The sequence below is a fragment of the Mustela nivalis genome (genome assembly GCF_964662115.1).
Source record: "Mustela nivalis genome assembly, chromosome: 20".
NCBI lineage: Eukaryota > Metazoa > Chordata > Mammalia > Carnivora > Mustelidae > Mustela > Mustela nivalis.
This window is the reverse complement of record NC_139039.1, coordinates 41280567-41337575: the sequence shown is the minus strand read 5'-3', so window position 1 is coordinate 41337575 and position 57009 is coordinate 41280567. Positions and strand designations below refer to the sequence as shown.

The 57009-nt window shown below is 51.5% G+C and overlaps 1 protein-coding gene across 1 annotated transcript; it reads right to left on the bottom strand.

Annotated features, from left to right (window-relative positions):
- Positions 1–11255: 11255 nt before the first annotated feature.
- Positions 11256–33496, bottom strand: LOC309855513 (uncharacterized protein; the record flags this gene model as incomplete). The annotated part of the gene is made up of 8 exons (XM_082715873.1): positions 11256–13547; positions 18617–18699; positions 19484–19579; positions 20230–20356; positions 20918–21074; positions 21794–21880; positions 31945–32877; positions 33482–33496. The coding sequence occupies 4 exons, from the start codon at positions 33494–33496 to the stop codon at positions 20925–20927; spliced, it is 1185 nt and encodes a 394-aa protein (XP_082571999.1). The 3' UTR covers positions 11256–13547; positions 18617–18699; positions 19484–19579; positions 20230–20356; positions 20918–20924.
- Positions 33497–57009: the final 23513 nt, after the last annotated feature.

The following is a 57009-nucleotide window of genomic DNA, read 5'->3' as shown; positions in this document are numbered from 1 at the left end:
CCTGATGCACTGGGGCCGAATTCTGCCTCAGAGGCTGTGTTTTTAAATAGGCACAGGCCCTACCAAGCTCCTTTTTATTCCCAGATAAATTTTTTTTAAAGATTTTATTTGTTAGAGAACACAGGCAGGCAGAGGCAGAGGGAGAAGCAGGCACCCCATGGAGCAAGGCGCCTGATGTGGGACTAGATCCCAGGACATGAGGATCATGACCTGAGCCACCCAGGCGTCCCAGATAAATAAATCTTGAGTAAAACTAATTTACAAAATGTTCTTCAGTACTTAAAAGTTAACATACCTATATATCACATTTGGGAGAATTCTATTAATATTGAAATAATTTGGGCACCTGGGTGGCTCAGTGGGCTAAGCCTCTGCCTTCGGCTCGGGTCATGATCTCAGGCTCCTGGGATCGAGTGCCCCATCGGGCTCTCTGCTCCATGGGGAGCCTGCCTCTCCCTCTCTCTCTGCCTCTCTGCCTACTTGATCTCTCTCTCTCTCTCTCTCTCTCTCTCTCTCAAATAAATAGATAAATAAAATCTTTAGAAAAAATGTTTTTTAAAAAAATTTAATTATTCACAGACCAAATGCAGGTTAATTTTGTTGTATTCTATTTACATTATAATTTAAAACGTACTCACACAATTTGACTCATTTTTAATAAAAGTCATTAATTTAAAAATAGTTGATATGCCAGTTTAATAAGTTCCAGGTTCAATACAGTTTATATTTACGTAACTAAACAGGCTGTGGGTGCACATGTGCGTCATGCACCATCGCGGACTCCCCATGGGCAGACAGGCTGGAGCTGGGACACTCTGGACCTGGGACAGCAGCTCCCTGCCTCTCCCTGTGTGGATGCAACAGTCACCTCCACGTCCCATGAGACCGAAGAGTGAGCTTACCTCCTGCACGGGGTCATCACTCAAGGGGACAGAGGGACAGTCTGGAGGAACGGAGGGCTCTGCAGTGGAGGAGGGAACCAGAGCTGCCGTGGGACTGGAGCCCCATCCTGCACTGTCTGATGTGGGGCGACCATTCTGAGGGGTGGCCCACAACACAGCTGGGGGCTGAAGGGCAAGGACCAGGGCGGGCACAGACGGCACTGGATGAGCTCAGTGCCCAGCACCCTGGCTGGCATCCTGTCCCATGGGGCTGCTTCGGGTCCAAGTCCAGTTGCAATGCACAGGAAGTGGAGTCTGGACAGGCTCCAGATTCAGTGTCTGCCCTCTGCTGGGTGATCTGGAAGGGACTGGGTCTGGGTCTGGATGGGCACCTGTCAGAGCTCTTGCCCAATGCCTGGAGGCTGAGCTTGGAGTCCCGCGCCCAGGTCCACATGGCAGTCTGTGGGTTCAGCTTTGAGTTCGTATTATGACACTTGATTGGGGCCTGAGGGATTAGGACAAGGCTCAGGTCATGAGTCTAAGGAGCATCATGGGGGTAGCATTCAGGCCCATCTGCCAGGCAGGTGATGATAAGTGCAGGGTCCCAGCCGGAGTGCTCGGATGCACGACAGCCATCTCTGATCTGACCTGTGTGTGGGATGAGGGGACACTCTCTTCTAATGGGAGACCCTGTAGGGCACATGGATCTCACGGTGGGCTGCTTTTCCAGCAGCTGACTTGTGAGAAGAGGGTCCAGGGTCGATGCTCCCTTGGGTGTGTAGACAAGCGCGGGCCTGACTGGGTGCTGTGGGAGAAGACACCACACAAACATGCACATGCACACGTGTGTATTATGTATGTATGTCCACAAATTGCACAGGACACTTACACATGCCTTGTTTTCAATACAGTAACACACTGTATATTTTCCTTCAGTTTTCTTAATGTCAATAATTTCTTTTCCCTGGCTTACTTTGCTGTAAAAATACAATGTGTAACACATAGAAGGTATAAATATGTGATGACTGACTACGTTATTGGTAAGGCTTCTGGGCAACGATCACCTATTCTTAGCTTGGTTTTGGGGGAAGTCCGAAGGCATACTTGGATTTCCAACTGGTGATATATGTGTTGGTTAACTGGACTGTGGGAATCCACCACTATGTATATGTATGCACATGTATATCAAATTATCATGTTCTATAAGTATATTCCACTGCAATGTTAATTATACCACAGTAAAACTGAAAAAAATATTTTTATTTTAAATGTTAATATGTAAAAGAAAAAATGTTAAAATGTAAAGGCAGGGCACCTGGGTGGCTCAGTTGGTTGGGCAACTGCCTTCGGCTCAGGTCATGATCCCAAAGTCCCAGGATCAAGTCCCGCATCGGGCTCCCAGCTCCACTGGCAGTCTGCTTCTCCTCTGACCTTCTCCCCTCTCATGCTTTCTCTCTCTCAAATAAATAAAATCTCTTTTAAAAAATGCAAAGGTAGATTATGTGCACATACATTATATATACATATATACCCACACACATACAAGCAAAAGTGTTCAACAATATACAAAAAGGGTAAGACATTAAAACAATGTAGAGATCCTGCCATGAATGAAAGGATCAATCAGGACTTCTTTTTTGAATCAATACTTTTTTAAAACTTTTTATTTTTTATTAACATGTATTATTAGCCCCAGGGGTACAGGTCTGTGAATCATCAGGCTTACACACTCCACAGCATTCACCATAGCACATACCCTCCCCAATGTCCATAGCCCCACCATCCCATCTCTGCCCCCTTCCCCCCAGCCACCCTCAGTTTGTCTTCTGAGATTAAGAGTCTCTTATGGTTTGTCTCCCTCCCAATCCCATCTTGTTTCATTTTTTCCTTCCCTAACCCCCAAACCTCCCATGTTGCCTCTCAACTTCCACATATCAGGGAGATCATATGATAATTGTCTTTCTCTGATTTACTTATTTCGCTAAGCATGATAACCTCTAGTTCCATCCACGTCGTTGCAAATGGCAAGATTTCATTTCTTTTGATGGCTGCATAGTATTCCATTGTGTATATATACATCTTCTTTATCCATTCATCTGTTGATGGACATCTAGGTTCTTTCCATAGTTTGGCTATTGTGGACATTGCTGCTATAAACCTTCCAGTACTTGTGCCCCTTCGGATCACTTCATTTGTATCTTTAAGGTGAATACCCAGTAGTGTGATGCTGGGTCATAGGGTAACTCTATTTTCAACGTTTTAAGGAAACTCCCTGCTGTTTTCCAGAGTGGCTGCACCAGCTTGCATTTCCACCAGCAGTGTAGGAGGGTTCCCCTTTCTCCGCATCCTCGCCAGCATCTGTCATTTCCTAACTTGTTAATATTAGCCATTCTGACTGGTGTGAGGTGGGATCTCACTGTGGTTTTGATTTATATCTCCCTGATGCTGAGTGATATGGAGCACTTTTTCATGTGTCTGTTGGCCATCTGGATGTCCTCTTTGCACAAATGTCTGTTCATGTCTTCTGCCCATTTCTTGATTGGATTCTTTGTCCTTTGGGTGTTGAGTTTGATAAGTTCTTTCTAGATTTTGGATACTAGCCCGTTATCTGATATGTCGTTTGCAAATATCTTCTCCCATTCTGTCAGTTGTCTTTTGGTTTTGTTGACTGATTCCTTTGCTGTGCAAAAGCTTTTGATCTTGATGAAGTCCCAGTAGTTCATTTTTGCTTTTCGTGACGTTCCTAGGAAGAAGGTGCTGCGGTTGAGGTCACAGAGGTTGCTGCCTGTGTTCTCCTCAAGGATTTTGATGGATTCCTTTCGCACATTGAGGTCCTTCATCCATTTTGAGTCTATTTTTGTGTGTGGTGTAAGAGAATGTCCACTTTCATTTTTCTGCATGTGGCTGTCCAGTTTTCCCAGCACCATTTGTTGAAGAGACTGTCTTTTTTCCATTGGACATTCTTTCCTGCTTTGTCAAAGTTGAATCAGTACTTTTTAAATGACAGTGATTCATCACATTAACACACAGTGAAAATCAATATGACCCTCCCAAGAGGTGAGAGAAGTCATGGTGCATACTCCACATGGACCAGGAAGGGAGGGGAATTCCTTTCATCTGAAAAGTGCATCTAAAAAAAAAAAAAAAAAAAAAAAAAACAACCCTCAAGCTAAAAGAACACCTAATGGTGAAAGGGAAAAAAAAGGAAAAAAGAATGCTTTCCCTGAGATCTGGAACTTGGCAAGCACATACCTTCTCACAGCACGGTTACATGGGTGCTATGGGCTTGAGGCCTGGGAAGAGGCAGTGAGCCATGGGAGGTGATGGGCAGAACGTATCCTGCAGGTGTCACACGGCTTCATCAGCATCTGACCCATGTCTGCAGGCTCCACAGGGTGTCTCCACCACCCAGCCTTGGCCCTCCAGCTGACTCTCCTTTCTCTTCCTCAGCATGTTTACTACTGGTATTATCATCAATAACAATGTTTCCCTGGGTCGATTTTTAGATTGTCTTTTTCTATGTCATTATGTTATACTCTTTATTATTTTCTTCCATCTCCTTCCAGCATTTGTGTCCTTTTTTAGTTCCTGAGAAGGACACAGAGGTGACTGATTTCAGTCCTCCTATTCCCACATGTCCAGGCAAGTCTATAAATTTGCCCCTAAGCGCTGATCTACTTGGGTCCCATGTCCTCCTTCTTGTCTTCTCACCTCCTGTGCCTGGCAGCCGTGTGTGCTCTCCAGAATCGCCACGCCATATCTTCCACTGTCCAAACCCTGTGCCCACAACCCATGTCTGTCATTGCATATTTCTGATCCCTCTGCTGGGGGTTCTTGCCAGGTCCTCAGAGTCTCCATCCCTTGTGTCTGCTGGGGGCCAGCCCACAGGGTTCGCCGTCCCTTTTGACAGCCCCACCATGGAGCCCATGTCACCATTCCCCAGTATGTCCACGTAGCCCACAGCAGGAGCTCAGCCGACAGGGGGAGAGAGGTCTGAGTTGCCAGGTGTCAGAGCAGCAAAGCATCAAGTCCAGAATGGGAGCGTGAATCCTACAGTCACGTACTGTGCTGGCACAAGCAAGAACCTTAGCTATAGAAGTTCTCCCTTGCCGGACTCCTGTCCCACGGAATGCTGGACAGATAGAACCAACATGAATGTGGGCCTGGGCTCGCTGTTGAGGAAACCCCCAACAGCAGGTAATGACATGTTCATAGACCTTTGGGCTGGAAGGAGAGTGAGAAGCATGAGGGGTAGTAGGGCCCTGAGCACTGTCAGAGCTGGAAATATGTTTTCCAGGCTTCCCCATCTCTCTCCAAAAGGGGATCTCAGCAAAATGATCTGTGGAGGACCTCATCACAAGACTCAGATGAAGAGAAGCACAGACATTTCAGGAAATGCTGTCCTTCCCTGAGGGTTCTTAACGCTGAAATCCAAATTTCCAAGTGGCTCCATCATTTAATGAATGGAGAAATAGGATCCCATGAAGAACATTAGGAGAATGTGTCAAGAGTTAAGAATGTACGCAAGAACTTACGTCATGGGCGCCTGGGTGGCTCAGTCAGTAAAGCATCTGCTTTTGGCTCAGGTCATGATCCTGGGGTCCTGGGACCAAGTCCCATGTCCAGCTCCCTGCTTCTCCCTCCCCCCCCCCCGATTGTGCTGTCTCAGATAAATAAATAAAATCTTTTAAAAGAAAAAGATTCATCTTGGATTTATTGTTCTTATTCCAGAATAGTAAAAGGATGAATTTGTGTTCTATGTCAAAGAAACAGAAATTAATAGAAGGGAACACACACACCACAAAGTTCACAGAGTCCAAGAGAGAGCCTCTCTCTGCTAATGAACTAATTGAAAAAGCAATTCACTTCACCTGTTTGCAAGTATTGCTGTAGTCGGTCTTTCCCAACGCTTCTTATAGAGTGTATACAAGGTTGAGAATAGACCGGTCCATAAACTGGCCCATAAAGTACATGCCAGACAAATATGACACGTAAATAAAAGTAAAATACAAGTAAATACACAAAATACAAGTAAGCATTGCACCAGTAAATACTGTAGCATGATCAAGTGACCTTTATGTCAGAATGCGAGTGTGATTCAGATTTACAGTATTCATTAAAACAACCATATTAATAGAAATGAAAACTACATTCTCATGTTTATGCAAAAACTATACTGGAAGAATTCTACAGAAATGTGTTTTAATCAAACAAATAATTAAACTCCACGGAACACAATATCTGTACCCAATACACATGCTCATTGGGCTAAACATCGCCTTGGTGTCCACAAGAAAATTTAGTGTAGGGTAACTGCTAAAACAGGAAATAAGTGAAAACGAAATTACCAGAAGGATAAAATCTTCTATGAAAATAAGATAATTCATGTTGGAGAAGGTATTTTATGAAAAATCATCAGAAATTATTAACAGATCAAGTAAAGTCTGATGGTGCAACAGTTATCTTCCTTTATGAGGACAGTCAGTATTGCCACCAAAACTTCAAAAGTAATAGGGGCGCCTGGGTGGTTCAGTGGGTTAAGCATCTACCTTCTGCTCAGGTCATGATCCCAGGGTCCTGGGATTGAGCCCCACATGGGGCTCATTGCTCAGCGGGGAGTCTGTTCCTCCCCCTGCTTGTGCTCTCTCTTACTCTCTCAAATAAATAAAATCTTAAAATAGTCACTGCAGATGTCTTCCTGCAGTTGGAAGCAATCCCCCCAAAGCTGTGGGACTGTATTATACCACCTCTCTTGCTGCCCCCACTTCAGAGCCTGCAGTCCTGTTCCGGGGGACTGTGCCCAACCACCAGCCTGTTTTCACTCGCTCGTGAAGTCTTTCTCCCTCAGGCTGACAGCGTCTACACTGAGCAAGTTCTGCAGGGGTGGAAACGCCTGCAGGTCCTACCACCCCACATGGGCTTCCTCCTGTGAGGTATCTCAGGTTCAGGGAATCCTTACTGGCCCCACAAATCTCTTAACTTCCATAAATACACCCTTTAAAGGAGTATTTCCTACTGTCATCTCACCTCTGTCTTACCAGGATGCAGAAGCCCCAATACCTTGCTTGCACGACATTCCACCTTATTCCCACTAAGCCCAGAAAGGCTGCCCTTCTCTCCTGGTTCTCCCTCCCGCTGACTTTCAGTTTGCCCCAGCAGAAACCCCGGGGAGGACGAGACAATGCTCCTGCCCTGGACGTCAAACACCCGTTCAAGCATCGACATAATAATGTTCTCAAAGTTCTGTGTATTTTAACCAGGATTTGCAGCTGCTCTCTATGGGTTGGACGCACAAAATCCTCTCATTAGTGGCAAACTGACATCCTTTTACTTCACATATTTTCAAGCAAAGAATGCTTTAATATTTTTATGTACAAAACACTTATATCCATGTTTGAAGAGCAATAGGGCTGTTCTGAGCACAAAGCCTCTAACTGATCATCTGGACTCTGCCTTCACCCACTGAGACATCCAGGTGCCCCTTTCTGCATTTTTCCCATTACTCTTCTTGCTTGTGTGTTTGTATCAAACGCCTAGTAAGAGGATCCACTGGTCTCTCCTATTCTCTGCCAAGAATGAGGTTGCCAGGCTCTGAGGGAGGTCAGCCCGTTTGCCTGCTCTGTCTCATTGATCTCTCCCGCACCCCCTGAGCACAAGATAACCCTAAGATCTAGGAGTAGAAAGGAAAGTGATTTCTTCTCATAGGAAGACTTAGTTCTGACTGCTAGATTTTTGAAGGCTTTGATTGTGCCATTTTAGATGCAAACAAATCATGGAAGATTGCATATTGTGTGGTACTTTTAAGAACATTGATTTCTGCCCCCCTCCCCCCATCTCTTGAGAGCAGTATAGGCTGAATCTTAAAACTTAACAGTTTACTTTGGGAGGAACAGAACCTCCCTTTCTTTTAAGCTAGATTCTCGGATTCTTTTAGACATCATGGCTCATTAGATTGTCCCCGTCACCCTGACTTGGCATGAGTGGGCTGAGCTCATCCTTACACCGCAGTGTTCTGAGCATGGCTGAAGCATTAAAAACTTAATTATAATGTTCAGTATTTTATAGAGCAAAGTTAATGGAAAGCATTTGGCTGGAGTCTTGAGCCTCTCCTCTCCAAGCCCCAGGCATTCATGTCCATGCCCAAGTGTGAAATGCCTCAAGATCCAGACACACGTGCAGCCAGACTGCCTGTCTGTGTGGCCAGGGGATCTCTTCCCAAGATCTGCACACAGTTGTTCCTTTTTTCCCTGGTTTGTATGCCTTTGAGGGGTTGGTCATTTGTCTGCTGAGTGTGGTCAGCGTGGAAGGTGCACATGTGACTGTCAGAACAGACACATGTCATCAGATCTCATGTGTGCACATGCATGTGTTAGGGTTTGTGTGTGCTGAGGGTGTTGTGTCCACTGTGGGATCAGAGCGTGTGATGACTGTTTCAGAGCCCACCAGAGGTGGAAAGCACCAGCTCAGCAGTCCAGCAAAGGCCCACAGAGCACGCCCACGGGGGGGGGGGGGGGGGGGCTGGGAAAAGTGTGGCTGGCATTGTGCGGTCAGGCCTGTGGGCCTTGCGGGGGCTCTGGAGAAGGGAAGACTAGAATCCAGGATCTAAACTGTTCAGAGATGTGGGAGCTGTGGGCACCAGGGATGGGGGCTCTGACAGAACCTTGGACAGAACCTTGGGGGCAGAGTTATTGAAATGTATAGTGGAAATCCTGTAAGTGTGGGGTCACGCTCTGCAGAGTTGGTGACCTGGGAGTCTCATAGGGTCAGTGATCACGCAAACAGCAATTTGAATGCTTCCAAGGGGTCAGGAATGGGCCTGCTTGGGTCAGCCACCAAACCTGTGAGGGACAAACACAGATATCCTCATGTGGTCTGATATAGGACCCCCTCACCTCAGTGAACACCCTCCTCCCACAGGAGAGTGCTTTGCCCTCTGTAGTCACCAAGCCAGGCTGAAGGCCTGTGGGTGCCACTCACTGTTCCTCACTCGTAGCCTGTAGAGCCCACACCAGGCAAAAATCCCTGCACCAGGCACATTTTGTTAAATATCGAATAAGAAGGGGGCGTGGATGGTGCCCTCCGTTTAGAGGCCGACCCTTGGTTTTGGCTCGGGTCACCATCCCAGCACTGCATCCATGCTCCATGCTCTACTTGTGCCTCTCCCAGCCATACCCCTGCTCACCTGTTCTAAAATAAGGAAATAAAATCTTTAAAAAACAAACAAGTAATAATGTCCCCAAATTCAAAAAACCCAACTTCACTACCAGCCTGAGCGACCTGACCATCCCCTGAGGACATGAATGTTAGAAAACTGCCATTTAGAAAGTGCATGAGAAAATCTTCCCCTGGGGCCCTTCCTGCCCCTTGGAATGGTCTGCTCTCTACATGGGATGTCCTCTGCAGTAGCTACACTCTGCAAAAACTCTAACATTCAACAGAAAAATTGAGAAAGACATCTGTACATGAAGCGACTATGTATGCAGAAAACCCAACTAAATAAACAAAGTGCTGAGAAATGATTAAACTTGCCAAGTTCAGAAAGTTAGTGATAAGTAAATGTAAATTAAAATATAAGCATTTACGAAGGCATGAAAATATACAACCTGGGGGTGACCATGATGAAGCTCTGTGAGCTCCTACAGTGACTTGGGCCATGTTGTTCTCTACCCACTGCAATGACCTACCATCTCAGCTCAGAAATGGGAGATCATGCGTCTTGTTGCTGCTTTACTTTACTATTGTGGGCCCCGAAGTACTGGTAGCCATCTCTGGCAGCCTCGAGATGCCAGAGTGGCTCAGTCGTTAAGCATCTGCCTTCAGATCAGATCATGATCCCAGGGTTCTGGGATCAAGCCCCACATCGGGTCCCCGGCTATAGGGAAGCCTGCTTCCCCCCCCCCGCCCCCCACCACCACCTACTGGTGCTCATTCTAGCTCTCTGTGAAATGAATATAATCTTAAAAAAAAAAAAAGACAGAAAGAAAGAAAAGAAGCAGCCTCTCCCTACACTCTTGTCTGAGGGCTTCATTTCCCCTACTCACGTCACCCAGGCCGCATTCTCCCTGACAGGCCAGGGACTCAAGGGGGCCCATCTGGTTACTTTGGGTTACTTTGCCCTGGTTGATTCCTTCCCTCACCCTGCCTTGACTCTTCTCTTGCCCTCATGTCCTCTGAACTGGTTTTGCTGGGAACCAACCTCAGCTTCCCCTAGTCCAACCCTATGGCTCCACTCAACATGAGCACCTGCTCCCTCCAGCACAGTCCCTTCCTCCTCCCCAACCCCCCCACCGGCGAGGTCAGTGCTGTGTCCCTAGGTGCTGCCCTTCACCACATAGTCCCCTCTGCCCAATGTCCTTTCTCAGTTCCTGTCTAGGGGTCCCATCCCTCTGTGCCCTTGACCTCACCTTGGGTGGGGTATCCGAGCCAAGAATCTAGAAGGGATGAAGGGGAATTCTTTCCCTTCCAAGGTTTGGTGATCCACGGTGGGGCCTTCTGAGGCAATCACAGAGGGAGCACACTCATTCGGGGTGGGGGGGCTGCCAAAGGGATCCTGAGAACTGGTGACTTCCTACCAAAGTCAGCTCTCCTAGATCTCACTCTGTAGTACCTGTGACTAAGAAAGGAAGGCAAACATCTGCCAACCAGAAAACAAGAGCTGCCCCAAGAGATAGGCGAATGTTTACTGGGGGCTAAGGAATTGTGATTTGGGAAGTACAGATCCCAGAGTAACCAGAAGTGTCCCATGTATGAGGTAAAAGCGAAGGGTTTTATGAGAAATAGAAGGGCAACTACATGACTTGGGCAAAAAAGCAAAGCGCTGTCCACTGGTACTAACATCTGGTCAACCCTGCAGAATCTCTGTGTGCACTTGAGAAGGGGAGGCGTGCTGCTGCACATGGATGGGGTGGCGTGCTCAGGAGCCAGAAGCCAATGTGTCATTGAGGGCTCGTCTTTTTGTACAGATTTTGTCTGAATGACTTATCGACTGATAAAAGTGTATCTTAACCTTCTATCACTGTACTAATGTTTCTCCCTTCACATGGGTTTAGGTTTTATATATGAAAGTGGTCACTTTCAAAAGATTGAGTCAAAAGCAAGACAGAGCATGAGCAGCGGGGGAGGGGAAGAGGGAAGAGACTCTCCACTGACCAGGGAGCCTGATGCAGGACTCGATCCCAGGACCCCGGGATCATGACCTGAACCAAAATGAGATGCTTCACAGACTGTGCCCCCAGGAGCCCCTATAAGTAGGTGTTCCTATACTGGATGCACAAATAGAGGTTATATCCTGCTGCTGAACTGACTCCACTTATTATCAGGCTATACCCTTCATTGTCTCAATAACGCCATCCTAAAATGAAAACAAATGCAGAATTCAGTCACAAACTATCACTCTTTAATTCATCATTATGATCTACATACATGGTTAACAATATGTAGTAATGACACATCATCTTGTATTGTTTTTTGGTTAATATTTAGTTACTTTCTAGCTGAACCCAGTAATTATTGCTGTGAAAAAATAGGCCTGACCAACTTAATGTACTTTTTAGCAACAACCTCGCTTCATATGCAGTTCTATGTACTAGTCCCTTAAGGGAAAAAAAAAAAAAATCATTGCTTCTTGTCATAAAATTCTGCATTTAGAATTCCCAGATGATGTCACAATCCTACATATGTTTCTTACATTTTTATAATAGGCCATTAAGCAAAAAATATAAATTAATGTCTAAACTGTGTGGTTAGACATTCTTGATAGATGTTTTTCCTAGTCAGGGATTTCTGATGCAAACTCTAAACTTTCATCGAATTTTAGCAATGGCATATATACAGTGTGAGAAATTGCAAGTTGACTAAGGAATTAAAAATCACTGAAGACTTCCATTCATTCACTATTCTACAGAGTGTGAAACTTCACATGCCTACAATAGATTTCTACTAGTAAAGGGTTTTTTTTTTCATGCATATTACAATGAGTAAGCTCCCCAGCATCAATTTTTCTGTTATTCTCCTTGAGCAACCTCCTTCTGTAGATTTTCCCGTGTAATTTCCCATTCTAGGGAGATTAGATTATCATTCAGACTGAATTTTCTTGTGCACCCTACAACCACAGATCAGCTAATGTCTCTTCCTCCTTGATGTTAAATACAGGGTTCCTCCAAATGGAGTTCACTCATGTTGTGTAAGGATAAATCTAAAATGAAGGCATTTCCATAATGAATATGGCCATAAATTTCCCCCACTTATGATTTCTCAGATTTGTTTTAGATTAGAGCTGTGGCTGAAGGCTCTTCCATATTTTTCAGTACATGTTGAATGAGTTCTCTCCTGTCTTCAAAGGCAAGAGCTTGTAACAAAGGCTTTTCCACACAGAGGACATTTATAAGGGTTCTCTCCAGTATGAGTTCTCTCAAGTTCTTTGGAACTTTCAACAAAGGCTTTTCCACATAAAGGACATTTATATGGGCTCTCTCCACTATGAGTTCTCTCATGTTCTCTAAGATTAGAGCTTGTAACAAAGGCTTTCCCACACAGAGGACATTTATATGGTTTCTCTCCAGTGTGGGTTCTCTCGTGTTTTCTAAGACAAGAGCTTGTAACAAAGCCCTTCCCACAAAGAGGACACTTATATGGTTTCTCTCCAGTGTGAGTTCTCTCATGTTCTCGAAGACAAGAACTAGTAACAAAGGCTTTTCCACATAGATGACATTTATAAGGTTTCTCTCCAGTATGAGTTCTCTCATGTTCTCTAAGATTAGAGCTTGTAACAAAGGCTTTTTCACATAGAGGACATTTATATGGTTTCTCTCCAGTGTGAGTTCTCTCATGTTCTCGAAGATTAGAACTTGTAACAAAGGCTTTTCCACAAAGAAGACATTTATATGGTTTCTCTCCAGTGTGGGTTCTCTCATGTTTTTTAAGACAAGAGCTTGTAATAAATGCTTTTCCACAAAGACGACATTTATACGGTTTCTCTCCAGTGTGAGTTCTCTCATGTTGTCTAAAACAAGAGCTTTGAACAAAGGCTTTTCCACATAGATGACATTTATATGGTTTCTCTCCAGTGTGAGTTCTCTCATGTTCTCTAAGATTAGAGCTTGTAACAAAGGCTTTTCCACATAGAAGACATTTATATGGTTTCTCTCCAGTGTGAGTTCTCTCGTGTTGTTTAAGATAAGAACTTTGAACAAAGGCTTTCCCACATAGATGACATTCATAAGGCTTCTGTCCAGAATGAATATGCTTATGTCTAGTTAAAGATGAAAAATATCTGAAGTGACTCCCACACTGATTACAGACAAATGGATTCTCTCCTGTGTGAGTTATCTTATGGGAACGAAGATGTGAGTTTCGACTGAAGTTTTTCCCACACTCATCACATTTATAGGGTTTCTCTCCCGTGTGAATTCTCTGGTGTATGCAAAGCTTCCTTCTATTATGGAAGCATTTATCACATTGATTACATTTATAAGGTTTTGCTTCCATGAAAGTTTTCTGGTGTCTATAAAGGTCGCTTCTATGACTGAAATGTTTTCCACATTCGCTCCACTTATAGGGTCTCGGTCCAGTGTGAGTTAAGACATGTTGAGTCAATGTGTAGGTCTGACTGAAAACTTCATCATACCCAATATGTTCAAAGGGGTTTTCTCCTGGGTGATATTTTGGCTGTTGGGAAAGAGATGAGACTGTTACAGGATTTCTCAGATATATTTATCCACTCAGTTCTCTGAATATGAATTCAGTTCTCTCTAAATTCTAGGCTGGCCATTCAGTGACAATCTCCAATTAAAATCTTCCCCAGGTTACTTACATGCACATGAGGGTATTCGACTCCCACATGTACAAACATTTTTACTGTTGTGTACTGTGTGGCTGGAGGTTTCTGGGATTTGTCCCGCATAACCTTCCCCCCCGACCCGCACCAACGCAGGCAGGCTCAACAGTATTGTGTGTGAGACTCGTGCAGCAGGAGTGACCTCGGGAGCCTGGCTAGTGGCCCTCAACTGGCCTCCAGGTCAGAACGGGCCCTTCTGGTCTGGACGCCAAGAGCCGGAAGCCTTGCCTCCCACCCTCTCCTGCTCCAGGCTGGGCCGGGCCCCCGGAACGGACCCTGGGACGAGGCAAACACACACAGCCCAGGCTCCTGGAAGAGGCAGAGACGTGGTAACACAAAATGCAGCTCACTCCAAACTGTGCAGAGGCAGACCAATGTTTAACTCCAGACCCCGTCATCTGCCCTAGAACTACGGCCCCTGTGGGGATGCTCAGTGGGAAGTCCCTCCTGAGGAAGGGAGGAAGTCCCTCCAGAAAAGTAGGAGATATGTAAAAAAAGATGCAAGAACAGGAATGTAGGTTCTGTTGAAGGTTAAAAAAAGGTAAATTTTGTCCTGGATGGGACTGGCTGTTTGGGAGAAAAATGGCTTGGGACAAAATAGGAATGCAAAGTAAAGTAGGTGGTTTCTGCAGGGAGATCTTTGGAATTTTAAGTATGGTAAGGAAAGAATAAGTAAATGAGTGGATTTTTAAAGTACATGGTAAAGATTAAAATTCTGCTTTTCTCTCTGTTCAAAAGACAAAGTTTCTCTAATCATTGGTTTGCACTTGCTAAGAAGATGTAAGTAGTTGTTTTCTTTCTGTCTCCCCAGAAAAACCGGTTTCTACATTTTGTCTTTATCAGGTCCTCGAGGACCTGTAATCCATTTAGGCATGTGCTTTAAAACTTTCTAGGGTTTTAACAAACTTTTCAAGATTTCAACTGCAGATGAAGTCTTTTTGACCAACGAGGCCGTTTTACTCAGTCAAATGTCCAACAAATGACGTAGTCTTAGATTATGTTGTTTGGGTAAATGCCATGAGTATTCTAGAGATCACGTGCAATCCCTAAAGGTTTAATAGAGGTCAAATAAGCCCATGCTATCTCAGCTGCAATGTGTCACCAACAGGAGGACCTGAAATAACAGCTCATTTAGTGTCACAAAGTCTTCATGGGTAATGCTAAGACAGCTTTCAAGGTCTCTGGTAACCTGGACCTTTGAGGTTTTGTTGGATGGTAAATTGGGATTGAAAGTGTTGCAAGTCTAGGTCTCTTCCAAACAGGATCAAGTGCTAAAGCACTGATAACTGGAACAGGCTTGCACTTTTGACTTCTCACTCTAGAGAATTTAAGGATATTTGACACTTTTGAGCTTAACTGATTCATAAATTTCCCATCCAAAGAATTCTGGTGTGACGGGTTCACAACTGGTTACTACTCAGCGTTTATTGAAGATGCCTACAGAAAGACACTTGGCAATGTGCCAAACACTAAAATTACTGTTTCCATGTCAATGCTCAGTGTGCTCGCCGCCACAGAGCAGACCTTCAGCAAGCAGCTACCTCACGAGCCCTACCGTGGCAGACATAGTTGAGCCTGTGACGGACACCGGACTAGCCCAAGAGGCGCACAAGAAAAGCAGACACTTGGGAAGGCCGGCCACTCACGGGTGGGCACAGGACTGTGGGATGCCCACCACTCGGGATGCCATGAAAGAAACCATATTAGAATATCCAACTTGTCGGATTTGGCAAAAGCAAGAAATTCCACAACAGTACAAAGGGCCGATACAGCAGTGAAGACTCCCTGCCCGAATTTGGCAAATGGATTCTGTGGGGCCGTCACCTTGCTTCCGAGGCTGTCCGCGCATCTGTGGGGCAGGGGTTACACACTGTACTATGCTGGGTATTTAACAGTCGGCCCATCTGCCCATGCCACCCAGAAGAAAACACCAGGGGCACCTGGGTGGCTCAGCAGTTAAGCAGCTGCCTGCAGCTCAGGTCATGACCCCAGGGTCCTGGGATCGAGTGGTGCATTGGGCTCTCTGCTCAGCAGGGAGCCTGTTTCTCCCTCTCCCGCTCCCCTGGCTTGTGTTCTCTGTCTCACTGTGTCTCCCTGTGTCACATAATAAAATCTCTATTAAAAAAAAAAAATTAAAAATAGAACTTCCCTATGACCCTGCGATTACACTCCTGGGTATTTACCCCAAAAATACAGATGCTGTGAAAAGAAGGGCCATCTGTACCCCAGTGTTTATAGCAGCAATGGCCACGGTCACCAAACTGTGGAAAGAACCAAGATGCCCTTCAACGGATGAATGGATAAGGAAGATGTGGTCCATATACAGTATGGAGTATGATGCCTCCATCAGAAAGGACAAATACCCAACTTTTGTAGCAACATGGATGGGACTGGAAGAGATTATGCTGCGTGAAAATAGTCAAGCAGAGAGAGTCAATTATCATATGGTTTCACTTATGTGTGGAGCATAACAACTAGCATGGAGGACATGGGGAGTTAGAGAGGAGAAGGGAGTTGGGGGAAATTGGAAGGGGAGGTGAACCATGAGAGACTATGGACTCTGAAAAACAATCTGAGGGTTTTGAAGGGGCGGGGGGAGATTGGGGTACCAGGTGGTGGGTATTAGAGGGCACGGATTGCATGGAGCACTGGGTGTGGTGCAAAAATGAATACTGTTATGCTGAAAATAAATAAATTTAATTTAAAAATAAATAAATAAATAAGAAAACAAAACAAAACCAAAAATACCCAACTATCAAAACCTTGGAGACTGTTCCATTATGATATACCTACTCAAATCCACAATGATAACGGCTCCCACTTAACAACTAATTAATAAAACTTTTGTACCCTCCTAGGATATTGAATGGATTTATCATAATTACCCTATTACTCGCAGGAAGTTGAACTGATGACACAGATAAACAGATTATTTAAACATGGTAGGGCTCGTGAGGTAGCTGCTTGCTGAAGGGTGGGGACACCTGGGTGGCTCAGTTGGTTAAGCCACTGCCTTCGGCTCACGTCATGATCCCAGGGAGCTGGGATCGAGTCCCACATCAGGCTCCTTCCTCAGCGGGGAGCCTGCTTCTATGTCTCTGCCTGTCTCTCTGCCTACTTGTGCTCTCTCTCTCTCTGACAAATAAATAAAATCTTTTTTTAAAAAAATTAAGCGTGGGTCTTTATCAAAATGTAAGTTATACCTAATGGAGGCTTTAAAAATCCTCAACAATAGACCTACTAGGCAAAATGAGACCCCATTAGGGCAGATGAAGACCCTTTATGTACAAATAGGCCATATGACAAAACTCTTCTAGCCACTATTAATATGCTAGAATATGCAGATGCTAAATTACCTTACAAAGCCACCTGCCAATACTCTCCCTTCTGCTAAGGTTACTGCTCAAGGAGGGGACACTACAGTAACACTCCTGGGCTCTGGTGATAAAACACTCATCGTGGAAAGATGTCCCATCACCTGGGCTCCAACTGAGGCTATACCCACCAATCCAGGACAACGATTAACATTGCCCTGCTGGGCCCACTGTTTTTTCCACACAGGACTCGCCTGCTGGAGACATGACAGACACGAGAGTTAATCCCAAAAACGTATCAGATGTCTTCTTCCCCTCCCTAACCAAACTTGTCAAGAAAACTTTCACTATAGGACTAGCAGCCATCACCTTGTCTAGTGACAGTGGTATACAGATGTAAAACTGAAAAAACAAACACCCAATGATGTCAGTTTTAAATGAGAATCTATGCTTGCGACAGCGCTTAAGTTTCCATTACCAACTGTTAATCCAATCAATACTTCCCCTAGTTGTTGGACTGGTTACCCTGTTGAGAAGGGTTCCTAACAGATGCTGTACGCATGTTACATTTATTATACTATTTATATGTTGTCGGACTTGTGGATATATCAGAAGTGCCTTGCAGGTAGTGTCATATTATGCATGACTCAAGGACCAAATGTATCGTATGGATGGAGGTTTCTGGGATTTGTCCCGCATAACCTTCCCCCCCGACCCCCACGAACGCAGGCAGGCTCAACAGTGCTGTGTGTGAGACTCGTGCAGCAGGAGTGACCTCGGGAGCCTGGCTAGTGGCCCTCAACTGGCCTCCAGGTCAGAACGGGCCCTTCTGGTCTGGTCGCCATAGAGCCGGAAGCCTTGCCTCCCACCCCCTCCTGCTCCAGGCTGGGCCGGGCCCCCGGAACGGACCCTGGGACGAGGCAAACACACACAGCCCGGGCTCCTGGAAGAGGCAGAGACGTGGTAACACAAAATGCAGCTCACTCCAAACTGCGCGGAGGCAGACCAATGTTTAACTCCAGACCCCGTCATCTGCCCTAGAACTACGGCCCCTGTGGGGATGCTCAGTGGGAAGCCCCTCCTGAGGGGAGCACACTCTGCCCAGGCCTCTCCTTCGGGACTGCAGCCGGGCTGTCTCCACGGGGCTTCGCCAGCCGCCAAGGCTGGGTGTTCTAAGTCCCCGAGTAGATGTGACTCGGCCTCGGGCTCCTTTACTGCTTACTCCTGCCCTCATCTGTGTGTGGATCTTCCTTTTCTTCTTTCGGTTCCTAATAGATTTTTACAGAATCAATGCAGTGTTTTTTCCCCTTTGAAGCGGAGAGTTCGGCTGCCGTGGATCTTTTGTTATAAAACACCTCGGTAGCATCTTCACTGGAGAGTTGATGGTTTTTGAAGACATCATGTTTCATGCAAATAAATCATGTCTGCAAAACTATCCTTTTGTGAGAGCCTTTACTGTCTAAATCCAAGCTAATTTCTTCCCCAAACTAAATTTTTTGACCACATTCCCTGACAATACGTAATTAACTTATCCAACTCCCAGGCCTGCAACATGGACAGGCACGGTCTGTCCTCAGGAGACTTACTATTATGCCGCAGTCAGATGGGTCCTCCTTGAAGATATCTTGCATAGATATTGTTTCTTCCTTTTTATAGCTGTTTTCTAAGCCTGAAATAATTGAAGACAGGAAGAGATAAACCTAAGGAATATCTTGAGTAGAGAAGAATTAAAGTGTTGAAAACACACAAGACCCAGGTGTGTTTCAAACAGTCACCACTGCATGACCACATAATGTAAAACTGAGAACAATACTAGTGAATAAACACACAAACTTTAGAATAATATCAACTAGAAAAAAACTCAAAACACGGAGAACATTGCGAGATGGGTAGAAGTGAGTTGGGGAAAACAGGAGGGGGAGACGAACCATGAGAGACTGTGGACTCTGAGAGACAAACCGAGGGTTTTGGAGGGGAAGGGGGTCGGGCGTTGGGTGAGCCTGGTGGTGGGTATTAAGGAGGGCACGGCCTGCATGGAGCCCCGGGTGTGCTGCATAAACAATGAATCTTGGAACACACACACACACACATACACACAAAAAGTTTTAAAAAATCTCAAAAAAGAAAAATAAATAATGATGGGCTATTGCAGAAAACATGAGTGGAAATCATTACCAAAAAAAAAAAAAAGGAGAGAGAGAGAGAGAGAAAAAATCATGACAAAGAGCACAAGGTGAAATTTCACCTCCTGTGAGGACAGGAACATTCCTTCTCTGAGGTCAAACTCAAGTACAGAGCAGTAATGACAGGACTCAGCTGCCTCAGGACTGCAGCAGCTCCCTGGCCACTCAGTCTTCTGAAGTTCTCATTCGCTCAAGCAAACGTGCACATCAGTGAGATCCTGCTCACTCACTCACTAGACTTCTCGCACGGAGCCCGTGTCCCCAGCTCACCTGGATTCCAGCCTTGAGCAAGTCCTCTATCTTCCCTCCACAGCTCCCCGCCTTGCTCCCACTGGGAAATCACATCTGCCTGGAAGAACTGACAGCCTAGATCAACGGGAGAATGGTACGTGAATTTAAGGAGGAAGGACCGGGTGCGCCCTGCACAACAGCCCAGAGAATAGCACCTTCAACACCGACAATGGTTCTCAGCTTGACCACCCCCGGTCAGTCAAGACCTTTGCTTGCGGTCAAGACCCCAGCTCAAAGGGGTGCAGAAAGCTCTGCGTGTGCATCCAGAACGAAATGAATGTTCTCATAGGGCGGCTACCATTATTTCCAAAGGAAGACGATAACATGCACTCCGCTGGAATACGCCGTGGCGTTTTATGCAGGAAGTGGTACAAGATGTTTGGTTTTCAACTGTGCTCAAACTTCACCATAGCGCCCAGAGCAGAAAATATGTAAGATATTGATTTGTTCATCCAAAAACTATTCACTGTATTCCCAGCATTTTTCTGGGTCTTGGAGAAAGTGCAGGAGAAAGATACACAATTTGAGCCAAGAAGACTATATTCAAATTATTATGTAAAAGACCTGATGAAAATAATTTACAGATTTCATCAAGTCAGAACAGAAGGGCCACAGAGTAGAACGAGTTAGGGCAGAGAGCCGCTGGAGTACGTGGAAGCGGCCCTGCCTACAGGTTTATCAATCAGTACATGAACAAGCAAACGGACAGACGGCGGCGGACTCACCCACGGACACCAGATGAGTGATGTTCTCCAGCATCACATCAATGTACAGCTTCCTCTGCGACCTGTCCATCAGGGTCCACTCCTCCTGGGTTAAGTCTATGGCTACATCTTTGAAGGTCACGGACTCCTAGAACATCACAGACAGTGTGATTCAACAGGCCCGTGCTCAGTAATCCACAGGAGAGAACTGTCCACGGGATACTGATGGCAAAGAGGGAGCGGTGTGGATAGGAGGTCAAACTCCACGTGTGGCTCAAACCCCACATGCTCCCGTGCTGATCTGCCTGTGCCTTCCTGACACACTGAGAAACAGACACATACAGTAAGCACAGAATGACTTCATGATCTCAGAATCTCGATGGGAGATCACCCGATGATCTCCCAATAAATTGGGGATTCTGACTAGCTTGTCTGCAATTATCACCTCCATTAAACAGCACTGCGAGGCGCCTGGCTGGCTCAGTGAGAAGCGCATGTGACTCTCGATCCTGGGTCCGGTGTGCGAGCCCCGGGTTCACAGAGATCGCTAGAAGGGCAAATGCATACAGGCTGGGGCTGCAATTTCTACTGAGCTAATGTGCAAACACTTCTCTCACAGCCAACAAGGGCCACACAACCGATCGGTCCCTTCCCTACAAACAGGCAGAGACGCATGAAGCCAGGCCCACCACGGGCATACAAAACTCACTTGATCTTTAGAAGAGATCAGAGCAGACAGTATCGTGAGGGGCTCCTGGGGCTGCTCTTCTGGAGGGTGGCCCCACAGTGACGCCTCTGGCAGCGAGCTCTCCATTCTCAACAGCAGCTACCCTCGGATCCGTTGTCTGGGTATTAATCCTGGTTTTCTGTTCAAAGGCAACAGAATCCTCTCTATTAGTTCCGGCCTCTCTTGGTCCTTCAAAAAGTGCTTCAGTATTTTAAATTTTATTTTAATTCCTACACATATTCTGCCAAATGCACAGCTAATTTTTTAAAACTACTCCCGAAGCACTGTTCTCAGATTTCCAATTTTAACAAAGTTTAATCACAAAGAGGGAAAGTGAGTGAAAGAGATAAGGGTAGTAGAGAGGATTTTAGTCATCTTTGGGAGCTTCCAAACTTCAAGTATATATTAACCGAACTTTGTAAGTTTAAAATTGAGAGGAAAAATGATTTCTTCTTTCTTCTCTTACACAGAGGTTTCTTGCATTCTCTGGAAAACAGCGGGAACACCTGTCCCCTCCAGCACCGACTGTGCCCCGCACCACGTGACTAACACTAAGGAGTACACAATTTCCCAACTAAGACCACAATGGATAAGAAAAGAAAATCCTGCCCATCTGTCTTCTGCAAGGACACGTGAACGTGAACGGAGAATGAGATACATTCGTTTGAATGTTGCGAAGTAGAGGACTTCCTGATCAATCCCTGACCAAACGCAAGTATCCATAGGTCCTGAGAACAGTTAAATAGAGCCCAGATCCCCAAGCACAGCCCATGCACTGAGAAGACTCAGGCCAAGAGAAGCCTTCCCATCCACGGGCAGCAGAGCTTCCTTCCAGAGAAAGATCCCATCTCTACTCACCTGCAGTCGCATTCTCAAGAATTCCGCCACCCCCTCGCCTCCTCTGGAGCTCCAGTCACAGAGAGTACAAGCAATGTGCAGGAAAAGCTGAGCAAGGAAAGAGAAGCCAAGAGACTCCAGTCTCACCCACCGGTCCCAGACACCCTGATCATGAATCCCGGAGACCCCTCATGCAACCCCGACTCCCTCTACAAGAGCATGCCATGGGCCCTCAGAGCAGTGGGGGGCTCTCACATCTGCCTGGAGCAAGTGTGAGAAAGCTTTGGCTACCACCGCTAGGAAGTAAAATATGAATATTCTTTGCTATTTTCAGACAAGGAATGAAAATCACTCAATTTATAAGTTAACCAGCAAGTTGTTTTTTTTGTTTTTTGAGGGTTTTTTTTTTTTTTTTTTTTTTAAGATTTTATTTTAGAGAGAAAGACAGCGGGACCAGGAGGGACAGAAGGAGACCCCATGTTGAACATGGAACCCGACCCAGGGCTTGATCGCAGGACTCTGAGATCAGGATCTAGTCTGAAACCAACTGCACCTCCCAGGCACCCCAGAGACAAGGAAATGAAAATCACTGAGCTTATAAATTAACCAGCAAGTTTTTCATAGGGTTATTTAATTCCGTTCCTGATCCCCAAACCTAAAAGCCCCTGTCTTAGAAAATACAGAATGCAGGCACTGTATGAGGAAATTTATTTATTCAATCTAACATTTTGGTAAAGTTGTACCTGTAATACTGTCCTACATTAATCAACAGCACAAACACTTCTGCATTTCACAAATCTTATACTTAAAAAATATGTAAACTTGGGGCACCTGGGGGGCTCAGTGGCTTAAGCCTCTGCCTTTGGCTCGGGTCATGATCTCAAGGTCCTGGGGTCGAGCCCTGCATCAGACTCTCTGCTCGGCAGGGAGCCTGCCTCCCTCAGCCTCTGCCTACTTGTAATCTCTCTCTCTGTCCAAAAAAAAAAAAATTGGGGCGCCTGGGTGGCTCAGTGGGTTAAGCATCTGCCTTCTTCAGCTCCCAGGGTCCTGGGATCAAGCCCCATATCAGGTTCCCTGCTCCTTGGGGAGCCTGCTTCTCCCTCTGCCTCTGTATGTGTGGATCTCTCTCTATTTCTCATGAATGAATAAAATCTTTTTTTAAAAAGTCTCTTAAATAAATAAAAAACATAAAAATTTGTAAACTTTATGGGGCGCCTGGGTGGCTCCATCAGTTAAGCATCTGCCTTCTGCCCAGGTCATGATCCCAGGGTCCTGGGATCGAGCCCCGAGTCGGGCTCCCTGCTCAGTACGGAGTCTCCTTCTGCATCTGCTTCTCCCCCCGTTTGTGCTTTCTCTCTCTCAAAAATTCTTTTTTACAAATAAATAAACAAGTTTTGGCAAACTAAATTTGTATCAAAATTTTGCTAGTACTTAACTGTATTTCATGGAAAAATGGTATTACATCACAAACAAAAGTAGACTTAACTCACCTCCTTATACCTAGACTCCAAAAAATAAGGAAGACAAAATAAAAGTTTAATAAATATGACTCTCTGCTTGGAAATTTACATACATTCATTAACCCTTCAAAGACTGCTGGCTACAGACTGAATGCCCCAGCCCCCGCCCCCTCCACCCCACACAAATCCACTCCTCAAAGCCCAACTTCCCAATGCGGTGGTGCCTGGAGTAGTTTTAGAGGTAGTCATGACAGCAGGCCCCCCAGGAAGGAACCGGTGACATTATTAGAGGAACACACCAGAGCTCTCTGCCACGCTGGGACTCGCTGAGCGCCAAGCTTCTCCAAGCCCAGAACTAGACCGTCACCAAGTCCCAAATCTGCTGACACCTTGGTCTTGGGAGTTTCCAGGCTCCAGAACAGTGAAAATAAATGTGTGCTGTCTAAGCCACCTTGTCTGAGGTCTTTGTCACCAGCCGCCCAGAATGACTGAAACATGAACTTCTCTAACAAGTGACAGGAACGTGGTTTGCTGTTTCAGAAAGCTTTACTAGTGTGACTAGTAAAGCTAGTTACACTGCTAAAGAGGGACACAGCTAGCACTTGAATTTGGTCTGTTTCCCCAACTCCAATTTCTACACACGGTCCTCTTCAGGGGTAGAAGCCACCCCTAGGTCTGGGCAGGAGCGCCGGGTCAGATCATGAACCAGAGACCCCTGCAGCAATTCCTGCCGGCCCTCCCTTCGGCAGCTGCTCAGAATCACTCCTCCTACCTGCGGGCCCCCTGCAGTCTACCAGCCCTTAATTCCATCATCTTTCCTGCCCACTTTGAACCCCATGTACTCCCTCCCACATGCATCCACAACAAAATAATGCAGTTTTGTTCCAACTGCGTATGCAAGCCCTGTCCAGTGCCTGGTTACTCGGCTTGTGCTCCGAAGTATCGGAGACTGAGACTCCCACTTGGTCAGTTCTGCCTCACACCCTGACCCAGCCATTCCTTACACCTAGTTAATGACCGACACCCGGTAACAGACAATAGTCTTATTTCTCAAAATCCAAACATTCAATTACATAGTCTTTTTTTCATACCAGTAACTAATTCTCTGGCAGCGACGGGGTGTGTCCGGACACTCTCTTCCTGGAGTCAACATCAGATCCCACAAAGCCCCCTCTACGCCAGATGCCAGCCACAAAAGCAGCACTGGTCTATTCACACTTCTGCTGGGAATACTGCAGGCTCGAGTTCCCACAACCCTCAATTACCAAATGAGGTTTGGTAATTTTCTAGAATGGCTCTAGACTCTAGGAAAAACTTCACTTAGGCTTACTGGTCTGTTATAAAGAACAAAAATGAGTCGTCAGATGAAAAGGTACATGGGGGAGGTCCCAGAGGGTTCCCAGTGCATTATCCCTGTCCCCGAGGAGGGGGGGTGCATACCCTCCAGCAGGTGGAAGCTTTCGCCAACCTGGAGAGCCTCCAAAACTGGCTGGTTAAGAGTTTATAGAGCTCGACCTCCAGCAAGCTCTCCCATCCCAGAAGCCGCCAGGTGGGCTGCTATCATCTACAAGCACAAATTTATTAACACTCTCCAGCTTTAACTTCTTTCATGCTTCCTCACTGGCCCTGAAAGCCTCCTGCCTGCTGCCCCAGCCCATCCACCAGCTCCCCTGACTGCCGTCTGCTCCCAGCTCCTGAGGCACAAAAGGTTTTGTTTGTCTCAGCAATTTTACACAACTTCTGTTCCCATGAAAAAACTAGTCTCTTAAATTATTCATACCTCCATGAATATTCCTAAGACTTTGCTCAAATAAATTCTTTTTAAGATTTCATTTATTCATTTTGGGGGTTGGGAGGAGAGCACAAGCAGAGGGAGAAGCAGGTTCCCCAACGAGCAGGGAACCCGACATGGGACTCGATCCCAGGACCCTAGGATCATGACCTGAGCCAAAGGCAGATGCTTAACCAACTGAGCTACCCAGGCACCCCTGCTCAAAGAAATTAACTAAAATATCAGTATTTTACACAAGTGTTTTCCTAAAGGATATAATAACTTCCTTTAGGATTATGTACACAGCTTTTTTGTTTTTAATTTCTTGAAATTATCTTTCCTAAATTAGCCTTTAAACATCACACAGTCTGACAATCCGTCCTTCTTATTCTCTAGTAGAACTACTGTCTGGCACAAGCCTTGTTCCAAGTCCCCTTCCGCACATGCCTCTCTGCGGGAGAGGTCATCACTGCCGCAAGAACACTGCAGTGTGACTTGGCGGCCAAGACCGCGGCACAGGAGAGAACCCTGGAGACTAAGCACTTCATTATCTTAAATGCTTGCTATAAAAAGAACACTCATTTTTGAGAGTTAGTATTGATTCGCTTTTATATTTGATATACATTCACAAAGAAAACAAATCATTTTTTCTGGAATCAAATGCCTGTGCCTAAAACGAAAATATCCTGCCTGATAATTTTCTTCAGAAGTAATTTATTCTTTTATATATTAAGGTAGGTCCCAACTTTTTCTTTTTGTTAAAAAATATTTGAAACACATCCTATTTATGGGAAAATTAACACTGAAAGTATAAATTATTCTTGGAACCTATAATATTTTGAAGCATGTCAAATATTATAGTCACTAGGATTTCAACAAAACCTTACTTGAAATGGGTGCTGGATGGTCTTTCTCTCTTCCCACGGGCTAAGGGAAGAGCAGAGTCTGTACAAAGCCTTCATTTGCCTGCATGGAGATGGCCAGGAACGGGTGCCGAGGGCAACTCCCCGGGGCCCAGAAGGATACGTCTCCCCCCACCCAGGTCTTAACTACAGGCACACCTCGCTTGGTGCACCTTGCAGATAGTTTTTTTACAAAGGTGCGTGGTGACGCAATGTTGACTGGCACCATCTTCCCAATAGCATTTGCTCACTTTGTTATCTCTGTGTCACCTGGTAATCCTCACAATGTTTCAAATATTGTCACTAGTATACTTGTTATTGTGATCTTGATGATACCGTGTGATGTGATGTGATCTTGATGATACGTGTGTTTGATGATGCTACTGCACTTGTTTTGGGGTGCCATGAGCTGTGCCTGTATCGGATGACTAACTTAATGCTGTGGGGAGCCTGGGGGACTCCCTCAATGAAGCGTCTGCCTTCAGCTTAAAAAAAATCACTGTTGTGTACGTTCTGACTGCTCCACTTAGCTGTGTCCCCATCTCTCTCCCTCTCCTTGGGCCTCTACTCTACGAGACACAACAATATTGATCTCAAGCTGTCAATAACTCTACACTGGCTCTTAACTCTTAAGTATTCAAGTGAGGAGTCCCGCATCTCTCACCACATCAAAAGCTAGAAATGATTAAATGTAGTGGGAAAGGCCTCCTGTGCCCAACAGTTAGCCATGTTGTGAATACAAAGAAGTTTTTGAAAGCAATTAAAGGCACTAGTCCAGTGAACACAAGAATAAGAAAGTGAAATGAAACAAAGTTATTGCTGATATGGAGAAAGCCTGAGTGGTCTGGATGGAACACATTCCCTTAAGCCAAAGCCTGATCCAGAGCAAGGCCCGAATTCTCAGTTCTGTGAAGGCTGAGGCAGGCGGGGAAGCTGCAGAGGGAAAGTCTGCAGCCTCTGGAGCTCGGCTGGTGGGATTCAGGGAAGCAGCCGTCTCCATGACATGAAGGACCAGGTGAGGCCACAGGTGCCCACGGAGACACTGCAGCAAGTCACCCAGGAGGTCCAGCTCAGAGAACTCAGGCAGGCGGCTGCACTCAACAATGGATTGCCAGTGTAGACCAAACAGCCTTCTGTCGGGAGACCACGCCATCCCGGACTTGCACAGCCAGAGACAAGTCAATGTCCGGCTTCAGAGCTGCGAAGGACAGGCCGGCTCCCCTGTGAGGGGCTGATGCAGCCGGTGACTCTAAGTGGAACCCAGCGTGCACGTCCCATTCTGAAAATCCTAGTGTCCTTCAGCATCGCGCTCAATCTACTCTGCCTGGGCCCTACACACGGATTGACACGGCCTGGATGACGGTGCATCTGTCTACAACACGGTTCACTGAATATGGTAAACCACCATCAAGGAACTACTGCTCAGAAAAAAGATTCCTTTCAAAATACGACTGCTCATGGACAATGCACCTGGTCACCCAAGAGCTCTGATGGAGACAGACAATGAGAGTAACGTGCTTTTCATGCCTAACACAGCATCCATTCTGCGAAACGGCAGGGGAAATGGGGACACAGACATGGGCTCAAGACCCAGAACTTTGATAAATTATAGGGGAAAGAAGTTTACAAGGATCTCTATAGGAAAAAAAAAATCCAGAAAGAGTCCCCCACTCCCTTTAAATTATAGGCTCAGACTACCTGGGTGGCTCAGGCAGTAAGTGTCTGCCTTAAGATCTCAGGGTCCTGGAATGGAGCGCCCCCACTTGCCAGGCCCCAATGCCATCGGGCTCCCTAACCAGTGGAGAGTCTGCTTCTCCCTCTGCCTCTGACCCTACCTCCCACCTGTGCTCTCTCATTCTCTGTCTCAAATAAATTAATAAAACCTTTGAAATGATAAATTTTAAAAAAAACTGCAGGCACAATTATAAATATGAGTTGAAAAAGTATTTGTTGTTAGGGAAGAAAAGGTGTAGTGCCATAAAAGCAACCATAATGGAAACTGACAAGTGCTGCTGGCAGTCACTCATGAAGACGACTGGGGAGACCGTGCGGGAAAAGAGCACAAGCAAATGTCCTGAGGTGAGGCAAGCCTGACAGGACCATGAACTAGCAAGAGGTATATGCACTAGAACAGTGAGTCAGTTACATCCCTCTAGTGACACTTAACAACTGAAGGTTGTTGTGGGGGTTGTTTTATATTTTATTTATTTGTTTGACACAAACAGAGAGATCACAGCAGGCAGAGAGGCAGGCAGAGAGAGAGGAGGAAGCCGGCTCCTGCTGAGCAGAGAGCCCAACGAGAGGCTCGATCCCAGGACCCTGGGATCATGACCTGAGCCGGAGGCTTTAACTCACTAAGCCACCCAGATGCCCCAACAACTGTTTTAATATTACATTTCATTTCTGTTTTGTTCAGTGTTCTTGTCTAGCAAACAAATACTAAAATCCATTTGTGCATTTTTCTGGCAAACAAGAGACCACATGGAAGCTTCTCTGTAAAAGGAAAACGGACAGAAGCGTTAAGATACACTTGCTGACACAGAGTTCCCTGCATTTACCCCAAAACAGTTATATCGGAGAGGCAGAGTCAAGAAGGGAGATGCTAATTTTAAAGCATCAAGATTAAAGATATTTGAATTGGGTCTGAGATAGTTGACTTCCTACTGCTGGTTCTTTCTGTTCTTCAAGTTAGCAGTCCAGGAAAATCGGTATTTACCAGATGTGATGTAAGCAGTGACCATTTCAGAAAACAGTAAGAGTACCAAATCCCTATGCTCTCCCCCGAAGACACCCACGAAAAAGCCCATACAAAGGCAAAATTCCCATGATTATGTGAAGAAATCCACAACCTCCATGAGAAGTGGAGAATAATCTCCCTTACAAGAAGCACTGCTTCTGCAGGGATGCCTCTTCTCCTGCAGAAGGGATGCAAGGAAACAGACTCAGAGACGCGGTGCAGTCTGGTTTGCTCAGACACCCATCTTACGGGCTCCGTTTGTCACAGGGAGCTATGCAACCCATACTGACTCAAGAGGACTCCCAGGCACATACTGCATACAAACCTAAATGCAGAGGATGTGATGGAGAAGGTGACCCTGAAGCCGGATGGGGTACACAGAGTTCTCTCCCTTGATGCCTACATAAGCAGAGAGGCGATGAAGGAAAAGGGAAGGGAGAGTCCACATGTCAAGACTACTTGATCACCCATGGCATAAAGTCCTGGCTCCTGAATCAGAGTCCACCTCCCAGGAGGTCTGAGAAGGGTAAGCTGAGCCAGGGGAATGGAGATTTGGAGACTTGGAGGAGCCCTGGGGCCCCCTTCTTTCTAAGGACTCCAGAGTGGCTACTGTTCTATTGCCTAACAGAAAAATATCTTCTATTTAAAAAAAAAAAAAAAAAGAAAAAGAAAAATATCTTCCAAATTCCCGATTGATTTGAGCTCAAATATTACTATTTTTTAAAAAAAGATTTTATTTATGTATTTGACAGACAGAGATCACAAGCAGGCAGAGAGGCAGGCAGAGAGAGAGGGAGAAGCAGCCTCCCCGCTGAGCAGAGAGCCCGATGCGGGGCTCAATCCCAGGACCCTGGGATCACGACCCGAGCCAAAGGCAGAGGCTTTAACCCACTGAGCCCCCCAGGCGCCCTCAAATATTAGTATTAAATCAACGTAAAAGTTTTGAGAAAGCCACGGGGCGCCTGGGGGGCTCAGTGGGTGAAGCGCCTGCCTTCGGTTCGGGTCGTGATCCTGGGGTCCCGCTCAGCCGGAGGCCTGCTTCTCCCTCTCCCTCTCCGTGTGTTCTCTCTCGCTGGCTCTGTCAAATAAAACACAAAATCTTAATAAAAAAGACTTTTGTGTGAAAGCCAGAGGGGCGTCCTCGCTCCTAACCGACGTCCGCGAGGCCGCGCCGCGCGAACATGCGATCTGGGTCCGATCCCAGCGCACAAGCCCCGGTGTTTCCAGGGAAGCCCCGGACGCGGCGACACTGACCTGCATCCCACGCGGAGTCTACCCGGCCGCACCGCGAGCTGCTGCCCCCGAAATCGCGTCGGCCGACCGCTGCTCCCCGCTCACGGGCCACCTCCCTACCGCGGAGGCTCGCGGGGGCAGCTGCGCGGCGGGCGCGGACCCGGCGGAGGCGCCGGCGCCCCGGGCCCGACCTTGCACGTGGACGCGACTCCACACCCCGGCCGCGCCGCAGCCAATGAGCGGCCCCCACACTTGAAACTCCCGGCTTCCTCCAATGGACTCTCCGCTCACAGCGACCTTCCCAACTTCGCCCTTTCCCCCGAAAACCCCGGCCTCCCTTTGTTCCCCGCCGGCCGGGTCCCCGGCGCGCCTCGGCCCCGGACGGCCACGCCGCCCCACGCCCGCAAGGCGCCCCGCGGGGAACAATGGGGAACAATGAGCATCCGCGCGCCGCGCCCTCGGGGCGAGGAGCTCACGCTCCGCACGAGCCACGCGCTTCCCACCGGCCGCGCACGGGCCGCAGACCCCGGCCGCAGACCCGCGCTCCCCACACAGAACAGTCCGCGCGCCGCCCCACCGCCCCCGCCGCCCCCGCCGCCCCGCGCCGCCCCCAGGCCGCCCCCGCCGCGCCCCGCCGGCCCAGACAACGGGGGCCGCGCTCACACCTGTCACCCCAACCGGGGCGCGTCTGCGCACGCGGGGCCCGAGGCCGCGCGCCTCCCGGTCTCACCTGGAAGTGCCCCCAACAGCCGCCGGGCGCAGGGGAGCGGCGGCCGGCTCCCGCGGACACCGCGCAGCCGCCCACCGACCCGAGCGGCCAGCCGCCGGCGCGCGCCTGCGACCGTGGGGCCGAGCGGAAAGTCTGCGGCCGCCTCTTCCTAGCTCCCGACGCACCCGGCCCCGGCCCCGCCCCACGCCGGCCGCGCCCCGGCCCCGCCCCACGCCGGCGTCCCGGCTCGCCCCACGCCGGCCGCGGACCCGCCCCACGCCGGCCGCGGTCCCGCCCCTTCGCCGGCGTCCCGGCCCGGCTGCGCGCTCGCTCTCCCCAGGCCCCGCCCCACGCTGACCCGACCCCGCCCCTCCGCCGACGTTCCAGCCCGGCTCCGCGCTCGCCTTCCCGGGGCCCCGCCCCCCCCGCCTACGTCCCGACTTCGCTCCGCGGGCGCCCTCCCCTAGCCCCGCCCCTCCGCTGACGTTCCGTCCCCGCTCCGAGCTCGGGGCCCCCCCCACCCCGGACCTCGCCTCACGCTGCCTGCACCCTGGCCGCGGCTCCGCCCCTCCGCTGACGTCCCGTCCCGACTCCGCGCTCGCCGGCTCCAGGCTCCTCCCCACGCCGACCGCACCCCGGCGCCGGCCACGCCCCTCAGCTGACGTCCCGTCTCCGCTTTCCGATTACCCTCCCCAGGCCCCGCCCCACGTTGGCCGCGCCACTCTCTAGCCCGATCCCGCTGTCAGACCCGCCCCCAGTAGCCCCGCCCGCAGAAGGCTCCGCCCCACGTCGTCATTTCCTGGCGCCAGAACTTTTCTTGGCGCGAAGGATCCCCTGCGGTGGTGGGTGGGCGTTGGCGTTGGTGGTTCAAAGCCGCGCTCCGCGGCCGCGTCCCCGCCCGGTCCTCTCGGACGCCGCGGGCCCAGTCCCTGCCCGCCCCGCCCGCGCGGAGCTCCGCGGCGCCCTTAGACGCCCTGAGGCCGGGCGCTCCGGCGCTGGGGCCGAGCCAGCGTCTGTGCGGCCGGAGTGGCTCGGAGGCCTGCACGCCCGGCCTTCCCGGCGGCCCCGCCCCGCGCCGCGTCCTCCCTCGGGACGCGGGTCCGGGCTCTGCACGCCCCACCCCCACCCCGCAGCCCGCTGGCTCCCGGGCCGCCCCGCACCCCCCGCCCCGGCCCCCGGGACTCTGCCCACCCCGGTCCGGTCCTCGCCCGACCCCCGCCTCCCCACGGCCGTCCTCCCGCGGCCGGGTCCTGCGTGGGGCTCTCGAGGGCCGCCCGTCCGAAGCCTCCGCCGGGGGGGCACGACCCCGCCCGCGGACGCCGCGTGCTGCGGGGCCCCCAGACCCGGTCCCCGGCCGTACCTGCCCGCGCGATCCCGCCGCAGACTCAGCGGCCGGGCGGCCGGCGTCCTCGCTGCATCTCCGCGCGCCGAGTGGGCGGGGAGACGGGGCGAGCGGCCCAGCGGGAGAGCCGGGGGGACGCGAGTGAGGCCGACGAGGAGGAGAAGTGGGAGGTGCTACGCGCGGCCGCCGCGGCCCGGCGCGAGGGCCCTGGGCGAGCCGCGGCGGCCCGGCGGGGAGGGAGGCGGGGCGGCCGCGGGGAGGACGCGGGGGCCGTGCGGCCCGAGTCCCCGCATCACTTTCCCGGTTGAGCGGGCTGTGCGGGCCGGCGGGGAGGCCTCGGCGCTTTCCCTGCCGCGCTCCGTGCGGGAAGCCCCAGTGCTCGCCCGGGACGGTGCACCGTGTCGTGTGCCCCGCGCGGGAGCACATTCGCATTCGGGCCGGGCGGGTCAGGCGGCGCGGCGTGCGGCGGCCCGGGACCCTGCTGGCTCCGGCCGACTGCGTGTGGCTCCGCGTTCCTTTGTCCTCGTTGCACAGACGTTGAGGGACGGGCCGGGCTGTCCAGCCGCTCCTGCCCCGGCCCGCGGGGGCCCCGTACAGCTCGTTCCCGGGATCCGCTGAGGACGAGGCGGGCTCCCCCGGGTCTCCCCGGGGTCTCGGGGCGCGCGGCACCTCCGCGGCCCCCAGGCCGACACCAGCCTCCCGCGCGTCCAGGGCAGGCTCCCCCTTGGGCAGCGGCGTCCCCCGGCTCCTGAGCTGACGGAGGAGGTTCTGCAGCGGGTTCGGTGCCGTGGACACATGGACGCCCACTCCGGCCTTCCTGGGCGGACGCTGGTGGTCGTGGGTCTCGTGCTCGCAGGGGGCAGAGTCGGCCTGGTCCGCGGCTGGTCCGCGGGGCCGGAGGTGGTGCCCGGCCGGACTTTGGCGTGTGTCTCCGTGGGCCGGACGCCCTGCCTATTGTTTTCACTTTTCCCGTTTCCCGCTAGAAAAAGAAGCTAAAATAGAGGATCTAATGGACTTGGAGGGACAAGGAAGAGTGAAAGGGAGTGAAGGATTACCGCACTTCGTTCGTCGAGTTTGACTACAATACACACCACACATGACCCATTCTTCTCTGCAGATGTCTTCCATGTAGTACAGTTGCAGTGACCTTGTTTCGGTTTTTAGAGTGGAAATAAAATACGAAGTTGATAGGCCTTCGAGAAATGGCATCTAGGGGCGCCTGGGTGGCTCAGTGGGTTAAGCCTCTGCCTTCAGCTCAGGTCATGATCTCAGGGTCCTGGGATCGAGCCGCGCATCCGGGGAGCCTGTTTCTCTCTCTGCCTGCCTCTCCACCTACTTGTGATCTCTGTCAAATAAATAAAATCTTAAAAAAAAAAAAAAAAAGAAAGGAAAGAAAAAAGAAACAATGTCTATGAAGTGTGCACTGTGTGTGAGATACGAAAGACCCACAGGGCAAACTTCTTAGGTTCATAATATGTAAGGATTCATAGAAACTTCATTCGTATCTTATTTACCATCATGCATTAGAAACGTGTTTGGGGCAGCAGGAACTCACTTTCATAGGGTTCATGGTTTTTGTCAACTACAGCAAGTGAGGCATGGAAACTATCAAGTTTAATGCAGGGGCGCCTAGGGGCTCAGTCCATGAGGCATTTTCCTTTGGTTCAGGTCATGATCTTGGGGTCCTGTATCAGTCGCACCTAAGGCTCCCTGCTTGGCAAGGAGCCTGTTTCTCCCTTTGCCTGCCTCACTCCCAGCTTGTGCGCGCTCGCTCGCTCTCTCTCTCTCTGTCAAATAAATAAAATATTTTTTAAAAATTAATGTAAAAGATTACTTGCATGGATTTTGTTTACTTGAGACAGATTTTATGTCTAGTGTAAGTCCTGTTTCTATCAAGAAGGATATCTAGAACACATGGTCATGTATTTCTGGCGTAATCCAACTTATTCCTTGGAGCAATATTAGATTACTATTTACATGTGCTTACTGTTCTAGAATGCTGAAAATAGAAATTAGCAAAATATGACAGGACATGAATATTCATCTGGAAAACAATCTGTCATTCAGAAGCAGTTCCTATTCTGGTTCCTATAAATGTGTTTGTGTATATGTTTTCCAGGGAACCTGGACTTAGGATCCCTTTTTTCCTCTGTCTGCAGTTCCTATTCTGGTTCCTATAAATGTGTTTGTGTATATGTTTTCCAGGGAACCTGGACTTAGGATCCCTTTTTTCCTCTGTCCAAAGCCCTGCCTTGCAGCAAACATTAGGCCTCAGCCCTGTCTCACGGCTGACTGCCTTGCTGCCCTTTCTGCTTGCTACCCTCATGTCTGGATTTGTGCTCTTTGTCTATAGCAGTTGAGGGACAATGAGAGCGGTCCCTGGACATCCTCCTCAGTATTCCCCAGGTCTTAGGGGATGCCTTGGCGTGGCCTCACTGACTCCCAGGTTCTGGGATGTACTTTGAAAATTCTGGGGACATCTGGGCAGCTCAGGTCATGGTTTCCGGGTCCTGGGATCAAGTCCTGTATCGGGCTCCCTGCTCAGCAAAGAGGCTGCTTCTCCCTCTGCTGATCCCGATCCCCCTGATCATGCTCGCTTACTCTCTCACTTTCCCTCTCTGACAAATAAATAAAATCTTTATTTTTAAAAAAGATTTTATTTATTTATTTGACGGGCAGAGCTCACAAGTAGGCAGAGAGGCAGGCAGAGAGAGAGGGGGAAGCAGGCTCCCTGCTGAGCAGATAGGCTGATGCGGGGCTGGATCCCAGAGAATAGGACCTGAGCCAAAGACAGAGGCTTTAATCCACTGAGCCACCCAGGCACCCCTAAATAAAATCTTAAAAAAAAAAAAATTTAAAAAGCAAGAAGGAAAATTCTGCTCAGGCTGCAGCATGTGGGAACTTCTCGGGGTGCCTGGGTGGCTCAGTGGTTTGGGCTGCTGCCTTCGGCTTGGGTCATGATCTCAGGGTCCTGGGATCGAGCCCCGCATCGGGCTCCCTGCTCCGCAGGAAGCCTGCTTCCCTCTCTCTCTCTCTCTCTCTCTCTGCCTGCCTCTCTGCCTACTTGTGATCTCTGTCTGTCAAATAAATAAATAAAATCTTAAAAAAAAAAAAAATAGACTTGTCTACTTGCCCCAGTGGTGTTTGGGCAGTGGGGATTTTAGGAGATTTGAAATTACTTTGCTGGTCTAAGGGTGCCCTTCCAGTGCCTATAAGCCGCCATGAGCCCTTACTGGACCATGGGTGTCTTAGAATGCTTTCCAGGGCTCAGGCAGGGCAAGAGCCCGTCCTTAAGTCTCCCCTGTAGAAATGGTAGTTCTGGGCATCTGGAAAGGGACCTGAAATTTCCAGGTACTCATCAGGGGAAATGCCATTGAGGGAAGGAACGCCTGTATGTTTGCATATCTTGGGAATACTGAGTCATCCTGTCCAGTAAATCTGACCCTGATTGGATGGGGAAATATTATTTAATCTTTTATAACCACAGCAGTGATCACTAATTGCAGCAGTAATTATGATAATGTTGATGAGCATCAGTAATAATAATGAAGGGACGCCTGGGGGGCTCAGTGGGTTGAGCCGTGCCTTTGGCTTGGGTCATGATCCCAGGGTCCTGGGATCAAGTCCCACATCAGGCTCCTTGCTCAGCAGGGAGCCTGCCTCTCTCTCCGCCTCTGCCCGCCTTTGCTTGTGTGCTTTCTCTCTCTCTCTTTCTGACAAATAAATAAATAAAATCTTTTTAAAAAAATAAATAATGATGATGCTCTTTATGATGATGACAATAATTAAAAACCATCAGAAGAACCCTCAGTAAGCAGAACAGAACGCAGGCTTCCGGAGGAAATGATCAAGTACCCAGAGCAGGACTTATGGAATGGCGTGAGTCAGAGTCCCAGTTCTGCCCAGACTTGCTTTTTTTCTCACACGTCACAGGCCATGTTCCAGACAGATTGAAGGTGTGTAGCAGCCCTACAGGGACCAAGTCTGTTGGCAGTATTTTCCCAACAGCATTTACTCACTTTGTGTCTCTGTGTCACATCTGGTAATTCCTGCAATATTTCAAATTTTGTCTTTGGAAGTGGAACCTGAAGATGGGACTGAATTGCTGCATTTTCTTTCTCTTTCTTTCTTTCTTTCTTTCTCTCTCTCTCTTTCTTTTAAATTTATTTATTTGAGAGGGAGAGAGTGTGAAAGGGAGAGGGAAAAGCGGGCTCCCCACTGAGCAGGGAGCCCAATACGGGGCTTGACCCCAGGACCCTGAGGTCATGACTGAGCCCCCCAGATGCTCCTAACTGCTGCATTTTCAGGATCAAACTCTAACAGATGAGGAGCTGCTTCTTGTGGATGAGTAAAGGTGACTCCCTGAGCTGGACTCCATGCCTGGCAAAGATGCTGTGAAGACTGTTGAAATTATGACAAAGGATTTAGACCATCACATAAACTCAGTTGATAAGGCAGACCCAGGGTCTGAGAGGAACTTTTGGAAGAAGTTCTACTGTGGGCAAAGTTTTATCAAATAGATTCAGAGAAAATCATGAAAAGGAAGAGTAAATCAATGTGGCAAACTTTAGGGGCGCCTGGGTGGCTCAGTGGGTTAAGGCCTCTGCCTTCAGCTCAGGTCATGCAAGTGAATACGTTTTACAGTCTGATATGTGAGTGAATGTGGCAAAATTAAAACAGTTCTCTGTTGAGTACTAACTGGGCTGCTAAGCACTGGACCACAGATTCTGTGGATTTGTCTCCATCAGCCTTTAAATTTTGCCACATCTGTAATGCCACAAAATAAAGCTACAAATTAAGCACTTAGAAATATTAAAAAAAACAAAAGTGATTGATTTTAAGGAGAAAGGGGGGTGGGTAGCAGGAGAGGGATGAGGAGAGAAGCGGGTTCCCAGCTGAGCATAGATTTGCAGCATGGGGCTCCATCTCAGGACCCTGAGATCACGACCTGAGCTGAAACCCAGTTGGATGCTTCACCCACTGAGCCCCCCAGGCACTCCTGTTGTCTTATTTTAAGAAACCACCATGCCGCTCCACCTTCAGCAGCCATCAGCACCGAGGCCAGACCCTCCACCAGCAAAGAGGTTAGGACTCGCTGAAAGCTCAGAGGGGAGCATTTATTAGTGATGACGTTTTTATTTTTATTTTTTTTAAATGTTTTATTCATTTATTTGACAGAGATCACAAGTAGGCAGAGAGTCAGGCAGACAGAGAGGAGGAAGCAGGCTCCCTGCCAAGGAGAGAGCCCGATGCAGGGCTTGATCCCAGGACCCTGAGACCATGAACTGAGCCCTGGGCAGAGGCTTTACCCACGGAGTCACCCAGGCGCCCCTAAGTAATGATGTTTTTAGTGAAAGGCAGTCCCGTTAGGGGTTTTGGACATAATGCTATTGTATACTTAGGAGGCTACAGGATAGTATAAATATGATTTTCTACACATCGGATAAATGTCCGGGTGGTACAGCAGTCTTGTATGCCACGAAGCCCCCACCATCCCTCACCACCAAACCACCCAGTCCGCTTGTCCTGGGCCCAGAGGTCCCAAGACCTGCTGGCAAATGGCCACCCAGAGCCACTGACCTCAGTGATCCAAAGCCAGCAGGCGGACACAGGCTGGTCCTCATCCATCAGCAAAGACTTCAGATCTGCATTTGCCTTAAGCACCATCACGTAGGTCCCACTTACCTGGCATCAGTCTGTCCTGGAGAAATCTGTATTGTCTGTCCCGAGACCTGCTTTCTAGTTAGTAAGTTACCGAGACCCATTGATCAAATAACACCAACTTTCACACTGGGACACCAGACGCCTGATACTTAAGTCCACCTAATGGTCATCCCAAAACTGAATGGACGTCAGTCACCAAATTCAGGTGAACACGGTGTCTTTGTAGAGTTAGAATACATCGGCCTGAAAAGCGAAGTTCTCCCTTCTTGGAGCTGACCTTCAGATCTCTTCTACAGCCAAAGCTTTTCTGTAAGTGGTGAGATAGTAAATGTCTTGTGCGTTGCAGGTCTTCGGTCTCTGTGACATGTTATTCATTTTTTCCATAATTGTGCAAAAGCAGCCATCAACCGTACACAAACAAATGCGTGTGGTTTGCCTCCAGTGTACAAACAAGGACATCGAATTTCATATACAATTTTTATACATCAGAAGTGGGCTTTGGGGCGCCTGGATGGCTCAGTGGGTTAAGCATCTGCCTTGGGCTCAGGTCATAATCTCGGGGTCCTGGGATCCAGCCCCGCATGGGACCCCTGCTCTATGGGGGGCCTGCTTCTCCATCTCCTCTGCCCCTCCCCCTGCTCGTGCTCTACCTGTCTCTGGCTCTCTCTCAAATGAATAAATAAAAATCTTAAAAGAAAAAAGAGTTTCTTTTGCTATTTTTCAAAACTGAGAAATGTAAGACACCTTTTTTTTTTAAGATTTTATTTCTTTATTTGACAGACAGAGATCACAAGTAAGCAGAGAGGCAGGCAGAGAGAAAGGGGGGAAGCAGGCTCCCCACGGAGCAGAGAGCCCCACGAGCCTGATGCAGGGCTTGACCCCAGGACCCTGGGATCATGACCTGAGCTGAAGGCAGAGACTTTTACCCACTGAGCCACCCAGGCCCCCCTGTAAGACACCTCTTCACTGGCAGAGGGCAAGACGCAGCAAGTGCCCGCCGTTAGGCCCCTGACTTGCCTCATTGTCTCCAGAGCCAACTCTTTCATCCTCAGCAACATTATTTCAGATCCTGCACCCAACCCACTCAACGTGTTTTTCAAGTCTTTTACTGATGCGTTCCTTTTGACATCATGTGTCCTGTGTTCAGAACAGAGCTGAATTCAGAAGGAAAACGTCAGTAGTTTTAGCAGCTTGAGCCAAGCGGTTTTCTGGACTTGGTTTTCAGTGGGTTAAGAATTCCTGTGTCCCCCACAGCCCTGGTTCACATCAGCTGTGCATTTCAGCATCTGTGCAGCTTCCCTCACACTGGCTGTCCCAGGTTCATTTATTACTAGATTTTTTTTTGATGGAGTATTTGGCGTGCTCCCGTGCTTGCGGGCGGGTGGAGGCGGGGGTCACAGGCAGCCTCCTCTGTCCTTGCTCCGCCGCATGGAGCCTGCCACATGGCTTAAACCCATGACCCTGAGACCATGACCTGAGCCCAAATCAGGAGTCAGAGGTTTAACCCACTGACCAAACCAGGCAACCCTCTAGCTTGATGATTTTTGTATTTGATTCCCCAGGGAAATCCTATGATCTGGCTTATTGAAATTGTCGATTCAGAATATAGCCAACTCTGAGTAAGCATGCCAAGATCCTTCCGGATTATTCAAAGAAAGGTGTCTTAGGGCAAAGATTCTGCCTTTCCTTAGCTTGCACACTGCCAATACCCCTGCTGATGATAATCATAACCCTAGGGAAACAGGAGAGGCAGTGAACAAACTTCTCTAAGTACATGACAAGTTACTAATGTCTGGGCTCATGGGATGTGGGCTCCTAGGTTGAGACAAAACACCGTCCCATAGGCCACAGTGACCAGCCGGATGGAGCAGAAGCCCAACCCGAAGGAGGGCATTCGTGAGCTTGGCAGGGCACAAGCCCTAGAGGAGAGGTCTGAAGGGTGGGAAGAGGCTCCCACGTTAGTCCCAGACGGGCCTTCTCGTGACAGCTGGCAGATTTCAGGGTTCCGCCAGCTGAATGTAGGTGGAGGCAGGAGCCAGACCTGCAGACTGGACGCCCGAGCCGCACCCGGCGCAGAGGTTCAGTCTGGAGCACAGTCACCCCTCAGCACCTGGCTGCCCTTCCCCCTCCCCCTCCTCCTCCTTCAATCTAAGCTCAGTTAGTTGACATATATCATGGAGGTCAGTGACTCATCAGTTGCGGTAGCGCCCAGTGCTCATTCCATCTCGAGCCCGTCACCCAGTTGCCCCACCCCCACCCCCTCCCCTCCAGCCGCCCTCACTTTGTTTCCTACAGTTTAGAGTCTCTTACGATTTGTCTCCCTCTCTGTTTCATCTTAGTCTTCCTTCCCTCTGGCTGCCCTCTGCCATCCATTCCCCTCAGGCTCACGGGGCCGACGTCTTATCTGCATATGGAGTCCAAGGCTCGGGGGTGTTGGCATGTGGCGCAGCACCCGGTGACAAGGACCAGCAGACCCCCTTCCTGGATCTCCCAGAGGACTTAGAACATTAGCAGTTGGCTGGGGCCGGCCTTCTGGCCAGTGGCAGCCTTTCCTGAGACAACAAGGGAACTCAGACTTTCCAGCTCAGACTGGTTCAGGATCCCCTCCATTCTGTGTCTCAGTTTGGGGCAGTGATGCTTCCTGGGCTCTGAGCACAGCCAGAACATCTAAAACACCCTTGGACAGGCACTAAAGTTTCCTCCAGCCTTTCCATGAAGTCAGTATGTTTTCTGAGCCCTCAGTTGGCTTAGATACATTTCTGGTGGCTCTTCTTGGCTAAGCGTAATCTCTGGGTATTACAGCTCAACTGGAGAGGATGCTGGGCCCTCAAGGGAGAAGGTTAACTTTTCTAGAGTCACAGGCAAGCCAAAGGCGTCCTTCCTGGTTCCGGCCCCCGGGCACCATGCCTCAGGGTTTCAGGAGTCCCCCCACCAGAGGGAGCCGAGGGAACAGGCGCAGACCCCCAGCCTCGTGTCTTTATAGGTCATTTGAGGAGCCTTTGGCAAGGCCGCATGGATAAAATACTTGGCGTTTCTCTTATTTTGTTAAATTGAGATATAATGCACATATCAAATACTCTCCCTTTTTATTTATTTTTTATTTCTTAGACTTTATTTATTTATTGGACAGACAGAGAGCACAAGCAGGCAGAGTGGAAGGCAGAGGGAGAGGGAGAAGCAGGCTCCCCACCGAGCAAGGACCCTGATGTGGGACTCGATCCCAGGCCCTGGGATCATGACCTGAGCTGAACACAGCGGCTTAACACACTGAGCCACACGGAGCCAGCCAGGCACCCCTCCCTTCTTTTAAAAAAGATTTTATTTGTTTGACGCAGAGAGAGAGAGAGACAGTGAGCACAAGCAGGGGGAGAGGCAGGCAGAGGGAGAAGCCCACTCCACACTGAACATGGGGCCCAACTCAGGCTCAATCCCAGGACTCTGAGATCATGACCTGAGCCGAAGGCAGACGCTTCACAGTCTGAGCAACCCAGGTGCCCCTCAGTTATTGTTAAAAAGTTGTCCCTTGCTCTTGTATTTCCCATAGAATTGCAGATATATTATTATTGTAGAATTACCACAGGTATTATCATTTTTCATGTGTCCCCACTAATCTTTGAAAGGAGGGTAGATGTGTTTTTTTGCATTTCTGGTTTTTTTTTTTTTCCATAAATGTCTTATCCCACATCCACTGGAGCAAATGCAGCAACTAGTACAAAAGATATTTTCTTTTTTTTTTTTTTTTTTTTTAAGATTTTTATTTATTTATTTATTTGACAGAGAGAAATTACAAGTAGTCGGAGAGGCAGGCAGAGAGAGAGAGAGAGAGGAGGAAGCAGACTCCCCGCTGAGCAGAGAGCCCGATGCGGGGCTTGATCCCAAGACCCTGAGATCATGACCTGAGCCGAAGGCAGCGGCTTAACCCACTGAGCCACCCAGGCGCCCCACAAAAGATATTTTCAGTGAATGTTTGTTTTTGCTTGGTTGAATGAATAAAAGACAGATATAGAAGTAGTTCAAGAAGACTCATATAAAGTTCCTAGCTGGCTCAGTTGGTTAAGGGGCTGCCTCCGGATCAGGTCATGATCCTAGAGTCTTGGGATCAAGTCCCACATAGGGCTTCTCTGCTTGGCAGGGAGTCTGCATCCTGATCTTCCCCCTCTCGTGCTTTCTCCTTCTCAAACAAAATCTTGGGATGCCTGGGTGGCTCAGTTGGTTAAGCAGCTGCCTTCGGCTCAGGTCTTGATCCCAGCGTCCTGGGATCAAGTCCCACATCGGGCTCCTTGCTCCGCAGGGAGCCTGCTTCTCGCTCTGCCTCTGCCTGCCATTCTGTGTGCCTGTGCTCGCTCTCTCTCCCTCTCTCTCTGATAAATAAATAAATTAAAAAAAAAAAAAGGTTCCTTCAAACAAAATCTTAAAAAAAAAAAAAAAGAGCTCACATATTTAAGGACTCATATATTTCAATATGAACATTATTTGCAAAGGGTTTGCATATAAACATTCAAGTTACTTTGAGTAGATTAAAACTATCAATAAAGTGGAAATAATATCTGTCGTGTTTTAATAAATGAGAATTTGAATGTTTATGCAATTTATTAGTTTATTATTTTCTGAATCTCAGGATTGGTATAAGTGAATTAAATATACATACATTTTACATTGACTAAGGTAGAACATTCTTGTAAAAACATTAGGAATCTGGAATGTGATCTTTATTTTTTTAAAGATATTTATTTACTTATTTGACAGGGAGAGTGAGAGCCCAAGCAGGGGGTAGGAACAGAGAGAGGGGGAGAGGCAGATTCCTCACTAAGCAGGGAGCCAAATGTGGGGCTGGATCCCAGGACCCTGAAATCATGACCTGAGCCAAAGTCAGATGCTTACCTGACTGAGCCCCTCAGTTGCCCCAGATCTTTATATATATATTTTTTAAATTTTATTTTAAGTCCTCTATACATCCACTGTGTGGCTCAAACGCATGCCTCCAAATAAAGAGTTTCATGCTTGGGGTGCCTGGCTGGCTCAGTCAGTAGAGTGACCCTTGTCTATGGGCTGTGAGTTCAAGGCCCACACTGGGCACAGAGAAGACTTAAAAAAACAAAACTAAGGGGCGCCTAGGGGCTCAGTGGGTTGAGCCTCTGCCTTCGGCTCAGGTTATGGTCTTGGGGTCCTGGGATTGAGCCCCGCATCTGGCTCTCTGCTCAGCGGGGAGCCTGCTTCCCCCTCTCTCTCTGCCTCCTTGTGGTTTCTGTCTGTCAAAAAAAAAAAAAAAAGGAAATCTCTAAAAAAAAAAAAACACACCAAAAACAAAAACAAAAAAACTAAGAAAAAAAATTGCATGCTTTACTGACTGAGCCAGCCAGGTACCCAACTGTGATCTTTATTACAATTTAATGCCAAAGTATTTTTCACCTTGAGAAAACACTTATAAAATTAAAAGAGGAATTTATAGAGAAAAGTACATCAAGAAGGAAATCTACCGAGAACCATTTCTAGTATCTGAATGTGTTTCATGTGTTACCCACACAGGTTGTCTGGGACATCAGCATATCCTTAACATGTCCCACATAACTCCTGAACTTCCAGGAGCTTAAGATTTTTATGATTATTCCAGGAATAGCTGACTTTTTCATTTTCTTAAGGAAAAGAAGCTACTTTCTTAGTATGTCAAAAGCATCTGGGACTTACTGAGCACTGTCCACCTGATGTAGGTGTTGCCGTATGTTTGTCTATACAGCTTAGGAACTATCCAGTGCAATACACCGTTCTCAGAGCTGGTGGTCAGAGAACTCCTGAAGAGTTTAAAAACTTGTGCCATGTCACCTTTGTCTATGAAAACTGTGCTTTACACATCAAACAATGTGTGTTAGTCACGTTACTTACTACTGCTTCACGTCTGTAGTCAAAATTAGGAGCTACAATTCCATTTTATTGCCCAAACTGTTATTTTTCCTAAGAGTAATTAGCATATATTAATGAAGGATTGCTGAGCACAATGGTCAAGAAAGAATTCTTGAGACATTTTATGGTGCAAAAAGGTGGTCTTACTAAAGCACAGGGACAGGGGCACCTGGGTGGCTCAGTGGGTTAAAGCCTCTGCTTTCGGCTCAGCTCATGATCCCAGGGTCCTGGGACTGAGCCTCTCTGCTCAGCAGGGAGCCTGCTTCTCCCTCTCTCTCCGCCTGCCTCTCTGCCTCCTTGAGATCTGTGTCTGTCAAATAAATAAATAAAATCTTTAAAAAAAAAAAAAAAAGCACAGGGACAGGAGCATGGGCAGAAGTGAACTGAGCTTGTGAGGGGAGGCCAATTATGTATTATATAAGGTTTTCTATCCTATGGAGGCGAAGGTGATGTTACGGCTCCGGAAATGGAATCTGTAGGTTCTGGGAGGTCTGGCTACTATTAAGACTGTGTTTTTCTTATAAATCATTAGACTGTTCCAGATTATAGTGGAGTTTCATGCCCTGCATTACTGTAATTGGTGTGTTTACATGTGGGGTCCAGGAGCAAAGGGTCAGGAAGGAATTCTTGAGATGTTTTCAGTGCCCAGAAGGTGGTTTTGATGAAGACGGCAAGCTGAGGACAAAGCAGAAGCTGACCCCCCGGAGGTGGCATCTGTGGGACATTCCTCAGGCACTCCCGCCCACCTGAAAGCTAAGGGAAGGGTCGACAGGAATGGCGACCAGACAGGACAGGAGTCTCCCTCCGTCAGCTTACCAACGGCCGTGACTTACAGGCCGGAGTTCTGGCCCAGAGCCTGACTTCCAGAGACCCACAGCTCCACTTCCTGCAGCCCCGCCACCCTTCCCTCCGCAGGGACTGTAACTAACGTCAAAAGTTCTCGTAACCCGCACCCACTGACAAGCACTTGGAAACACGCAGAGGAGAACAACCGTCCAGGAAGCCCCCACCGTCTCCCCGCTAATGCCCCGCTAAGGAGAAAACCATCCTGGGGCGGACAACCACCAAGCTTCCAGGAGTCCCTAGGTCCTCGTTAGCATATCAAAGTCCCTTTGGACTGTCTCCCCTGTCCTTCCCTCCCCCAACTCCCGAGTAATCCGTCAGTCCGGAAACCGGGGCACGCCCACGGGTTCTGTCCCTGCGCCTTAATAAACACACCACCTTTTTGCAGGAAAGGGGTCTCCAGAACGTTCTCGGCCTTCATGGGCCCAGGACCCCAACCGTCCAAAGCCACATCAGTTTCAGTAACGCGCGGCCGGAGAGCTGCCCGGGGCGGGGGGCGCGGGCGTGGGGGGAGGTCAAGGCCAGGGGCGTTTCCGCAGGACGCGCGGTGCCGGCGAGGGCGCAGGGCTCCGGTGCCGGCGAGGACGCAGGGCTCCGGCGCTCCGGGCCCGGCTCTCGTCGAGCGCAGGCGGTTCCCCTCCGCGGAGGCACCGACACGCCGACCGGGGAGCTTCCTCGGAGGGTCGGTCCTGCCCGCCCAGCGCCGGCCCGGGGCGGCTTCCCCGCGCACCGACGCCCCCGGGGAAAGCCTTTCCGGGCTTCGAGCGCGTCCCGGCACGTGCTTCCTGCCCCCGCGCGGCTCCCGGAGGTCGCCCCGCGCCGGCGGCACCCGCTTCCCGCGAGCCGGGGGTCACGGCCGTCCCGACGGGCGGGGGGAGCGCCGGGGCGGACGCGGGGCGGGTCGGGAAGGAACCCCGGGAAGGACGGCTCGGTGCGGGCGGAGCCGCGCGGGGTCGGGTCGGCGGAAGCTGCGCGCGCGGCCCCGGGAACTCCGCCTGCGCCGGGCGAAGGGCACATTCCGGACCCCCCGCGGGCTCCGCCAGGGCCGGCCCCCGCCGCCGCCGGGCCCCGCGCCCCCGCCCTCCGCCCACACCCGGCTCCCGACCCCGCTCGCGCCTCCCCTGCGCGTCCCGACACCGCCCCCCAGCCCTCCTCCCCGTTCCCGCCGGGCCCATCCCCCGCCCACACCGCGGTCGCGACCCCGCCCGAGACGCCCACTCCCGCCCGCACCCCCGCCCGCACCCGCGCCCTCCCCCTTCCCCGCCGGGTCCCGGCCCCGCCCGCGCCCCCCGCCCCTCGCGGCACAGGCCCTCCTCCGTCCCCGCGAGGGTCCTTCCGCCCACGCCCCGACCGCACGGGGAGACCCACGTCCAGCCCCCTGAGCGCCGGGCGGGGAGGAACGAGTCCCCGCGAAGCGGCTCCGGGGAGCGCGACGACCCGCGCGGGGACGCCCCGGAGCAAGGCTCCCCGCCCCCAGCCGTGGCGGAGACGAGGCAGCGCCCCGCCCCGCCCCGCCCGCGCAGCGGCCGCCTCCGAAGGCGCATGCGTCGCTCTCGGACCGGACCCTGGGGGTTCGCGCGCCGCCTGCCGGCCGCCGGGAGCCGCGCAGGAGCTGCGAGCCGTCGTGTGGTCTGGCGCCCCCTCCTGGTCTCCGCGCGCGAGGCGGAACTTCCGGCCTCGGTTTGGAGCGCGGGCGCCCCGGGGCCGCCCCCGCAGCGCGCTGAGCCGCCAGCGTCGACGCCGAAGCCGGCTGCGGAGGTCGGCCGCTGCCCGCGGGCTCATAGTAAGCCGCCGCCGCTTGGACGCTGAAAGATGGGATTTTAAAAAGGGTTTATGTATGTATTTGACCGACAGAGATCCAAGGGGGCAGAGAGAGGGGACGCGGGCCCCGCTGCGCAGACGGCCCGACGCGGGCCCGATCCCCGGACCCCGCGGTCGCGACCCAACCGGTAGGCAGAGACTTTAACCCGCTGAGCCCCCAGGCGCCCGCAGTGCTCTTAAAATGACAGTTCTTCGACCTGATGCCGGGAGTCGCGCCATCCCCACCAGCGCCGGGCGCGGCGGGCGCGGACCCGCGGGCACAGCCCGGGCCGAGGGGCCGCGGGAGGCGCCGCCCGCCCCGCCCGGGCTTAGAGCCGCGCAGGACCCGGGCGTCGGGGACCGCGGCGTCCAGCAGGTCCTGGCGGGGGACGGGACGCCGCGCCCTGGAGCGCAGGGGGTCCCCCAGAGCGCGCGGGGGAGGCGACCGCGGACACACCTCCGGGGGCCGCGCCGACGCGTTCCGGTTGAACGGACCGAGGCTTACGGTGCAAACTGGGACGATTCCCGAAGAAACCGGACGAGAAGATCTGCAGGACCGGGGCGCGGGTGCGGGGCTCCGGGGCGTAGCCTCTGCCTCCGGCTCAGGTCATGGTCTCAGGGTCCTGGGATCGAGCCCCGCGTGGGGCTCTCTGCGCAGCGGGGAGCCTGCATCCCCTCTCTCTGCCTGCGTGGGATCTCGGTCAAATACATAAATAAAATCTTTTAATTAACAACCTACGGGACTGCGGGGTGCTGACAGTTTTATTTACAGCAGCCAAAGCCAACCCACGCAAGACAAAAACCTGACAACATGGATTTTAGTCACAGTAAAAAAATGTGGATTTTGTACCGGTCAGTATAAATTTGTCGGAACCCCAGCAACAGCGACCCCTCGGGTCAGCCGTGAGCTCCGGGTGGTCCTGGTGCGTCCCTGCAGGTTCGCACGCTCCAGAGGAACTGTCCGGTGACAGCGGGGAAGCTCGCCCAAGGCGGGGGCTGGAGAGGGCCGGGCACCTGGAGGGGCTGGGAGGGACTGGGGGCGGTGTGTGGAGACCGGGACCTGCACGGAGAGAGTCAGGGTCTGCAGAAAGCGCAGTCCCCGGAGTGAGTACCGAGCGCGAGAAGGTAGCCTGTGCTCGCGGAAATCCCACCGGGATGCGTGACCACACGAGATCCAGGCACCGAGCAGCAGCGTTGCGGGAGCTAAGGGGGTCCGTGGACACAGGGCGTCTGCCCCAGAGCACGTGCAAGGTCGGAAGGATGACACCCTCACAACCATTACTGGGAAAGCACTTCTTTACAACTCTGGGCTGAACTTGCTAGAGGAGGCCATCTTATGCATCTTCATTAAAAAAAAAAAGATGCAATTATTGCATTCTGAAAGACCAGTTCGGTAAAATCGGGTCATGCAAAAGACAAATGCCCCTCCTTCTCACATCAGAGTCACCGCAAGACAGTGAAGCACTCGAGGAATCTTGAGGAACTTTTCAGTATTTCTGGGTAACCTGCTCCTCACAGGGATAACTGGTGACCTGCACACGGGACCCAAAGACCTCTCTCTCTCTCTCTCTCTCTCTCTCACACACACACACACACACACACACACACGGCTCCGCCCAAGACTTGCATAAATGATTTAAAGTCTTGGCTTCACGTCTCATCTTCAGTATTGTCCTGCAGAACACGGGGTTTCTGGCCTCTCAACTTACTGAATTATGTATATGTTACATCTCTTGCAAAGGGAATTGAACGCAGTTAATTGTCATGATTACATGCACGATTTTCGAGGCTGCCTAGGTTCCTCCCCAGCACTCCTCGAACGGAACACAGTTCAGGACCCCATGGACCTCATTCTGCTTGCTCTGTTTTCTGTGCGGCTCGTGGAGATCTGCCACGACCAGAGTGCTGGACGCAGCAGGAGACGAGGAAGTGCCATGCATGTGGTCATTCACTTCCCAGCGGCCAAAGGGAGGGTTAAGGCTCAGATACTTTGACGCAGCCGTCCACACCCCATGACTTGGGTTCTGAGCCCACTTCTTTCTGGGGAGGTTGTGTCTTGTGTCCATTGATGTCTCGGCTCCCTTCCTTGGTCACTGTGGAGTGTCAGGACTTCTTACCCATGCAGTAGTTTTCTACACTTTCAAACTTCTGAGGGAAAGTTTTGTGTTTTCCTGAGGCCCCGTCGGGTATGGGAGCCAGAACAAGCAGTGAGAGCTCTGTCTGATCCCAAAGACCACGTCACCCTCTGGGTGTCACCCTCCCCAGGTGTCCTTTGGACCACCTGCCAAAGCCTGGCCTCTTCACCCTTTGACCAGCGACCCGAACCCCTGTGGCCCACTGCCAGGGGCTCTTACTCTCCTGCTCTGCTGGGAAGCTCCGGTCTCCGAGCAGCCTTGCCCTTCTGTGTAATGTCGGGTCTCCTTCCACTTCCCTCCACTGGCCAAACCTCAGCCTGAGTTCATTCCCCCCTGCATGCTCCCTGAAAGTCCACGTCCCCTCACTGATGAGCCCACCGGCTCCCAGTGGCCGCTGGTGCTGACCTTCAGCGTTCTGCTGGTCCTTTCTCTTGCTTCGGCTGCTAGGTGACAATCTTGACCCCATGGAAGCAATCAGAGCAGGACTCCCTAGGCCCCCCACTCTCCCGGGCCAGCTTCCCATCCCTTCCCTGCTCACCACCCCAGAGGCCTCCAAACTCCACTGTTCACCAAATGCTTTATTGTTCTCTATCAGGTCATCCCTGTCCAGGGGTATGTGGGTCACTCCACCCAGGCGAACCCTGCCGGCCCTTTGTGGGTCCTGCGCACCCTGACAGCAACTGTCCGATAGGCAGGCCGTTTGTCCTTGGTGTCCACCACCCCTTCCAGCAGCTCTGAATCTGCTGGAATCAGCTGCCCCTCCCACAGACAGGGTCTTGGCCTGGGGACCTCCACATCTGAGTGCGAGGCACAACCAGCACTGGACCTGGCCATCTGTCCGTCGTGTGGGGAAATCCCTTATGTCCCTGGTCTTCGGAACACAGCCTTCTTTGTCTTTGTCCTTTGGCAGCTGGCTCTCCCTGGGGCTCCTGGGGTGTCCCCTGACCTTGGATCTGCGATTCCCACAGCCTCCCCATCCCGTAAAGGGGAGCCTGGGCCTGTGACAGGGTTTCTTCCCATGCAGACTCATTTTCATCCTGTGAAGGAACCTTGCAAGCCTGTGCAGCCCCCCCGAGGCCGGGCAGGGCACCAGCTGCTCTCACTGGATTCCTGACCTCGGCCTCTGACCTCTAGCCTGTGATCCAGCTGCGGCAGCAGAGAGCGGCTCTTTAAAAACTGGTCCCACTGTGTCTCCCCTTGACTCAAAACCCTCCTACAGCTTCGGTGTCAGCATCAAAGTGTTAGTGCCCAGGAAGCACATGGGCCCTGCAGAACCTGGTCCCGACCACCTGCGGGCGCCCTCCGGGTCTAGCCGTCAGTGGGCACCGGAGATGCCCTCTGCACACTTTCCCACGCCTCCCCTCTGCCTGCGGAGTTCTCTTCCCAGCGATGCCGGGTCCACACCCACGTCCAGGCCTGCAGGCCCCGAGGGGCCGCCAAGGGGTCACCTGCCCCTTCCCAACGCAGGACACTCCCATCACTGCTTTCCTTCACTCGTGGGCACGGAGATTCCTGACACCATGCACCCCTCCTCGTCCATAATCCATCCCCTGACCTCAGCCTGGGCCCATGGGGCTGTGCGAAGTTCGCTGGTCCCGGGATCCCCCGCCGCACTGAGAGGGGCGCGGGGGAGCGCAGGGGAGGACAGAGGCCTCTGCAGGGTGGACCCTCCAAGCAGCCAACCAAGGGCTCCCCGAAGCCGCCCACTGGAGGGAAGGAGGCGGGCAGTGCTTCTCCCCTGTGCATCCAGGGCGCATGAGTGGGGTGATGGGGGCTGGGCAGTGACACCCCCAGGACACTGGCGGGGGCCTGCTCAACGCGGCTGCCACAGGCCCACTGCATTAGCCAGGCTCTGCGGAGACCAAGAGCCAGGTGGGCCTCCACGGATAAGCAGGGAGGTTCCTCCCGAGGGACCAGGGAATGCCCTCCACAAGCCACGGGCCCCGCCAAGCCACTGTGGTCCCCAGCCGGATCTAGAGAACCGCCCATCGGGGACCCCATGTCTGAGGGCTCCCAGGGGACACCCTGCTCCTGAAGGCAAATTTGGCCGCCCCCACCCTCCTGTCCTCTGTGGGCCCTCGGTGGTTGTGGGATGCCAGACTCCGTCCTAGTCACCGGAGCACAGGAGCTGCTTTACTTCCCTCTCCCCCTGTGCTGGGGTCCCTGTCCGTGTCCGCAGAAGAGGACACAGCCTGCTAAGTGACCAGCTCCAGACGACTAGGCTTACGAGCGTCATCTGTCAGAAACAACACTGGACCCTCTCTCCAAAATGTCTGCTTTTCCCACCTGTGACAGACTCACACCGGGAACACCGCTAGTACGAATCAGCCCTCGTGTCCTGAGTGACTCTGGTGAGGCCCTGGCCCAGCGGAGACACCAGCTCCCTGCTCCGCCCCTGCACGCCTCTGTCCTCACGATGCGACGCTGGTCCTCCAAGGCTGGGGGGCAGCCGGTCCTCCCAGGGCCTCGCAGGGACCGTCCCAAGTTCCTCACACCTGCTGCAACGCCGGGACCTGGAGCGGGCTCAGAACACCCCTGGGTTCGCAGACACCGGGTGCGGAGGTCCTACTGAAGGACAGGAAGATGCGGTCTGTTCTGTCTGAAGGAATCTGCCCCTGTAGAATCCGAGGCGCAGGATGTCAGGTGTGAGCCGCGGCCCCTGTCCCAGAGGACTTCCACGCACTTGCTTCTGTTTCGGTGTACTTGGTTACATACTCAGCCTTGAGTTCTCTGGGGTGTTTTGTTTTGCTTTGTTTTAAAGATTTTATTTATTTATTTATTTGTTGAGAGAGAGAGAGAGATCACAAGTAGGCAGAGAGGCAGGCAGAGAGAGAAGCAGGCTCCCCGCTGAGCAACGAGCCCGATGGGGGACTCGATCCCAGGACCCTGAGATCATGACCTGAGCCGAAGGCAGAGGCTTTAACCCACTGAGCCGCCCAGGCACCAGGCTCCCCTGTTTTGTTTTGTTTTGTTTTTTTAATGTGTCCTTGACCTCCCCTACCTCCCAGGTTTGTTGAAGTAATCTTACATTTGTGTGTCAAATTATTCAAACTCTCCTAACATTAGGATATTTTTCTTTCGGAAGAATGTGTATTACATCAGATTAGGCTTCATAATCGTATAGAAAGCAACTATTTCCAAATGAACTCTCAGTAGTGTGGGCTGTTCTCATCACCACTGTCCCTCTGGACTCCGTGTCCCTCCTCCTCAGACCCACGCTGTGCAGGGTCCTGGGGGCAGTGACACTTCTGCCGCCTGGCCTGTCCTCACCGTATGGCTCAGAAGTCCCTCTACTTTCCTGACAAATGTCCAGATCTTCTTTAGCATTTCTACCACCAGAAAAGATTTCCCTCATTTTTGGTCATTTTCCTGGCATTGTGGGAAGGAAAGGAAGTTAAATCTGTTGGCTTATATGAGGATCTTGATTTAAGAACCTTCTAAATGGTATCACTGAAAAAATAAAGGTGCCTGATGGTCTAGAAACGCTTCCTGTGCTGTCGTAGAAACAGGGCTCTGGCGTGAGTAGTTCACTGTGTGCACTGCCGGGACAAGCATCTGTCTTCACGGGAAACACACGCATCTTGAGAACAGGGGCCCCTTGGACACTCTGCTGTGCCTTATGAAAATGCTGTGATTCAGCAGTTGTGGATCTTATGTAAGAATTGTGAGCACATTATTTAGGCTCTAATAAACCACTCAGAACAAATTAAACTTCAAATTAAAAGGTTTAATTTTTAAAATTTCAAAAATGTATTCTATTTTTTTTAAAGATTTATTTATTTGACAGAGATCACAAGTAGGCAGAGAGGCAGGCAGAGAAAGGGGAGGAAGCAGGCTCCCCGATGAACAGAGAGCCCGATGTAGGGCTCGATCCCAGGACCCTGAGATCATGACCTAAGCCGAAGGCAGAGGCTTAACCCGCTGATGGACCCAGGTGTCCCCCCCTGCCCATTTTTTTCCAAAGATTTTGTTTATTTATTTGAGAGAGAGAGATAACGAGAGAGAGCACAAGCAGGGGGAGCAGCAGGCAGAGGGCAGATTCCCTGCCAAGCAGGGATCCCAGGACACTGAGATCCCGACCTGAGCTGAAGATAGACCTTCACCAACTGAGCCACCCAGGGGCCCAAAAATGTATTCTATTTTCTAAATTGGTCCAGTGGGTTAAACACGGACACACAGCGGACAAGGCGGATAGAGGAGCCGCACCTGACATTCGCACTCAGCATTTACCGGAAACGGAAGCTGCACAGTCATCTCTCCTCTGGCCCTACCTCACCTTCCTGGAAGAACACACCGGAGAGACAAGCAGTCGACCAATGGGAAGTGGGGCCTCCTTCCAAAGGGCTGAGTTCTTCCTGAGACTTGGCTGCATCTTCTGGCTCATCTGTTCCCTTCCCCCTCATCGAGGCCGTGTGGTAGCAGAACTACATGCCCGGAAGGACCGAGCCGCTCGAGGCGGTCGGCCCTGCGCGGGGATGCTCGTCTGGATCTTCAGCTCCGCTCTCACCGCAGGCGTTAGAAGACAGATCAAGTGTGGACTCTGCTCCTCCTGGTCCCGGCCAACCTGGCAGAACCCCCTCCTGGTTTGAGGATCCCACCTCAGCCCCTTCGTAGGCTGCCGCCTGTGGGGACACCGTCTGTGGGCACACTTGTTTGGTTCCAGAACCTTCCCACATTCCAGCCATGGCCCTTGGCCTGCATGACCCTCCGCATGACGGCAACGGAGCACAGGGGTCCTTCCTGGCAGTGCTGTCACCTGTGGGGAAGGAACGGCGTGCCCAAACGCAGTGTTAACCCTGTCGGGCGACAACATGGATGCCCTGGGGTCCCTGGGAAACATCAGTCCGTGCCCCGCCAGCCGCACACGTGTCTGTGTCCCCTGCACCAGGACACATGGCCCCCTCCAGTGCAGGGACAGAGGGAATAGATAGCCAAGCTGTGCCTGGCTTGGCCCCATGGACAACCTTATGTGGACTCAGAACTATGGTCACCGGATGTCAAAGCCACGTGAGACGTAGAGCCGGGGTCAAGCCCTCACCAGACCGCATCCTCCTTTCTCGGCCCCGACTCTGCAGGGGCACGTCTCCGCTGTGGGGTCCCGCATGCTCTGCCGCTATTTCTGTCTTGACCGCCTTCCCGCGTCTGGCAGACCGCAAGCGTCTTAGAGCCGGGGGGTCTGTTTGCTTCACCACATGAAGCGGACCGAGCGTACAGTTCAGAGCTCCTGTCCCTGCCCCCCGCCGGTCCCCCGTGACTGTCTTGCGCATGGTCACACGGCACATGCTGACGTGGAGTGCACAGGTTCTGTAGGCGAGAAAGCAGATGGAGAGGCCGCAGGAGCTTCGACCCAGGCGGGAGCCACAGATGTAGGTCAAGGAGAGAATATAGATAGGCCTTGTCTTGCCAGCTCCCTTGGATGGCAGGCCATGTCCCAGGCTGCTTTCCTGACGCGGCACCCGGTGGGCCCGGCTCAGCTGTGCTGCGGGGGGAAGGCAGGTCCTCCAGCCGGGTGGGGAACAGCCTCCCCCACAGCCTGATCTGCACGGGGGCCTTCATACACTTCCCACGAGAAACCCCCTTCCCGCGACTCCCCGGCCAGGCCGGCAAGCTCCCAGTGGAATGGTAGCTTCCCCCCTGGACAAGGAGGCACGGAGGGATGACAACTCAATGTTGGCAGAGGCTTCCAGAATTTCAGAGCCAAATTTGCAGCCCTCACTGTGAGGTTTATCCCTATCCGTACCTACTTTTCCTTCCCTCTTACTTTTTTTTTTTTTTTAAGATTTTATTTATTTATTTGACAGAGAGAAATCACAAGTAGATGGAGAGGCAGGCAGAGAGAGAGAAGCAGGCTCTCTGCTGAGCAGAGAGCCCGATGCGGGACTCGATCCCAGGACCCTGAGATCATGACCTGAGCCAAAGGCAGCGGCTTAACCCACTGAGCCACCCAGGCGCCCCACCCTCTTACTTTTTTAAAAAGTTTTTTCATTTTTTTAAGTAAACTCGATGCCCCTCGGGGGCTTGGGCTCACCACCCTGAGATCAAGAGGCACCCGCTCTCAGTCCCACTCCTTGTCCGCAGGGTGGAGGATGGCGGCTTCGTGCCCAGGAGCGGGGCCCTGCTCTGTTCGGTGGCACCACGAGCCCCGGCGCCCACAGCAAGGGTCACGTGCCAGGGGGCGCGCAGGGGGCCGAGGACTGGACGGTGGCGGCCCCCGCTGGCCAGCGCGCAGGGACAGGCACGACGAGGGCGGCCTCTCCGCTGCGCTTCGCCTCACGTCCTCGGCCCAAGCGGCGCCCCCCCCCCGCCCCCCGGCCACGGCCCCTGCCCGCCCCGTCCCGACCCCGCGAAGGTGGCCTGCGCCGCGGCGCCGCGACCGCCGCCACGCGGGGACCCCGAGCTTCCTCACGGGACGGCTCCGTCGGCGAAGGTTCAGAGACAGTAAGGCCTGGAGGGGACGCGTCGGTTCTGTCGCGACCCGTCAGCGAACCGGCGACGGCGACCGCGCCCCGACGGGACCTGTGCGCGCCGCGGCCCCGAGCGCCCCGAGATCTCGTCCCCACGGAGGCCCGGCCCGCGCCGACGGCGCCTTCCCCCCGGGAGCGGCCTGGCCCGGCGGCGTCTGGAGGCGGGAGGCGCGCGGCAAGCGCGGGGGCTTCTCCGCTTCCAGCCTCCGCCGGGCTGGGCTGCGGGTGCGCGAAGATGGGGTCCCCCGGGCCGCACAGGTGCGCAGTCAGCGTCCTTGCCCGTCCGCCAGCAGCTCTTCTGCCCCAGGACCCGCCGCAGGCGCCACGCGGGAACCGCAGGCGGAGCGCCCTGGCCTGCACGTCGGGGCCCCCACCCGCATCGGGCAAGCTCTCGGCCCAAAGTGATGGTCCTGGGGGGACCTCGGGAGGTGATGAGGTCGTGCGGCAGCGCCCACAGATGGGATTAGGGTCCTCATGAGCAGAGACGGGGTGCTCGGCCCTCTCTTCCTCCGCTCTCTGCCCTGTGAGGTCCCGCGAAGGCGTCTGCAAACACCAGACCGGCCCGCACTTGGGTCTCGGACATGCGGCCTCTGGGACCGTGGGAAAGGAGCTTGTGAAAGCCATCCCTTCAGCTGGACTAAGACACCTGCCCCTGCGGCCTAGGGGTTTTGGGGAGACAAATACAGTGTAAAAGCTGAGAAAATCTCTGAGCCAGGTGGCAATGACACCAGCCAGCCCGCGGAGGCTACGTTCAGTGAAGAGCGGATGTCCTCTGACTACTCAGGATGGGGACATGCGGGGCTGTCTAGCGATGGCCCCCAACTGATGGCTGCCCGCGAGCCCTGGGGAGGCAGCTGGCCTGGACCCAGATGTGGGGTCGGTGTAGAAGACGCACAGAACCGCAGGAGCTGGTACATGAAAAATGAGCGAGAGCGTCTGGCTCTCCATTTTTGACACTTTGGGCCGACAGCCGTCCTCTGGGGGCCCCAGGTCAGAGAGCACTAGATGCCGCAGCTCCCCTCTCTCCACCGGGACAACCAGAATTCCACAACATCACCCGGGCACCCAGGTCTCCCACCACCCCCCCGGGTCTGTGACGGCAGCTGGTGCCCCACTCTGGGGGCAGTAAGAAATGCAACAGGGACACTGGCAGAAAGTCAGATCTGTCTGTGTCGCTGGGAGCTGTGGGCGTGGAGCGGTGGGTGTGGCACCATGTGGGTGGGAGCGTGGGGCCTGCCGGTGTCCCTCCCTCCTGCTCTGTGTTTGTGATTGCTGAGCCCACGGGAGCCTAGGGGCCACGGAGACTCCTGCAGCCAGGACTGCGCGGGGTGAGCTCCTGTCATGGCCGGGCCGGTGCTGAGGGTCCTCTGTGCACTTTCCCCGCTGCACCAACGTGTGCAAGCCAGCATCAGGCCGAGTACCCAGGCAGGGACTTCAGTGCAGATGGGTTGAGGTTGTCTCCCCAAAGCACTGAAGGACACAGCCCAGATTCAAGCTCAGGTCTCGTCCTTCCCTGAGGCCGGGCTGTGACTGGGACCTGCACAGTCCCTGCTGGCCGAGAGGAAGGAGGAAATAAGCCAGAGCAGGCAGAGAGCCCACGTGGGGGCAGGGGAGGCTTGGGGAGGGCAGGCAGTGGGAGCGCCCCCTCCCAAACAGTGTGATCCAGACAAGCCCGGCAGACTCTCAGACAGGATTCTCACGCGGAGGCCTGCAGACTAGGCTGTTGGGGGTGGGGGGGAGCGGGTAGAGGTCATTCAGTTGTGGGAAAATGTCCACGCGGTTCCTTTTCAAAGCCAGGTGCTTCTCAGCTGTCCGCTGGGGTCCCGGCAGGCAAGTGCCCCCCGCAAAAGATTCATTTTTCATGCAGACTCCAGACTTTTCCAAACATGTAAATCTTTCTCCAGCCCTTGGATCATAAGGCCTCATGGCAGCCTTGGAGAAAGGGTCTGTCGGCACAGACGGGGGTCAGGCCAGCAAGGGGAGCTGATCTGCTGCTGTTTACACAGCAAATTACATTTTCCGAATAATGTCTCATAGCAGATTAAGCCTGAACAAATCATTCTTTCAGGCCAGTGAGCACTTTAAAGGATTATTAAGTCTGAAGGGGCTCCAGATGGTCCTGCGCTCCAGGTCAGGAGAACACACTCCCCTGGCAGCTGCGCACATCCCAGTCTGCACATCCCAGTCTGGGCTGCGGCGCGGCGGGAAACCAGCACCCACACACTCTCCAGCTCCCTAGGCTGGTCAGTCCCCATCTGCTGCCGTGCCTCCTTTCTCTG